General features: G+C 36.5%; 1 protein-coding gene across 2 annotated transcripts; it reads left to right on the top strand.

Moving 5' to 3' along the window:
- The first annotated feature begins 23,897 nt into the window (after positions 1–23,897).
- On the top strand, positions 23,898–54,187 carry LOC139690406 (glycine receptor subunit alpha-2-like). 2 transcript variants are annotated; one of them, XM_071587847.1, is made up of 10 exons: positions 23,898–24,624; positions 47,640–47,728; positions 47,968–48,035; positions 48,659–48,882; positions 49,163–49,245; positions 49,571–49,705; positions 49,821–50,012; positions 50,888–50,956; positions 51,795–52,051; positions 52,604–54,187. In XM_071587847.1, exons 1-10 carry the CDS (start codon positions 24,500–24,502, stop codon positions 52,829–52,831), a joined length of 1,470 nt encoding a protein of 489 aa, XP_071443948.1. In that variant the 5' UTR covers positions 23,898–24,499; the 3' UTR covers positions 52,832–54,187. The 2 variants fall into 2 exon arrangements, with proteins under 2 accessions (XP_071443948.1, XP_071443949.1); XM_071587848.1 differs by lacking the exon at positions 47,640–47,728.
- Positions 54,188–72,089: the final 17,902 nt, after the last annotated feature.

Genomic DNA, 72,089 nt, shown 5'->3' with positions numbered 1-72,089 from the left:
AGACACCCGTGCTTCTAGTCCTTTACTCAGAGTCCCAAAGCCCCCCCCCCCACCAGTGGTGCCTGCTTTTCGTTTCTTTTTACTTTGAAGCAAACGTGATGGAAGCCTGTGTTGAATTTATTTTTATTACTACTCAACGTGAAGCGGAAGCAACGTCCGCATTTTCGGGAGTGGGTGTATTTCCCTACCAATATTTTCCTCCCACTCCTCTCACTCGTAAAAGTCCGAGGGGGCTGATGGAGAGGAAAGGCCGCCTGTAGTCCCATTCTACGTCTCTTTCATCTCCCGAGGAAAAAAATAGCCCGCATTTTAGCGCCTGGATGACATATTTTGACGGAGGCCTAAAAGGTTTTCGGTGTGAGAATCATCGCGAATGGGGGCGATGGGTGCATCGGGTTAAACCGCTGTTAACGGCGTCCTCGGGAACCAAGGCAAGCTATCCCGCTGGAAGAGTCGGAAAAGGCATCGCTTCTCGAACGACGATCACGGACCTCGGACGGGAGAGAGTAAGAGAGAGAGAGAGAGTGGCGAAGAAACACACAATATACAGCTTCGCCTAACATCTGTGTAGTTTCTCATCATTCCGCCTCGCGTGCCTTGCTATAAGATGAACGGTTTTGTGTTGGACGTGCCACATTTGAAACGGAGGGGATTCGTGAGTTGCTATGACCGACATCGATCTATCCCCAAACCGAATGATTAACGTCGTCCCCTAATGTTTTCAAAGGAGATATCACATTTGTTTTCTTCGCCGTGAGAAACGTATCCGACTAATTTTATATTATCTTTCACCAGAGATGCGAGATAAGTTCTCCGTCTAAAGTAACTCCCTGACACTGTGCAAATGTTTGCAAAATTATTATATGTGTGCAAAACACAGCAGCAAATGACCGTTAGCCACATAAAAATTTTTCTGATAAAGAATTAAACATCTCGAGTAAAATTATTATCCAAATAAAATGTATTTTAAACTATAATGAAAATATTTTTCTTTAAGTTAATGGTTGTGGATGTAGGGAAATTTAATCAATTATCAGATTATTTAATTACACATATATTCTTTTCGTGTTAACATTAACCAATGTTTCCCAAATGGTAAAGTCCCCTTTCGTAATTGAAAGCTTTTTTTGGGGAAGGTAAGGAATTTTGCCACGCAAGATGCCATGAAATTTACATTAAAACTTTCAATGAATTACTAGCTAAAATTGATGGGTTTTAAATGAAATGCTTTTTTATGGCTTAGTTCAAAATTTAAAATGTGGCTTTATATCTCTAATATTTTACAAAGCTATTTGACATAGACTCCCCAAAGTTTATAGTTATTAGATTAAGTATTTGACTACTTCATTAATTGTTCTTATCATTCCTCGGATTACCGAATAATATTCCTGAAATGTTTATTAGAAAAATATTTTATTGCTATTACTAAAGGAGTCAGTCAGAAAATTGATATATCTTCTAGGATAATCAACATTAATTTCTTTAATGAGGCAATAAAACTTGCTTAAGACATTTTATGTTTATGGTTTGGTTGAGTAAATCCCGTGACTGAATTGTCCTCATCATAAATACAGTGTTTATTAAATATTTCAAATTATTAAAATAATAACGAGCTGGATTTTGATTTGTGCTCGATTTAAAAATGAGCTTAACTAATTGACAGTCACAGCCATGTACTTATCCACGCAACTTGTAGAAAGTGCACATCGAAGTATTAATTCTGGATTACCTATTGCATAACATATGCTCTGATATTTTATGATCAGTTTAAGTTTTAAAGGTTTACATGCTTTTTTTCTTGGTATTACTTTCATTAATATATTTCTCTTTGGTATTTCTTTCTGGGGGTTGCTCACATATTTTGTTAAGAAAATATTGCTAACTATTTTCTAGGTGAATGTTTTTACTTAGTAGGACAGTTCAATCGCAGCCTTTAATTCGATTAATTCAGTCATTATTGTCCCATAGCAATATAATCCAGTGATTGGAGTCTCTCTAACGCCTCGAAGGCAGAGCCATCTCTAGGGTAACATTACAACTCCATCCTCATTTTTGGTTCAACGTGCAGGAAGGAGGCAAAAGTTGAATATGAATATTCACAATGATTAATATGGCTTTCAGCCTAAATATTGGTAATCAATGTAGTATTTTTCATTAGCGACTGAATATATTTGAGTAGATGACGTTAACGAACAATCCAGGAAACATTAAATGCATAATTATCTGGGTAATTTGCAAAATGTTTAGTCAAAAATTCAGAATCTGAAAAAATGGAATAATTTTGAAAAATATGACGAAAAATATTAACAATGTATTACACCCATGAGCATAACAATTACTTTAACTGAGGAATTGACCGCTTCTTGCATTTATTTTTCTAGACACTTGGAAAAGCTTAGACGATGGACTGCCTAAATATATGCGCTAGAACGAACTTATACAAATTTTTAACTCCGCAGTAACAGTAACACAAAGCAAGTTTTTTAACAGTAATACAAATTGCAAGTTGATGAAATAAAATCCTTATATTTGATCTTTCTCCCTCTAGTCTCTCTTCCAATTATCCTTTATGTAAGTTTCCTTATCTTTTATTAATACCTTCTATATGAAGTTAGAACTACCTTCCGCTAAGGTAATAAGCTTTCACGCACTGGATTTTCTTGGTATTGTACAGCTATATAATAACCCAATTAATTTGCGGATATCAAACAGTTCGATCATGGAATTCCATCTAAAGCACGGTTGGTATGCGTCCTTGTGATGGGTTTTGCATTTCTAGCTATGCTACTAATTGATAATGGCTTCAGACCATTGGATTCCTTTATAAACCAAATCGCTGCTTATTCGGTTGCATGCCCAAGTGGAATACAAAGTAATGGTGATATTTTTGAAAGTAGAATATTTCAGCAAGAGTAATATAGGAGTAGAAATAAAAGGATTGTTATGATGGTATTCACATGGTTAAGGCACACTCTCTTTTGCTTTACGTCCAAGACAATGTGTTCTTTCTTTAGTATTTTATATATCTTTTGAGCCCTGTAAGCAACCTCTATATGAAGTTATAACTTCGTGAATGTCGCAGGGGGTAAATACGAGTATACACCCACCTAATTTCGGACCGGATATTACTGCCCCTATCATGGTCGGATAACGTTATTCTGATCCATCATCATTCTAGGAAAAAGTGACATCTTTAATCTATCTGTTATACACTTAATCTCTAGAACTTAGACAATGATAAATCCAAAATATAAGGAAAAAAATCAATAAAACTACAAAAAAATATTGCAATAGCTTGTCAAAAAGACGTTTTATTTATTAAAACTTTACATATTTACATTTGGGTTTATTCTTTTGAGACAGGCAACTTCTTATGTACAACATTTTTTCTATTTTATCAGGCGCAAGAATACATAAAGCGGATGGTTTACCAACACGTGGACATGCCACATATAATTGACCATGAGAAAATTATTGGTCTGCCAGATTCAGACCACAAACACTCAACAATCGGCCTTGTGATTTGGTTATCGTCATCGCGAATACAAAAAGAATTGGAAATTTAATTCGCATAAACTCAAAGGGATTATCGGTTGGGATCATGGAAACCCTCGGAATGAGAAATTCCCCACCTTGGAATTTTCCTCCGAGTATAGTCGCGAGAATCATATTGATCATCAGATTTTTTATCATCGAACGCGTTCCAATTGTAGAAATTTGGTTGGTTTAAGTTTCGAAGCGTCATGACCGCCAAGCCAACCTTCAGCTGTAAATTGTGCGGTGGTAAGCCAGGCACATCCAAGGAGATTGAAACTTCAGATGGATAGCTGGTAACTTCGTCTTCGTCAGTTGCAAGGTCAATAGTTTTGAATTAATGCAGAGTGCCAACGATTTGATTCAGAATTACGAAGTTTGTCATCCACATATTTGTTCTTAGCCGCCAAAATTACTTGCTCACTCAACCACTTGTGATTTTTGTGGTTATCAATGATGTTCGGGAACATTATGCGGATGAGATCATCTTTTGATGAAGCGGAATTGCAAAAATTCCGAGGAAATGAAATCAATCAGATCGATTGATTTCATTTCCTCGGACGGCAGGAACACGACCATTACCGATAGTCAACAATTGCTCGGAGAAATCTCAGCAGTTGGTTCGTTCAGCAATGCTACTGTCATGTTTGTTGTATCGTAATATCGTATCATATTAACGTACCGCAAAATATCGTTTTGTATCACTTCATCGAAGATTTTCAACATCGGAAGGAAGTTTCCTGGTCATCCGGATGTGGGTTTTGCTGATGCACTTGGCCGCGTTTTTACAGTTCATCCAGTGGATGACGAATGTTGTTACTGGTGAATGTTCGAGGGCCAACATCGTTCGAAACACCAGGAAAATCTCCTATCCCTCAAATCTATTCCTATTTTCTGCAATATACTCATTCGTTTTCCCCAATTCACTATATCAAACGCTTTTTCGAAATCTACGAAACAGGCAAATACCTCCTGGTTGTATTCTATATTCCTCTTGATTAATAATCTCATTACTGCAATGGCATCACGCGTACCTCTCCCCTTCCTAAACCCAAACTGATCATCTCCTAAGTAATCATTTGCCCTCCTCTCTATCCTTTTGTTTATGATCCTTAGAACAACCTCTGCTGCGTGGGAAGATCAAACTTATTCCCTGTAGTCCTCAAATGATGTAGCCTTTACTTTTTTCGGAATAGGATCTAAAACTGATCTCACAAAATCTTCCGGCCAGATTCCTTTCTCATAGATACTACGAATCATCCCATATAGCCTATTCCTTTGCGTAAACATGTCAGTAGCTCCGCAGGAATTTTATCCACTTCCACGGTCTTATTTAGCTTCATCTCCCTTAATGCCCTTTCTATCTCCTCGTTGAGTATTCCTGGACCTAAGCTATCTTTCTCTACGTCCTGTTCCTTTTCTATTTTTAACTTTGTTGGTCTAAGTTCTTTACTATAAAGTTCTTCTATATATTCTTTCCATCTTTCTTGGATCTTTCCTCCGTCAACTATTATCTTACCCGCCTTATCTCTAACTGTTAGCATAGATCTTCCTTTTTTACTTCCCGATAAAGATTAAACTTTGCTGTACAGCGCACCAATGTCACCCTTCCTCTGCAAACTTTCCATATTCTCACACTGCGTCTTCTACCATGTTTCCCTTGTCCTATTTGTTGTCCGCCTTAATTTATTGTTTAACTCTTTGTACTTCGTTTTGCCTAACTCTTTATTTACATTCTTCCATTTCCTCCGCTCATCCATCTTTGTAATCATCTCATCCGTGATTCATAGTTTCCTAGTCCTTTTAGCGTTAACAATTCCAAAAGTGTCTTTTGCGGCTTTCTTTAACCCTTTCTTGATATTTTCTGCAAATGTATGTAAATATATTTAATTATATATAAATAAATACGTGTATATATATATACATATATATATATATACATATATATATATATATATATATATATATATATATATATATATATATATATATATATATATATATATATATATATATATATATATATATATATATATACATATATATACATATATATACATATATATATATACATATATATATATACATATATATATATATATATATATATATATATATATATATATATATATATATATATATATATATATATATATATATATATATATATATATATACATATATATACATATATATATATACATATACTATATATATACACACACACACGTTCAAACACGATAAATCTCCATATGGCGAACAAATATTCATTCACATGGAATTCAGACAAGAAAACAACTTACGAGGGTCATCCGGAAAGTAGTACCCGTTCGTGCCGCATGAAGTGCTGACGACGCGAGTAGCCGCTGGACGAGGTCAGATAGCTTCAGTGGCTTGTCTGCCTTCTCTGAGCCAAGTTGCGTGACGCTAGCATTGCCTGTGTTGTTTCTGTGATTGTTTACAATGTTTAAAAAAATTGAGAACGCCGCCAGTTGTGAAGTGAGGGCAGTGATTAAATTCCTCAATGCAAGAAACGTTCGCCCATGTGATATTCATCGCTAATTAAAGGAGGTGTATGGAGACAATGTAATGGACGAGTCGTCTGTTCGGCGGTGGTGTCGCAACTTCAACATGGGGAGGGGGAACACACACGACGATGAGCGTTCGGAGAGACCGTCTGTCATTACAGACCAACTGGTGAGCTCAGTTGACGAATTCGTGAGGAACGATCGGCGCGTCACAATTGATGACATCTGTGAGCATTTTCCCAATGTTTCTCGAACAATTGTTCATGAAATTGTTAAACACCATCTGCATTATGCAAAAATTTGTGCAAGATGGGTCCCTCGCGTATCTCAATGAGCTGGCGGCGAAGGACTATGCAGCAGGAATACAGAAACTTGTCACACGTTATGACAAATGCCTTAATTTGCTTGGAGATTATGTTGAGAAGTAGTTTAAAGTATCCTCTTTCAAATAAAATTTTTTATGTTTGTTAATATCTACTTTTGTGTCTTTATTTCACGAACGGGTACTACTTTCCGGATGACCCTCGTATTTTAATTAAATGTGATATGATGTATCACTCCAGTTGGTAGATGTATAGCGAATACACACCAAGTATCCCTTCTTGTAATTGGTGACTAAAAGAGTGGGAAGACCAAATTTAATTAAAATATGTTGTTTTCTTGTCTGAATTCCATGTGAATGAATATTTGTTCGCCATATGGAGATTTATCGTGTTTGAACGTGTGTGTGTGTGTATATATATATATTTCGAAGATATTTTATATATATATATATATATATATATATATATATATATATATATATATATATATATATATATATATATATATATATATATAAAATATCTTCGAAATGGAACGCTCTTCGGCGACACACAAATATATAAAAACACAGATGTAGATTTTTAGAATATAGAGACACAAAGAAAGGACACTCACAATTTGTTATTTTACGTTTCGACAGCACGGCTGTCGTCTTCAGAATGGCGTTCTCGGGGAAGAGCGGAGAGGATGTGCGGGGGAGAGGTGGGGGAAGGAGAGGTAAAGGGACCAATAGGAAATGAACAAGGGGGTGGGGGGATATGTAGGCAGCCAATTGATGCATTCAGTGGGCTTGGTTCAGCCCGGGCGGTTTGAATGATTGGGCCACCCAGATATGCGCCATCTGGCGGGTTCTCACCTCTATTATACTCGCAGACTTGGGACACACCCCATCCACAGATTTCCTCCTCGAATTGAGCCAAATCGTTCTGACCAAAATTTCTATTATACTCGCAGATTTGGGAAGGATTTCAATCACCGAAACAGAGAAGCAGTCGTCAAAAGATTGGTTGTGGGAAGCGGTGTGAGTAGGGATGGGATAATTAAGAAAGGTGGGAGATTTGGTGGAATATCGGTGGTTATTCATGCGGAGGGAAAGTGCGGTCGTGCATTCGCCCACGTAGAAGGCAGGGCAGAAGTTACAGGAGAGGCGATATATAATATTTTTTGAGGTATAGGTGGCGAGTGGTTGGGAGTTGGTACTGAGTGAGGGGGAGGGTCTTAAAAGATGACAGCATTTGCAGCGTGGGCGGTTGCATGGTGCGGATAGGGGCGGGGGAGAGACGGGGGTGCTTGAAGTTGGATTTGTGGACTTAAAGATGTCTCGCAGGTTCGACGGGCGTTTAAACGAAACAGAGGGACAGTGTGGGAATAAAAGTGATGTGGACTGAGTGTTATTGATAATTGGGAAGAGGTCACGGATTAGATGTTTAATTTTGTGTGTTCCGGGGAAGAAAGTGGTGATAAGATTAGGGCATTTTGGGCGGTTTGGTTTGGGGAGGGGAGTGTATTGGGTTGACGGTTTGAGGATTTTACTGTTTAGCAGTTTTTCAGGGTACCCACATTTTCTGAGGGATTCATGCAGCTGGTCCAAGTATTTCTGTTGGGAGGGGGTGTTGTTGCAGAGACGGAAGCCACGGATAGAGAGTGAGAATGGGATGGAGCGCTTTGTGTGAGGAGGATGGCAGCTGTCGAAATGAAGATATTGTTGCTTATTGGTTGGTTTAATGTGGACTGAAGTATGAAACGTATTGTTTTGGAGGTGAATATCGATATCTAGGAAGGTAATATTCGAGTCGGATATAGAAGAAGTGAATGATACTGAGGAGGAGGAGTTGAGAGAGGAAATGAAAGAGGATAAAGTTTCGCGTCCGTGGGACCAGAGGAGGAAAATATCATCGATATAGCGGGCCCAGAAAAGTGGTTTTAGGGTTTTTTGTTGCAAAAAGTCGTGTTCTAGTTTACCCATAAAAAGATTGGCGTATGCAGGAGCCATACGCGTGCCCATTGCAGTGCCTTTTATTTGTAAATATATTTTGTTATTGAATTGAAAAGAATTTTTGGTCAGAACGATTTGGCTCAATTCGAGGAGGAAATCTGTGGATGGGGTGTGTCCCAAGTCTGCGAGTATAATAGAGGTGAGAACCCGCGAGATGGCGCATATCTGGGTGGCCCAATCATTCAAACCGCCCGGGCTGAACCAAGCCCACTGAATGCATCAATTGGCTGCCTACATATCCCCCCACCCCCTTGTTCATTTCCTATTGGTCCCTTTACCTCTCCTTCCCCCACCTCTCCCCCGCACATCCTCTCCGCTCTTCCCCGAGAACGCCATTCTGAAGACGACAGCCGTGCTGTCGAAACGTAAAATAACAAATTGTGAGTGTCCTTTCTTTGTGTCTCTATATTCTAAAAATCTACATCTGTGTTTTTATATATTTGTATATATATATATATATATATATATATATATATATATATATATATATATATATATATATATATATATATATATATATATATATATATATATATATATATATGTATATATATATATATACATATATATATATATATACACACACACACGTTCAAACACGATAAATCTCCATATGGCGAACAAATATTCATTCACATGGAATTCAGACAAGAAAACAACTTATTTTAATTAAATGTGATATGATGTATCACTCCAGTTGGTAGATGTATAGCGAATACACACCAAGTATCCCTTCTTGTAATTGGTGACTAAAAGAGTGGGAAGACCAACCCGAAAACAATTTCCCTGCTGATTAGATGACCCACGTATTCATCAGAGCCTGGACTGGCTGGTATTAAGGAGAGAATTAACGCGAGGGCATGGCCCTCCAGTGTGTTTTCCGTGGGCGGCTACCCGCAGAGGGGAGTATAGGATACTACCGGCTGAGCACCTCGGTTTTTTGAAGTGAGTCGAAAACCCAACGAATCCAGGTTGCGGCTCTCCGCTTTGACCTTAAATTCAGTTAAAAGGGGAGGACTGTAGCCATCCACTGCAGGTTTATATCCTACCTTGGCATACACATTCCGGTTGGCTAGTGGTGGTGGCACGGGGGCCTGCGGAGATAAGGTAGAAAGTAAGTACAGACGGAAGAAAGGTAGTACAGACGGAAAAAAACCAAGTAACATCTTCTTGGTATAACCATGTTGTAGAACGTCCCTAAAAAGGATTAAAACACACTAAGTTCTCAATAAAATTGGAGAGTTATTTTTCATTTTTTAACGGTTTAGGAGGAATAGAAATGGTGAGGTAATCAACGCAACATGGACCTTCCTCACATTTTCCCTAGGACCAGCACCTGTGGAAAGTGCTCATTAGGTTTGATGCGCCTCTGTATGGCTCTGCAGTCCCAACCCAATGCCTTTTAATGCCCAATGACTCTTTAATGACCAGTGTTTTAGCCGTGTCTATCGTTGATATCAGGGCAAGTCCACCAGTCCACTTTCCAGCGTAGAACATCACGATGGGATTGCGTGTGATTCTGAACCTTTCTGTTTATATTGTAAGGAAACAACCTCGTGCATTCCTGCAAATGCCTGCCCGTGTATGTCTGTAAAGGCAAGCAATTGAATCTAATTTCCCTCGCTCTTTCACTTCTCAGTCCAGGCCAAGGCTACAGTCTCCACCTTATAAGTTGATTGATGCAATGATACCAAAAGGTCTACTGAGAACATAGATCCTCCAAAAGTGTTAAAATGACGAGCATTGAAGACCTTTAAGGGATCAAACATAGTAACAGTTGACCTAAGGTTGGAAATAACAGCCTAAAGTCACGGCAGTACGAAAATGCGGCAATACAAGTCCATCTGAATTTGAATAAGCTGACAGTGTGCGAATTAAATGCGTGAATTTGCATGAAGCGAGATGAAATTGGCCGGCATTATGTCCGGATCTTTTCTACTTACGTCGGAAGTATCCAATTCCTTGGAATGGATTTCGACAGCCAATTACATTGGCGTGAGGAAATTTAGTTTTTAAGAGATAGGTGTTTTAAAATTTTAAATATTTTCACGCTTCTCAGGCCATTCAACTTGAACTGTTGTCCGTGTGATTTCGCTCAATACAAAACTGACTAATATGGTCAAAACTGCAGAATGGCTCATTTATTTACTAATATAGGAGATAATCATATTTGTAACTTTTAAAAATGGGTCTGTTGTCAGCGATCGGAAATAAATATATGGCTTTTTATTTTGTTAACTTAGTCAAAATTATTATTTATCGAATGGGTGCTTTGAAAATTTTAGTTGGTGAATTGACTGACAAACCACTTGGACAGGAGAAAAGTGTGAGAGTTGAAAATATGGGTCTCTTTGGACAGCCATTTTTATGTATATTAGGTTGACCATAAAATCTTGGTAACACCGGGTTGGACACTGAAATTTTGAATTTGGTCTTCTTTTCAATTAAGGCGGGGCAATAATGGAGAACATTTTTAACTTGAGTCACCAATTTGTTGAGTGGATTCTTTTTTATTTCAACAACATATGTCAGCATGGTTGATAACATAGAGGTTACTTTCTCGTAATATTCTTTTTACCCATGATTATTCAAAGATTGCCTTTATCCGATTTCATATTAAAGCAATGTTTGGTTTAAAAAGAACTTACAATACAGTTTGATTTAGCTTTTCTATTCAGTCTCGGAAGGATGTTGAAATGATACAAATTATTTCTAATCTGCTTTTCACAAGCTTTAGAAAGATTTCCTCCACTGGTATTCTCAGAAAGTTTGAGGGATACTTGTAAGTAGTCAATCAGGTCCTCAAAGTGGCTATATTTTGGTTGAATATTGAAGTTTAAACTAAAGTTCAGTCATTCCGATACTTGAAGAGTGAAATTTTCATCGGATAAATTACAAACATTAGTGAATTCAGTTTTGTCAATAAATCCACATTACCTTCGCGGGCAATGTTCATCAGACGATTCGGTTCTTTGTTTCTTCATTATTCTCGTATTTTCAGAGGCATTAGTACGCTTTTTATCTTATGCTAAATGTTGTAGTTCCCGTTAGTTACTCAAAGTCCATTTGGCAAATGACACCTGCATGGAATCCTCTAAATACTCATACAATTCCTAGCAATGGCCTGGGAGAAAATATGGCCTGATTTCCACCAAACATGATAGCTGAAACACCAGCTTTCATTCTAGACTTAATTAATAAAAGAATCTGTAAAAATAAACAAAGGCCAAATGGAAGCAATTGATGAAATTAACTATACTGAAATAGTAACTATATTGCTCGTGAATATTAACCAGTTAATGGTTGCAACCAGCAACTGCTTGCCAAACCTTTTAAATGTACTAATGTTATATTATTTTTGAATGCATTATGATAGCTTTACATCTACATACTAATTTTTGCATAACAATGTCATTAGTCAATTTTTAGAAATGTTAATCGGACAAGAGCAACAAAAATGTTTCCATCAAGTAGCCACTTCAAACCTTCCTCAACCATTTTCTTAGCAGAAACAATTAAAATAAACAACTGATCTAAAATTCCTCAATTATTCTTCCTTTTCCGAGGGAATAAAAGACTCGGAAAAGGGAAATCGTCAGGCATTTGGTGCTTGCACATTGGGCGACAAAGTGTTTCCCGGTTACGAGACCATTGAGAATTTGCATGAAACTTTAGTAGAAGACATGTATGTGAAATGAATACATAAATATACGTACTCGTACTCGGGCTATTTTTTACGGGGTCACTTCTACTAATCATTTCATGCTACAGAACAAATTTTTGCTTGTTCCGAATTAGACGCACGAAGTCCAAACTTAACGTAAGATTGAGAGGAAGTTCCATTCCCGCAAACTATTAGAGAAGGGTATTCTGGTTAAGAGGTTATGGCTGGCCTCGGTCGTGGATTTTATTTTTATTTTCCCACAATCAGTCACAACAAATTTAGTTTTCTTTGCAGGACGAGTGGGCTAAATTATTACGGCTATTGGAGTTTTTCGTGAAATTTTTATTTTACGAGACCGTAGAGCTCAAGTGTCCTAAATCGCGGACGTTCTGATTAATTTTCATTCAAGGAAACTGATGTCATTTCCAGAATGATGCTAAGATATCACATATGTGGTTACCTATTCGTTTTCCTAATTCTAGTGTCTCACATTTCGGTTTTCTGTTTGAGACTTAGTATAAGATGAAGGCGACCTGGGAATACAAATAGACCTGGGAAAAACACCCTGCACGAAAAATATGTCCCTTGAGGTAGGTAGTCTCTATTAAAGATAAATATTTATGTTTGAGATTACCATTTTTGCTAGTGAAATATTTGTATAACGTAAAATTTAACTTTTATCATTGTTTTTCATTAATATTCAAGCGTTTAGCGTAACGTAACATTATATTTTTAGCAAAGGGTATAGCAAAGCGTTTAGCAAAGCGTAATATTATATTGATACGATATAAGGGTCATTCCAAGAAACTATAATTATCTCAATTTTGGGAAAATATTCTGATATGGGTTCATGCTCATCAATATTACTTAATCCAACTTTTCGCATTATTTTTACGATATAAATTGTTTGTTCCAGGGCATCTTAATTTTATTCGTATTATTAAAGCATGGTGTTTTAACAGGTATATTAGATATTTGATAGAACCAATTTTTTTAAATACTGGCCTTCTGTGTTCACATTATTCGTATTGGCGACAGATTATTGTAGAACATTTACATCCAATAAAAGTGCCATGTATAACATTGATGGAATGGTAAATCCTTAATAATATTGAACCAACAAAATGAAATATTTGGTGTTGGGAATAAAAATTGGCAATCTTCATGCACTCGCAAACATTTTTGCAAACACTCCTAACGAAGGGAATGTTGAATTCACGTCATCTATACAAAAATAACAAACTTATTTTGAATTATTATCTACCCTGGATCAAATTGTATTCTGGCATTTCTAAAATGATGTCATAATATTTTTAGTGAAATTATTCATTGCTAAAACTATATTAGAACTCCAAATTATTTATTTGTTTTATAAATCAGTAGTTTTCTGAAATTTGTACCTATGTGAAACTCTAATATTTCTTTATCGGTTTTGTTGAACTATACATATTTTTACTCGCCTCATTTGTTCTTTTAACCAATGTTAACATAACTCATGTTTTATTCTAAGAAATATGTCTTTTTTTGGGCAATTGTCTGTTACCATCTCGTTTGGTGAAATATGACCACGACCCGCCTGAGAAAGCTAGACGTCCCCGAGGACTACTCCAACGCTAGTTTCGACCCAGGTTTTCAGTAGCGACGACAAGTAAACCCTCAAGGGATCAATAACCGGGTCTTTGACTTGTATTGCCAGTCCAAAATGGTAATAAATAATCTTCTGTGTTAACTTTTAAGAGAAAGTCTCATTTTGACTTCATCTCATGGCAAATTCCAATGAAATACTCCGTCCCCTTTCAGTGTCTCGCGGCACTTCTCGAGTTTCTAGGAACACTCAAGTCTACAACGTGCGAGCAGAATTGTAATGAATGAGTCACTTGGAGAAGATCTCCAAGCCACTCAAAACTCTGCGATATTCCATTGGGATGCCCTGGATTGTAATCATTTTACGCGTTACCATGCTAGTTTTCCCATTTAGAGAAAACATACCTTTTTTATTTCTCCTAGAATTTACTTTCCGGCGAACATAAAAAAAGGGCTAATATCTTTGAAAATATTGGGTGTTACCAATATATATTCTAAATCTTTGATACAAACACACACACACCACTTTTCTTACCTTTCTTAGATAAGTAGGTATTTTAAGTTCACATCACTCCGAGAAAGTTATCAATTATCTTTTAGGTTAGTAATTACGTGCCTAGGCAGGCAGAAATTGACCAGGTAAATTCAACAGGCTACATGTCTTTTGGATCACAAAGTTTTCCTCTTTACGACCAGTTTTATCAACATGCTGATGATGGACTTACACGAAAGACATTCATGTTTTGACTTGTAAATGCTTAAAATATACAAGTAGCCTAATACGCATTATCTCCATTAAAATTGGAGAAAGAATCACTTATATAACAAATAACTTATATACTGAAGACAAGCCTTAAATCTAGTACACAACGAGTAATTTGTATTCTATTTTATTAGACATATGATTTACCCATTATAATATTAAAATAATTGATAGTAAACAAGTTAAATACTGCCTTTATTTGTACAAATATCTTCCAAAATATGTATTTGATCAAAATTGAATTCGAATGCCTTGGTTTCAAAAAAATAAAAAAAGATCGGCTAATTTTGCGATTAAATTATATGGAATATTTTTATGAATTTATAATTTTTTGTTTACATTTTAGTTGAGATACGATTTCCTGATGTTTTCAACGAACTGTATTATACGCTGTCGTTTTTGCTATCTAAATAAGGGAAAATATTTTTTGAAGCCGAGTAAAAAATAAATAACTCCCGTGCTCCAAGTGGGATGTCGTGTTTATTTTTGAAGAAGTAATGGGATGAAAGTTTAAACCTGGTAATAATTATCCTATGCTGAAACGAATCTGAATTTGAAAAATTCAATGTTTGGACCTCTGTTTCCCGGAGTTTCTTCCGGGTTATGAGAAATTCAGGATTGTGACGATACCATCTCTTCTTTAAATAATATATGTGCCTTCGTCCTGCTAAAATCGATGGAAATTCTTTAACAACGTATGCGGCCATCATTTTAAGCGTTGGTCTCCTGCTCATTTACATTTCTCCTTTGTTAAAACAGTCCACGGATATTGATTTGATTTTTATCCTAAAAGACTGTCGTTAAATCTCCTTTCATCGTCTTCTGACTAGTAATTATTTTCATGCGGCATAGTTCTTGTGTCGCTATTCTACGAAAGAGGAATTTAAAGCTAACAACTGATACTGCCAAACATTCCTCTGATTAGAGACGTGAATTAGAGTGAAAACCGTTTGAGCAAACACTATAGAGAGAGGAAGATAGATGTAGTGTACCACGATTGATTTCCGTGTCATATATAAGTCATTTAGAAACGCCGCCTTTCTTCAAGGTTCCGGTGGCGTTTATTTTTCAAGGAAAATATGAAGTGGAGGGGGGTGGTAAAAAAATGGAATCCAGTGCCTTTCGGTCTTTTAACCTAGTTGCTGTTGCTATAAATTTTACGCTAGCCTAGAACGCGCGTGGAAAATTGGATTTGTGCTTCGTATGGATAACATGGAAAAATTGCAATAATAATTCAAAATCCATTCTTTAGTTTGAAATTTTTCCCCTAGCTCTTACGGCTTAGAGAATAATTTATGCTTTCTCTATTTGCCCAGGAAAGGCAAATCGATATTTAAATGTATGTTACCTAATGAGTATGGGTTTTTCTGTCTCAGATACTTAAAGTTTTTAAAGAATAATGTTATTATTTTGGCGGATACTGTCCGACTGTTTATATTTCCATCATCTACGTGTTAGATTCATCTTATTTTATTATTTTTTTGATTTTACATTTATCATTTTTTATCCCTCCTCCACTCTGTATTTACTCTCTGCTTCTATTGTTTTCTATTGTTGATTTAATGTCATATTAGTGTGCAGAGCAATACTGACTAATTTACATAGATATATGTGTGTGTATATATATATATATATGTCCCATTTATTTATTAGTTAAAATGATTTTGTCACGAGTCTTAATATTACAGTTTGGGGAGTTTGCCAATTTCCATAGGAGTTTAATATAAAGTTAGACTCATGTAGACTGCTGAAGTTGTACCATATTGTATCCAACCGTCGTTGATAATGATCAGTCATGAAGGGAAATATTTTGAGTATTCATTATTATATTTATTATTACACTTACCGGGATCCTAATTTAACAATACATTAAAGTGTATCCAGATTTGTTCAGCACATGTCCAATGATTTCACTCCACAAATACTGAAATTGAATATTCATCCCAACTTCCTCATTCCTTCCTTTCTGGTAGGGCCTGCTACTCGTAAATTTCACAAGTTATTTGTGAGTGAGTATGTTTTCTAGGTCTGGATTTAGCCTAATAAAAACACCACAGGTCCTAATTAGCCATTCGTTTTAAATGGAACACAAAAAGTTATTGCATAATATTCCGATTGGTTATTATTGGACTTGTCGGAATTTTCAGCATCAGCATACGGTTACGTAGCAGTTAACAACTACTTCAGAATTTCCGTGATTGATTGAAAACATAATTTTAACCGACTGTAAACATAATACACCTACTTCCCTTTTAAATATTCGGAAATTTTAATACAAATAAATGTAATAATTTGATATAATTAAATTAAAAAAATAATTAAATAATTTAAAAAAATTATGAAATATTATAATATTAGATATAATATTTCTAGTTTTTTTTACATTCTTGTAAATCATTATGGGAAAAAATTACCACTTTTCCGCAGATTTATTTGTAACGTACATCGCGTTTCAGTTCATCGAACCATCTTCAGGTACAAGATCACCTTATACTAGGTCACCTTCTATCTGAATATGGTTCGATGAACTAAAACGCCTTGTACGTTACAAAGGAATCTGTGGAAAAGTGCAAATTTGTTTTTCTCACAATGACGAACTTCCACTACATCTCACCTGATTCTGTTGAATACCTTTTAAATCATTGTGATTACGTGTTACCAAAGAAAAAATGGAGCCATCAGATATGCATGCATTGCATCAATCTTTGCGTTAATATTTGTGTAATTAATAATGTAAGTTTTTTTTATTAAGTCATTGAGGTAAATACGAATTTTTTTTCTATTTTACCGACTCTGCCTTGTCTACTTGAATCATTTTCCTTTAAATGACGTTCAGAAATCAATAACTGATACAGCATAGCTATCTAAAAATGTGTCACGCTTTTCACGTCATTTAAATCGTGCGTCACGTTCATAATGAACAAAACACTAATTGATACCAGGGAGGGAAAATGCAAGGTAAAGGGCGCATTAAAGCTTTATGAATAGAAGGGTAAATACTAAATGAATTCCATAATTGAATGCTGGCTTTTGTGATGCATACGCTCTGCTGATTTCAGGATATTATGTGTGGGGATAAAATCCTCTTCGCCAAGGATACCTAAAATCATTCATCCGTGCTGCTATGCAGATATATTACTGCTGCTGAAATTTCATAAATACGAGTAATATATCAGTAACCTTTAAGTAGAACTAAAGTTAAATTGGGATTATTATCCAAACAATCCATCGATATTTTTCGTTAAAATGGAATCAATTTTTGTAACACGTAACTTACACTGCTATTCAAATGATTTATTGACTTTTTTTCATTGAAATGGCATGTATAAAATCAATTTTCCGCAGCACGCAACTTACACTGTAGTGCCAAAGTTACTAATATGAGATATCATTTCTAAACAAAAGACCTTGCCAGAGGAAATGTCTACGGTCTATGGTCTCCATATCTTAAAAATGTAACCAGTTTAACCCTTGCCGGAAGATTTTTAGTCAGTTTTCCCATTCTCTTTCGAATCTACCCAGCAGAAATGTTGGAATGGAACGTGCATTATTTTGAAAATTCTATATTTGAAACGAGTGCCATATTATTTCTCATAGCATGTACATGCTCTCTAGTTAGTTTCTTACTTCTGAGAAACTAAGTTTATAATTGACTACGATATTATTACTTATGCTCGGAGCCGAAACAATCGATTTGGTTCCGTGAATCGATTTCCTAGAGGTACGAGTATGTACTTACGTACATATTTTAGTATGTGTGTATATGCATGCTCAATACGTATAAATGTATGTATTTATATACTAAATACGTATAAATGTACGTATATAATTTAGTATCCATGTATGTATGTACGTACTACACACTGAATAAAATTATCCGCTGACGGTAAGAATCATATATACTCTATTATTCCTCTTTTCTTGCTCATTCTCAGATGTCTAAGACATGGAATCCATGTTTATTCTCTATGAAGAGAAGTGAAAACAAACTTTTGCTGAAGGTGAGAATACGCCAGCACACTGCCGCATTCTTACTTGCACGAATATCTACTTCAAACCGCATTTAATTTTTGGTAAAAATTAAAATGCGTGTAAAATTTTAGTTAGGGTTCCTTGTTTAGTGTTTGGAGACATCCTCCTTGCGGATACCAACGTCTACCGAAGTCTTTCTGCACCATATATGAGCTAACCGGTTCACATTATCATCCTCGAACGTACATATAGATTGATATGTAAATATTGAAACAAACACGCCCCGGCCAACCGCGATCCCTGCGTAATTCTCATTCCATATTTTATCACACTTCTTCTCCTCCCGATTCGCGAGTATTGTTTAATGATATTTCCCGACGAGCTGCCGCGGTAACCACCGTCGCAACTCATTCCCTTTCTCCTCACGCCCTGGCGCCCTAATCCACCTTCTCTTCCAACCCCCCTGCCCCCGCCGCCTTCCTTCCCGTCCTCCTCTCCGCCACCCTCAAGCCCTTTTCCCACCGAAACTCTGGGCCTTCCCTCATCGCCACACCCCTCCTCCCCCTACCCACCGGCACAAGATCTTCCCTTGCTTCCCTTACCTCCCCTATCCCCCTCCCTCGTCATCCAGGCTCGCGACTACCAGGCCCCATCCTCCCCTCCCTCCCACCCACGGTCTCTTAGTCCCTCTTAGCCCAACACACACCCCCTCCCCAGCCACATCTCCATACCAGTTACCACCTTCGCCGCCGAATCCCTGTCGCTTCATCTCGTCCTAAATCATCCGGACCGCGAGTGTTTGTGTGTGTGCGACTGTGTTCGTGCGTTCCCGATACATTTCCTTCCTCATCCGTTCAGCTCCCATTTTGTTTTTCACACACTTTGGTCTCCCTATTCCTTCGCCGTCTCCCCTGCACAGCACCTTGGAGAAAAACCACGCATCGAATCAATTTAGCCCCTCCATTTTATTTTACCCCCTCAACTCCCGTCTCTCTCTCCCGCTCTCACCCAACCCACAACCTATCCTCCACATGCGCCCTCGCACTATCTCTTCCCCACCCCTCAAGAGTGCCGCTCTTCACCTCAGGCACTTATATTCAGCTCTCTCCCCTTATCCCTCACACTTCAACGCCTTCTCCGGTTGTGTCCTACCTCAAACCTTTCTCTCTCTCACCATTCCCCTGGCTCACCCACTTTCCTTCCCCTCCCATCGTCAATGTTTCCTCCTGACCCCCACGCACCTTTCCCTCTTCTCCTCTGTAGTCATCCTCGGTGTAACTCTTTAGGGCATCCATTCAGTTTCGTCGTCCTCATACTTCGCTTAGAGCCACCCACCTTTCTCCCTCTATCTTTTCCTCACATTTCTCACTCTCCCCTCATCTTCTTCTCCTCTTAACCCTCCCCTCACGGACACCCTACTTCTTAAACTCATGTCCCACTTTCTCTCTTAAAACATTGACCCCATTCTCCGTCTACATTTGCCCCTTCCCCGCATATCCTTCGACGCCGCGCGCACTTCCTCGGCGAGCCTCCCGCCACCCTTGCTCCGCGCAGACTCTCCACTCTGCTCCTCGTTCCTCCCTCCAAGCATCCGAAAATTGTTGCCCGATGCTCTTTCTTCTCCCATCTCGCCTATCTTCCCTCCTCTCTGCACGCCGCTCTGGCTCCTTTATATGTCCTCTATTTCAAAAAACTCACTCCCTTATGGCATCTCATGTTTATGAATATGTGTATGCATATATACGTATATGGACGATATATGTTTATGTTTATGTATATGTGTGTGTGTGTCTGTATATATGTTAATATATATGTATGCATATATATTTTTTAAATAATGTTTCATATTATATTAGCTTTTCTAAATATCATGTATTTAAATCCTAAAATTAATTTAATGTACTCATTTATTATCGATTCATTGACACCCTTCACTTTCAATGTTGCTGTCGGGAAAAGAATATTCAAACGTGGCTGATTTTCGCTGCTCAGAGTAGTGTGCAGGTTAATTTTGTATTTAAAAAGTACTGCATTTTCGGTTTATCTACGTGGATCCAAATGCCGGTTTCATAAGCTCTAGGCGTTGGGCACTAATATCTATTGCAAAATTTTTCAGGAAAATATTCTTTCGATCGTCATTAATAATACACAATTTTGTTTTGAAATATCATCGACTCAATTAGCTTTATTTAAGAAACCAACGTGTTTTCCAAACTAGATCATAAGGCCTAATCGCATTTAATTTTGATTAGTGTTTAGAAAGTTTCCCCCTGCTCTAAATAAAACCTTCATCTTTGCCACCCGCTTATATAGAATCCTCTACTTTTTCTCTCTTCTTCCCCTTCTCCCATTTGAATTTGACCCCACCTCCCTCACCCCATTTCCACCGCCTCCGCTTTCCCCTATCCCTTTTTTCTACAGTCGATTGCCCTCGCCGTCGCCTCCCCCACCCACTCCCACGATAATGCAAGATCGAAACTCCCATTCCTTTTTCTCCTACCCCACCCCTCCCTCTCCGCGATCCATTTCTACCCCATCACCTTCCCTCCTCTCCCTTCCTTCCTCCCCCCATCGCACCACATCCTCGTTTCCCCATTTACTTCCCTTCCCTTTCAGTTCCACTCATAAGTATATCTCTTCCTCCCACCACATCACCGCATGCCTTCGAAAAACTCTTCGTCGTCCCTGTCCGCCCTTCCCCTCTTAACTCATCGCCTCACCTCCCCGCCCCACCCCACGTCCACCCTCCCTCCTGTCTCTCTTTCGTATCCCTCCTCATCTTCCACCATTCTCTCATTTATTCTCGCAATCCTTTCCCCTCTATTCCGTCCTCTTTATCCCTCTTGTCTCCTCTTTCTATCTCTTTCGCTCCCTCGTATTCAAGTTGTTTTGGCGACACTCACACGCGTCTGCGACCACTAATTGGAACACAAAATGGTTAACATGGCACGGGGTAGGGGAGGTGAGGAATGAGGTAAATAGCGGGGGTGAGAAAGGAATAAAAACTGGGAATTTTGGTCGGAATAGATTTCCAAACGCTGTGCTTTTGCGGATTATGTTTTTAATCGCCACGAGAAATTGCAATCCGTTCTCCGACACGTGTCGAGGGCGGTGTAAAACAGCAGTGTGAGGCACGCCATTACCTTGCATTGTCGGATATGAATTTAAGGAATTCAAATAATGCCGGCCCCTAATTCCCGTGCGGGTCTCTCTCTCGCAGGGGGGATATTCTGACTGCCCCGATGCATTAAAAGCCTCCCAGCCGCGCAATAAAATTTAGAGTGAGAACAACACGCTTAGAATTATTTTCTCGTCCGTTTTCCCTTCGTCTGCTTGCTTCAAGCAATTATATTAAATCCTCAAGCCTTCTACCTTGCCAAGGGCAATGTAATTAGCCGTTCTATTTGATGCACGAAAGATTCTACCAATTAGCAGGAAAATTTGAGTTAATAAAAAACCGTCGGCTGAAATGTAGCATAACTAGTTAAGTTTTTTGAAGTGGAGAAATAGGAGTTAAACCTAAGAATATTAACAATATTTGTAAATTCATGTCACGGTTTATTTATTTTTTATTTTTTTGCGAATAAAAATGTTGTCACACACCTTATAAAATTATTGAAACGGAATACAATTTGGCTTTAAAAAACCCCTTTTGCTTATGTCAATTGCAGTAAAAAAGCACTCGTATCAATTTTTGACGGTTCCTCTGAAAATATAACTATCAGATCGATTAATTGTAACCGATTTAGATCCACATCAATTAGGTGATCAGGGGCAAAGAAGACGTTGAGGGCGTGGGAGATGTTTCCGTGGTGTGGAAGCAGGGCATTCAACGGTGCTCGAGTTGGTTGAGTGAATAATACTCAGAAGATATTAACCACGAGGGGTTATCTTCTCTCTTCTACCGCCTTTCCCTTTCCCTCTCTGCCAGGGATCACCTCATTTTCTTCCTCCCCTCCCATCTTCTTCGTTTTTCTCCGACACCGGGAGGTGGGGGAGGATTTCCCCTTCGCCTCCCGCGGAGTTCAACCGCTCGCCGTCCCCCACTGAATCCATCCTTTGTTCTCCCACCACCATCTGCACACCTCTACCTCGCACGTCCCTCCCTCCTAACCAAGTGGCACACTCCCACCGCCACCCCACTCCCGTCACACCCTAGCCATTCAACTCTCCGCATTCACTCACACAGACACAAACACACACACACACACACGCAAGCATATCCCTTCCATCCCTCTCTCCCTCTATACCTCTCTACTTTTCCTTGTTCTCTTCATCCCAAAACCCTTTTTCGACTCCGTCCCTCACCCACTCTCTTCATACACTTCACGTCCATCCTCTTCCCCTAACCCTTCCCCGTTTGCTCACCCCCTCTCCGCTCCAGCCGCCCGGAGTTCGTTCCCCCCGTAACATGCCCGAACCCCACTCCGCTGTGCCCGTTCTCTCCACCGCCCTCCCTCTGCCCATCTCCTCCTTCCCCCTGCATCCCCTACTGCCCCCGCCTCGTCGGCCTCCCTCTCTCTCCTGGCTTCACCAGGCGAGGGCGGGGCGTGCTCAGATCCTTCGCGCCAGTCTCCTCGGCAACAGGCTCACCCCCACACTCTCTCTCTATCTCCTTGTCGCTCCAGGACCGGAAGTGACTTCTCGCTCGCGCGTACAACTCTTTCGGAATCCTCGTTCCTTGATCGCGAGTTTTCCGTGATCATCACACCCCCGCACACTTCCGAAGCTCTCCCGGCCGAGAGGACCACTCCTTCCCCGCTCACAGATTCCGTTCGGCGTACTGGGTTGGCTTCCTTCGTTCGTCGCCGGGATCGTTTGGCGCTTGGTCCGGCCCTTCTCCGCGCCGGATATTTAGAATGCGGCGACTTTGATTCACGTTGCGGTGGCGGAGGGGTGAGACGTATTTTCCGTAGGTTATAGAGTGCTCCGAACTGCGAGCATGATGTGAAATGTGACGAGCAATATATTTTACGATTACCTTACTATTCCGCTTCACTAGTATTAGTTATTAGGGGAGAGCAATCGGCACTTGAGATATTTTGCGCCATTAAGGATAGGTGGGAAGTTCGGTAGGATTAAAGCGTTCTGGGAATGCAGTAAAGGTGAAGAGAAACTCTGTTTTCATTAGCTTACCCTTAACACCAATGGGGTCCACAGTTCAATGTCCCATCCGACGGATGACGTAATCACTTAAAGTATTCTCCAAAAAGCACCCAAAGTTAGGATCGGGATACCACTGAAAATTCTTGACTTCTAAGTATTCGAACCAGGGCAATCTTGATAAGAATCTATTACATCACCGCACCATTCAGATCCCCCCCTCTTCTTCAGTTGACGTTTTATTTTATTTGTGCTATTTTATCAATGATCTACGGGGAGACGGTTCAATTAAATGTATCACTGCTGCAAATAGCATTGCGCTTCTATTGGCATAGAATGTCTCTTATTGCGCGTGTGTTGATTGACATTATTTTTCCAATCTTCAGTTGGGAAAAAAATGATTCTTCTCAAAGAGTGTAGCAATTTTTATCTCACGCGAAGAATAAGCTTATGAAATAGGTATTTATCATCAAATAAGAATAAAATAAATCCCACTCATAATTTTCGTTTCATAATAGTCAATTGAATACCCAGAGAGCAAAATATACCTGAAAACCCAGTTATATATAGGCTGCAACAAGTGATTCTATAGCATTTCCTTGAATCGAAGGTATTAAGTAAGAACCAAGAAATGGACCCTTAAAGCATACTCCGGCTCCAGGTCATTTACTCATTCTCAGAGTTGGCACGCTTGATTTAATTACAGAGTCGCATTTCCTTGTACAGGGGGAAATAAAAGACAGGACTCGCTTCCCAATGAAGCGATTCAAAGTTTTCTCACGATTCAGAAATAGGCTGGGAAAAAAAGAAGCCGTTTTACCCTCTTCGATAGTACAAACCTGGATTTAAGATCTTAGTGGAGTTCTGATGAACTGAGGATTTTGTTCTACGAACCTGAGCAATGAATTGTAAGTCGTTCCAAATTGTTGAAACCAACAAATAGACCCCACGAGATATCCACGCTCTCATTTCGAGAGACTAATGAAGTGGTGAGCACGTTTGACTAGTGTTTGGGGAGTGGTCCGAGCGCCATGGAGTACCGAGGAGCAGCTGGGACCCCTTGGACAAATGGAGGCGTGTGGTTTAATTTGCGGTTGCGAACCATCGTCGGAATCCTTTTCTTCTGCGGATATCTCAGTTTGTGCATGTCATCTGGGTGAGTGTTTCCGTCCCGTAGATAGAGCCATATTAGAATGACTCAGCAGTTTGAAACCTGACAAGTATCTATTATTCCACAGAGAATGTATGATAATGGTACAATCTTTGGTATAACGCTGCATCAAGTTAAAAGATCGTCCCGTCACGTATATGACTCAAGATATCATTGGTATTATATGTCGACAAATTGATCGATTCCCCTAAAAGTAGTGATTGATTTCATCTCCTTCCAAGCAATCGCTCAGAGTGTGCCATAATTACTGAGAAACATTTAAATTTCGATAAATTTTCCACTAGCATTCACGTGTTGAATTCAATGCATTGAAAACATGTTGTAGGATAACATATTTTAATGTGGAGTAATGCTGAAACTTCCGATTGAGATTTAGAGTTTGGCATACATATGTAAAAGTGCAAATACCAAAATATGAGTAGCATGAATTAGGATTTTGAGCAACTGACATATTCAAGAAAATTTAAATTCGTTTACTTAAATATCTCATTGCTTTATACATTCAACGTCTAGACGGTTGGTTCAATCTAAAAAATTCCAATTAAAAAAAATATTTCTCAAGAAGTAAAAGAAGCAAAGAAATTACATGAGTGGTATTAGTGATTTTATATATTTAACTTTCAATGATCCATTCGAAAATATGCAAAAACATTGTTTATTATGGGCATATACATTTCCTTTCATACCATTGATCATTATTTATAATAAACATCTGGATATCACTAAGGAGATGCCTATATGTTAAAATGGTTGGATTATTTTCAATGAATGTAGACATATATAATTCACCATGCTTCCTCATCGAAAAGGATATACAAATAATACTATATATAAAGCATAATAAAAAATAGCTAATTCTGAAAATAATGTATACTAGCATCAAAAATGTTTTACAAAATGGTGTAATGATGACCTTCCTTATATATATTAAATAAATATATGCATACAAATATGTATATATATATATATATAATGGGCTGACACAATATAGCACAAATAGAATAGAATAGCGACATTTAAAAGGACACTCACACGGTAAATTGTTCGAGCTTTCGATGTAAAAGCACTAACGAGAGCAATGTAACATTTCGACGGCACAAAAGTCCAAATTTTAATATATATATATATATATATATATATATATATATATATATATATATATATATATATATATATATATATATATATATACATACATACATACATACACACACGCATATTCATACATACACACAAATAAATAAATGTATATATGTGTATATATATATATATATGTATATATTTATATATGTATATGTAGATAAGCAGTCTATTTCTCCCGATGAATACGGAGCTGAATTCCGTCAAAATGATCAGGAAATAACGTGTGAGTGACTTTCGATTAACCCTCCTTTGATACCATATACTGTGATCCGCCAAGGTATCGCCCATTTTAAATTGGTGCTGGCCCAATGTGAACTGTAACGTAATAGGTGACAGTTATATTTTTTCGGCATTGTGAAATTTAGAGTTATTAATTTCTCATAAATATTTCTTATTTGTGTCTATAATTTCTTTGAAATAGTAATGACTGCAGCATAGTACCTCAAGTGCTGCTTTAAATAGCCAAGCAAAACAAATGCTAATCGCTTGGTATGTTTGCTGGTAGTGGTTTCTGAATGTTATATTTTTGCCTCAAGAAAAATTAGCTGATTTAAAATACTCACTATTAAAAAATCTAATTACTAAGAATTTATAAAATCAAAACCCATTCTGTGTTATGTGTGTGCTTGTGTGGTTACACGATGTTGTCGACATCAAAGATAATTTACCCAAGAATTAGAAAAAAAAACTACTTAAAAGAATTGGGTGTATCATTTCAGCAACCAAACTTTGAGTCCTCTAATCAAGAAAGGGTGGCTACAAAAAGTTCATATTACGGCTTCAAAGGCCAAATTCTTGCCATTCCACTCTGGCATGAATTTATGAAAATTGTAAAAGCAAAGACAAGCAGATATTTCTAAAAACTTTTAAAGGCCTTTCGCAACCTAAAACATCAGTTTACGGTGCTCAAAACGTGTAAGCACCGCTACGCTACAGTTCTCACCATTTCCATGAGACTTTCTGCTTATCACACGGAAGAAAAATGTTTATTATTCCTAAGACATGAACATAAGTTTCACGCTCTTTCAAATATTAAATCATCACGTGTAGTCATATCCAGTAATAAAAAGGAAATTACATGTAAATTAGCGGTATTTAGTAACATATTTAGAATAAGATTTGACGTTATGGGGCAGAGTTCAAAGGAAAAAGAATCTTTCTCATCAGGAAAACATTTGCTGATTAACATGTTTTTTCTAAAATTGCTCATAATTTTCTTTTTGACAATATCTCATTTTTAAAGAACTATTCTGATTAAATCTCCTTTCATTTGGAGTAATAAACCGTTACCATTATTTTTACTACATAAAAATAAATTTTAGCAAATGATTTCTCACTAAATAACCTTATTATATTGGGGCAACTCATTGAATAAAATTCTAATTCATTGCAATAAGATTCATTTGCGATAATACTATGCATAAAGCCAAAACCTGTTTCGAACGGAAAGCCAAAGATTTGGCCTGGAAGTACTTTTCTTGCCTTTATGAATGACTACGGGATCTATTTTATTCACCAATAACACCACTGCAGTCGATTTCAAACCAAGACGATAAATTAATCATCTCCAAGTCCATGCATATTAGCTGTGTATTGATACGATTACATAACTTAATATTATATGTTACTTACATATTTTTGGCAAAAAAATACGTTTGCCATGCTAATTATTAGATACGATATAATTAATAGATGTTAACAAGAGTGTTTGAGTGTAAAAATCGTTATAATTACGCCAAATTCTATTACTATTATAATTAAATTCTCATTCAACATAAATATATTTTATTTAAATTAAAGCAGAGATTGATTGCTTATCGAATTTATTCTTTAATTTTTCAAATACAACTCTGATGGGAGTACATTTTTGCAAATGAATTTCCCTATATGTCAGATTTTCTACGTACGCTGAATATTCCAAAAATATTCCCTCACTATGTAATTTCCAACCCGAAAAACATATTGAACATGAACACATGTGACAACACTGAATAATTTATCAAGCTGAATGCGTCACATAAAATTATGGAAAATACTGTTCTTTATTCGTCAAATATTATTAATTATCTTCGAATAAATACTTTAATAATGCTATTAATATGTTATTAATATTTACTCCCAATAAAAAATAATCAGAATAAACTGCCAATTGAACTATTTTTAAATAAAATGTTTTATCTCGTCATTATTTGAGTTAAAATTCAAAGGCAAACATTTGCATGGAAAGATTGTCAAACTCATTCACGTTTAAAGTCAAATTTTCCCTTGAAAACAATGGTACAAAGCTAATACTTCAATGTACGCCAATGACTTAACGTCAATTCTATACCATGGTAGCGTTATTCTAATGTTAAATAAATTAATGATAAACTGTATGAGTAGATGAATTCGTGTAGAACTAATCAGTATCTATGCATTAAATTTGATTCAATGTATGATATATATAATTATATATATCATACATTGTATATATATATCATACATTATATATATCATGCATTATATATATACATATATAACACTTTTTGAAAGTCTCACGGACGTGAATAATAATGTATAACACTTAGCACTAGTGGACACAGACAAAAACACAGAAACACACAAAAAAGAGACTCACTAGAAAAATAGTGAGTCTCTTTTTTGTGTGTTTCTGTGTTTTTGTCTGTGTCCACTAGTGCTAAGTGTTATACATTATATACATATATATATATATATATATATATATATATATATATATATATATATATATGCTTTCGTAGACGTGACATGGAAGTGCCGAAAAGTACAATACACAGTAACACACCATATAGAAACACAAAAAAAGAAGAGCACTCACACGTTATTTCTTGATATTTCGACGGAAACAATCCGTCTTCATCTGAAGATATAGAAATAATGACTGCTGGAATTGTTGAGGTGAGGGGTGCGAGAGAATTTTTTTTTTGTGTTTCTATATGGTGTGTTACTGTATATATATATATTTAATCATATATATTTTTATTTAACGTTTATTTCAGAAATAATTGTTTGTTTTTTTATAACAAGCCAATTGCTTAAATTTTTATCTGCTTTATTATCGGCCATCATAAAAAAATATTTCTCTCCGTGAAAGGTTTTGAATGGTCTCTAAGAAGCGATTATGTACTGCGCATTAATATTTATTTTTTGTCGTAAATTCTTTCCTTTTTTAGTGTACTATAAAAACAACCTATTTTCGTGTTCTTCATAATTACTATTCCCTTCTTTCGTTATGCCGTTTGCCTAGTATTCCTCAGCATATAATATCCTTTTTACCTCCCGTAATCTCTAAATATCTTTCTTCTTCTCCCACATTAATCTTTGGAGTTCACTTAGATACTTACAGCCATATTTAAATCTTTTGTCATCATTTTTCCTCCGTTCCATTTTATTTTTTTTATATTTTATTTTGACAAACGTTTTGAGATCCCCTTTTCTTATCTCATTCTGTTGTTGGAAGAGGTATTTTTCGAACCAAAAATCGTTAGACTCCCTTTAACTTAACGTAACGTTGTAATGTATACATTTTTCTTTCTTTGCTTATCACTACAGTTTTTAGCCTATGGTCTTACTGTTTTTTATAATGTTTACCAGAATACTGTCAAGTAAGTTAGCCTTGTTTATGGTATGCATTCGGGTACTTTTTTGATATTTAAATAATTAGCCTATTATCATTAGAGTCTTAGGATTTATATGTTTATTTATCCTTGAGTAAATAAGGGAGATCTCAAGAGAATATTTTTAGTTGCTGGCAGGCAATTTACGTAGTACATTGGCATAGCTCTTTTCTTCTAGAAGTATTATTCCGAGAGCCAAAAAGCAATGAAACCTTTAGAATTAAGAATTTAAGAATTATCAGACTATGTAAAATATTTAATTGATAATCTCATCATTTCATAAATAAAAAATTGCAAAAATATATTAATCTTTTATGTAAAACAAACTGTCACTTCCATGAAATTGATAATACCTTCTCCTCCATTGTGATTCAGAAGAATATATTTTAAGTTAATGACAAACATTTCTGTTGTGATAGTTCAATCAAGGAGACGTATAAATAGCCTCCATTAAAGTTATGATACATAAGGAGATATTAATTGATTCTAATATTATAGAAATATCTGAATTGGCCGCTTAACATTAGATCATTAAAAATCACCTGCATTGATAAAATCATGATTAAATATGTGTGTTTATATTTATTTTCTAATATTTTAAGGTATTACTATTGTGCGACCAATATGATATATTGGAATAATCTCCATTTATATCCTATAGCTGGAATCAGATATGAGTTTACATCTTCTCCGCGTAAAAGTATTCAAAGAAAACTAACACTCCCAGAACATGGTGGCAAATGTGAATCAACATCAATAATTAAATGTATTAAATCATTTTGTCTTGTTAAAATCATATAGTAAAATTATAAGGATGTTAAATGCAAGAAATATGTTTTATGAATTTGATTAAAAACTACCATGGATCCGAATCTTATGAATATGGAAATAGATGTCATTTCCAGGTAATTTTCAAATAAAGGTGGTCAACGATTATCTTCCATAATGCTTTACTATGGTAAATTATTGCAATTTAATCCATCATTTAAATCAATTTCAAGACGCATTATTTGATAATAATTTGAATTTTTGGATTCGCTGGTTAGTATCCGCCTCAAGAATTTACTCTCTGTTGTACAGTGTGACCCGTGATTGTTTGCCACCCGCAAAACATACAAGTTGAGAAGGCAGTATGGAAATATTATAAGGCGTCGAAAGCTTTACATCAGCTAAAAACCTAGTCTCTGTAATACGTGACGCCCACAACACACTCACACACGCGTGGGATTTTCAATGAGTCCTTGTGAAAATGAGAAAAATTATTTGGGGCCAATTTTATTTTTTAACTTACTCTCCTTTCAACTCGATACAAGTTTCCCAGGGGTCCTCTGCGCTCTTGATCTGTGCTGGCCTCCTCGTTTAACGGGAAACGTTTCCCGCCGAGCCATTTTTTCAAGCAAGGACAATAAACAAGTCAATGGGGGCTAAACCTGGTAAATGCAGTAGATACTACTAAATTGGGTGTATAAGCGTAAATGAAATATGCACATATGTATACATTGTATGCACTTGCATTTAATCATAGTAAAAAATATAAAAGGATTATCCAAAACACAAACACCACTCTCATCAAATTTAGGCCTTAGGCCACTTTTATCAGGGTACGAGGAGTCACAAATGGGAAGATAGGTGGGCAAGGGAACGGGGAGGGAGAGATCTTTCAACAGAGGGCATAGGTAATCGATGAGTGGTTGTTTAGAGGAAGGTGTTTCGAACAATTTAGTCCGGAGGGGTGGCAGGATTTCAAAAGATGGATGCGAGCAATCTCTAAAACCCTTAATTGTATTGGTGTGGCTGTTGACGGGAGGGAGGAAATAATGGATACTTTGTAGCTATAGTCGCATGCTCCTCGGTTTATCCCTATCCTCCCCCAGTACGCCCTTGCCTCCTTATCACCCCGTCTATTAATTAAATGCTGGAACACGTCAAGAATTAGTGAACGCCATAATCTTACCTATACATCTTACGCATATTTGTGTATATATATATGTATATGTAAATGTATATATGTATGTATGTGTATATATATATATATATATATATATATATATATATATAAACACAAATAAGGATTTTTAAACCATAGAAACACAAAGAAAGGACACTCACATAAGTTGTTTTGACGTTTCGACGGCCCGGCCGTCGTCGTCGTCGTCGCATTGTCGTCACCTTCTGGTGACGACGACCGTACCGTCAAAACGTCAAAGCAACATATGTGAGTGTCCTTTCCTTGTGTTCCTATGGTTTTAAAATCTACATCTGGGTTGTTTTCCAAGATTATTCGGGTCTCCCACCGGGTCCACGTTCGTAGGGTTGCCGACGTTTCGATGGCCGAGTCGTCCATCGTCTTCAGGGCATGTCGGTACTCAGGTTTGGCCGCCTTATATAGTCTGGTCGGGAGGTCAGGTCACGTCTGATTGGTCGGACGCTTTCCCCCTCTTGTTTTGCCTTACGTTCCTCAAAATGGGTTTCCACGCATTACTGAGGGAGTATCCGCTGTCTCGGTTAATGGATTTGTTTTCGAGCCGGATCGCTATTGCTTCCTTAGTCAATCTTTCCCAGAATTTTTCTTCTCGGCAAAGGACCCTTGTCTCCTCCCACCGAATGCTGTGGTCGGAGATGATGCTGTGCACTGCAATGGCCGATTTCTCGGGTTGGCACAGTCTGAGGTGTCTCCGGTGTTCTTTTAACCTTGTAGCGATGGTCCTTCCGGTCTCTCCCACGTAGACTTGGCCGCACTCGCAGGGTATTCGGTATACTCCCGGGGTCATGAGGCCACAGGGGTCCTTTGCCCTTACTAATTCGTCCCTGAGTTTGTTACAGGGACGGAAGTAGGTGTCGATGTTGTACCTCTTCAGTATTCTCGTGACCTTCCCCGAGACCGTGGAGACAAAGGGTAGACCCGCCCTTGCCAGTGGTTTTGGATCGGCTTCCTTCGGTGTGGAGGCCCGCGGCTTGACGGTCCTTTTTAGAGCCAAGGCGATTTCTCTCTCGCTGTAGCCATTTTGCCTGAAAGTCTTCTTAAGGTGCAGCAGCTCCTTGTGAAGACTTTCTGTGTCAGATATTGCTCTAGCAAGAGCAATATCTGACACAGAAAGTCTTCACAAGGAGCTGCTGCACCTTAAGAAGACTTTCAGGCAAAATGGCTACAGCGAGAGAGAAATCGCCTTGGCTCTAAAAAGGACCGTCAAGCCGCGGGCCTCCACACCGAAGGAAGCCGATCCAAAACCACTGGCAAGGGCGGGTCTACCCTTTGTCTCCACGGTCTCGGGGAAGGTCACGAGAATACTGAAGAGGTACAACATCGACACCTACTTCCGTCCCTGTAACAAACTCAGGGACGAATTAGTAAGGGCAAAGGACCCCTGTGGCCTCATGACCCCGGGAGTATACCGAATACCCTGCGAGTGCGGCCAAGTCTACGTGGGAGAGACCGGAAGGACCATCGCTACAAGGTTAAAAGAACACCGGAGACACCTCAGACTGTGCCAACCCGAGAAATCGGCCATTGCAGAGCACAGCATCATCTCCGACCACAGCATTCGGTGGGAGGAGACAAGGGTCCTTTGCCGAGAAGAAAAATTCTGGGAAAGATTGACTAAGGAAGCAATAGCGATCCGGCTCGAAAACAAATCCATTAACCGAGACAGCGGATACTCCCTCAGTAATGCGTGGAAACCCATTTTGAGGAACATAAGGCAAAACAAGAGGGGGAAAGCGTCCGACCAATCAGACGTGACCTGACCTCCCGACCAGACTATATAAGGCGGCCAAACCTGAGTACCGACATGCCCTGAAGACGATGGACGACTCGGCCATCGAAACGTCGGCAACCCTACGAACGTGGACCCGGTGGGAGACCCGAATAATCTTGGAAAACATTATTCGCCGGGAAAGTACCAGATCATTCTTTACATCTGGGTTTTTTGATTTGTACGTCACCGAAGAGCGTTCCATTTCGAAGATATATATATATATATATATATATATATATATATATATATATATATATATATATATATATATATAATATATATATATAGTATATATATATATATATAATATATATATAGTATATATATAGTATATATATATATATATATATATATATATATATATATATATATATATATATATATATATATATATATATATATATATATATATATATATATATAGTATATATATAATATATATATAGTATATATATAATATATATATAGTATATATATATATATAGTATATATATATATATATATATATATATATATATATATATATATATATAGTATATATATATATATAGTATATATATATATATATATATATATATATATATATATATATATATATATATATATATCTCGATTAAAAGTCTTACTTCAAGAAGGCCGAAAGCTTAAACAATTTGCCGTGTGAGTATCCTTTTAAGTGTCACTATTTTATTTGTGTTCTATTTTGCCGTCCCAATTTTTTATATATATAAATAAATAAATATATATATTTATATATATCGATTAAAAGTCTTACTTCAAGAAGGCCGAAAGCTTAAACAATTTGCCGTGTGAGTATCCTTTTAAGTGTCACTATTTTATTTGTGTTATATTTTGCCGTCCCAATATTATATATATATATATATATATATATATATATATATGCATATTTTTATGGAATTTATTTATTTATATAATTTCGTCTCTTGCTTCTATGAATACCACACATAACATAGATCTTTAGGCTTGGGGAATTTTTGATTTGCTAAAGTAGGGCTCCGTTTCCTTTCGAAGGAAATATACTTCGTAAGTAGCCCATTAAATGTATATTCTTGAATCTATCACATAAATCCTTGTTTCTTCTGTAATTTGCTCACTGGGCTCCCTGGAACTGATGTGGCACGAAATTCAAATGGGTTAGAAAGTTGCTCAGGCAATATTTCGATATCCTTTTTCATATTCCCTGACCTTTTTCTCCGAATAAAAGACGCAGCGACCTCAAAAAAATTAGTATCGACCCCCTTCGCATGGCTTTGCATGATTCAGTCTACCTCTCTCCACGCTATAATGGTCCACGTCTCCACTGGAAGTCTTCCTTCGCGCATTCTTACCGTAGGGACCCTTTTCGACTTCATTCCCAACCCTTTCCTTTTACGTCAACCTTTGGAAACTTCTTGCTCTGCCTTTTACATTTACCTACCCTTATCGTCTACTCCATCTCATTACCTTTCTCTTTTTCTTTCCGCACGGTTCTTCTCTCGATGACTTCCCACCTAACCCCGTCTTCCACCTCTTTGGACGACTCTCCGCGTCTTCCCACATCTTTCAACTCCCTCCGTCTCTCTCACTCGATTCGCTCCCGATTGCTTGTCCTCTACCACATTCTTTTTTCCCTCCTACTTTTTCGATTTCCTTCCCTTCACTTCTGCAAGCCTCGTCAGCGTATCTCTCACTTTTTCGATTTTCTGAAGGTAAGTTTACTTCGGTACACCGAACGACGGTAGGGTGCTTCTATATTTTGGCTTCCCGACGAAGGAGAGGAAACGGATAAAGAAAAATGAAGAGAAAGGGAGGTGGTTTGGGGCTAATCACGGAAATATATTAAAAGGCATGAGGACGATACCAAAAGGGCTAGGTGTGTTGAAGGGAGTGTGATGAATAGGAAGATTGAGGGAAACGAGGGAGTTGGGAGGGGGATTACGGATGACAGTGCTAATAAGGACAAATGTTAGGTAGAATAAATGGCGGTAGAAAAAGAGGATAGTCCATTTCGACTGAAATAACGGCAAATCAGAGGGAGAAGGTAATAAATATGCTCGTGGAGTCAGTACATGTTTGATTTAGTTTTGGGCGTTCCCGAAAATCTTTTCTAAAATGATTCGTAAAATGCTAATTCGCCGGTTATCATAAATCTTTTAATTAATTTCACATGTAACACTTTTGGTGTAAACCGTTGGCGTGAAATTATATATTTTAGGAATATTTTCTACAAATCCAGTAAATTGCTACATTAAAGGTGTTTTAAAAGTAATAAATTAGGTATTTTTCAATGCCACAGTCGAATATTTATCAATGAATTTTCTCTTCACTTAGCGTTTTTACTTTGACTCGTAGTGACCACAGTGAGATTGCATATGTTACTCTGTGGACTGAGATGAAGGCAAGAAGGATGAGGTAAGGCTATAATCATGGAATGTCATGAAATACAAGGGAAAGAGGTGTGCCAGTACGGGTTCAAGCAGTACGTTGGCGTATGGCAATTTATTTTTGTTGCGTTGCAAAGGGAACATTTTCTTTAAAAATGCATTTACTTCCTTGGCCATGGGAGGGATTCAATACGGAGTAAAAACTTAGCTGACGCTAAGTGCTACTCGTTTCGTGTATGAACTATCTTGTTGGTCTTTCAGAACCTACAATTTTAAAACATTTATACAATTTACGCAGCCTCAGAGATCATGTATTTGGTAATTCCGAAAAAAAAAACCATGGTAAATGTACACCATTTCAAAAAAGATAACGCCAAAAAAATAGAAGATATGGGGAGCATTCATGGAGATAGCCGAAAAGGAATTGCTTTCTTAACGATTACGCCCAAGTATTTTATATGTTTATGCTCGATATCTCCCTTTATCTTTTAATGGAAGAAGTCCATTAGATATAAAATAACCTAAGGTACCTATACAAAAAAACAAATGAATGCCCTTCAAATGTGAAACTATCATACCTTTTTTATTATAACTTTAGAGACACCGTTTTTAGCCTGGAACGTCTTGAGTTTTATTCTGTTGGTACTTGTTAATATAACCTAACTCCATTTTTACCACATTGTTATTTTGTACAAAATGATAATTATACTGCTTTATATAAGATACGTTGTTATTGCAAAGAAATAAAGTAATATTTCCTCGGTTAATCTGTTGCGACAGTGACTCGGTATGAAGGGAATTGAAGTCAAATATCTTATTATTACATGATTTTAAGGATGTGCTCAAGAGAATATATATGAATTTGCAGCTATTTACCAGTAAAAAAATAATGTGAGCAAAATAACAATTTCCATGCATTGCACATGAAACAGTGGAATGGGAATTTTACACATAGGTCACTCGGCTTTGATTATATATAGTTAATACCAATCAGAATTTTTTTGTTCAATTTAATACATTTGATAAAGATTGCTGCTTATAGAAAAATTTGAGTGTTATTAGTTTTGATAATAATCATATTAATCATATTTTATTGGAATAAAAAACGAAGTAGCTTTCTATTTTCTTCCTCAGTAGTGTTTCTAACGTAACACATCACTTACATGGCATTCAACTGGGATCAGACTCATTTGCAACCCCTTTACTGAGAAATAAACATGTTGGGACTATATTTTGTCTGGCTTCTACCCTTAGACCTAACTGGCATGGGTGACCATACCATGGAAAATTATAATTGCTCCAGAGTGCCCAAGCCCTTCCATTACGTTAAGGGTGTAGTACAAGGAGGAAGTGCTTTCTATTGGAAAGGATCCCACCGCTGAAGACTATAATAGAGGGATGAACATTAAGCATGCAAGTTAGGGGTAGGAAAATAATAGTCACATTGGACGGAATAAAGAGAGGATGGGAGTGTGTGGAATTGAAGAAACGTTTACTCTTATGTCGATTATCTCGTCATACTTCGTTTAGAGAATCAAAGAAATATATCATTGTATAGTATGTGTGCATACAAAACCTACCTTTAAGGGTAGACTACCTAAATAAAATAATGAATTACTTTTACTGCAACCACAATCAGTTAGAGGAATTTAAATATTTAATCTGTTAGCCTGAACGTCTCTTTATTTTGCATTGTATTTTGGTGGTCAAATTGTGAATTTAATGTTTTGTAACAATGGTTCTCTCGACGGTAATAGAAAACTTAGTGGGCCTGTATTTTCCTCAAACTTATAGTCAAGATTTCCTATTTGAGCCGGAAAATGGGACTCTTCGTTAAGAGTCTCACTCTTCTTTGTTCTAAATACATATAATATGAAATAATATATGAATTTATATGAAGTGAGATTCGGACTTTTACCAATAATACCGCAAGGGAATATGGGTGGGGTGTTTGGTTGCCAATAATGAGTACAGTGGAAATAGTTCACGAATAAATCATAGTTATAAAATCTGTCAGGATAATTGAAACTCACCATTAACTTCAAAATTTAACATTTGAAGGGGTTTTAATGACTTTTTTGTCAGCCGATGTTGTATACAACTGGGGTTATTTTCATAGTGCTGTAAATGTAATCATAAGATTAATTACATTTTAATAGTCTTAATCTAGCGTTTAGTTTTCGACAATCAACAATATTTTTTAACATTTTTTATCCTGCCATCACATTTAATTTACAGCCTTTAAGTTTTCTCTAAAATATTATATATATATATATATATTAAATTATTTGAGTTGAAACGTAAATACTTGCAGCATATTTGATGTCTTGTAAAAATAAATATAAGTTTTTTGTTAACTATTTCTCAGATTATATATTACAATGCCTGCACTTCGCCAGAATTAGCTTCTTCCAGGCAGTGGAAAATCCCATACTTCAGTTCCATTTGTAACATTTCAACAAGGCAGGGTTTTCTAAAGGGCTTTTGTTAATGCCTGCAGTGAATTTGAGAACGTTTTCTCTATACGAGCCGGAATGGTTAAGGTCATTAGCACTGCAATCCATCTGTGTCTGCTAGTTGCGAAATGTCATAATCCACAGCATCAAAAGAATGAAAGAAAATCTTGGGCGTGCATGAAGGTAATCTGTGAGTCCAAAATTATGGTTCCTGGTTGCGATGTTCCATTCTAATGAGCACGATTTCGCTCATTTTGGCAAGTTTTTTCCACGCCGCATGATATATTACCACTTTCACTTTCTTGTTCACATTCTATTTAAAATTGCCAACCCTGTTTGTTTTTTATTCTAATCTAAATATATAAACGCTCTTTTCATCCTACCTGTTTTACAAGTTTTTATTGCTATGGTCCCTCATTAAAATTGCGTTATGTTTACACTTAATTAAATTCTCCAGAATGATAATCCCATTTTCATAAAATGGTATTTTTTGTATCAAAACGGAAGCATACACGTGAACAAAGGTTTGTATTGTGAAGGATTGACAGTCCGCATTCTCAATTTTGGGAGTAAATGGATAGTCATTAAGTTATTAAGAGTTTTGTAAGTTGAAAATTCTCTGCTGTCAAATAATTTCTAATTTCTCTCATAAAACATTGTATTTTCATGCGATTATCTATTTTGTACTAAGGTCTGATTTCTCCTTTTAAATGCAGTCTTCGTTTCAAACGAAATGAAGCAAGGCCGGTTCAAAAATTATGAGAATGGTCTTTCTACGTGGAAACTACTTGACGAATCACAATTATTGACATTTCACCATGCGGAAGCGTCTCTGAATAGTAAAATACCATCTTTGAGGGTGGCAATATTTCGATTTGACTCCGAACCACAGAAACTCTTGTCTGAGGTTGCTCACACTTGCCTACAAGTTTTTGCGTCATTGAAAATGCAAATTTTAGAGAAGCGGTGCATTGAATTTTACTTTAACCTCGGAAAAGGTGCAACTGAAACTGATGCAATGATCCAAGAGGCATTTGACAATGAGTCTATGAGTTGGGCACATTGTTTACGTTAGTGCAATCACCTCCAGTTAGGACAAACTTCGACCGAAGAATAGCCGAGAGGTGAACGACCATCGACGTCAACTAAAATGGCTCAAATCAACAACGTGAAGGATTTAGTGCGTGCAAACCGTAGATTAACTGTTAGTGAGATTGCAAATGAGGTTGACTCTAGTTTTCGATCATAATTCGCCATTTTGAAAATTTTTGGGAATACAGCGCTCAAATTTATGCCACAGGTGTTAACAAATGAACAGATGAAAAACTTCTTATCATTTGTCAGAACCTGCTTGTTCCTTCAAACGACCACCAAAACATCTTAAAAATAATCTTCACATGGTACCAAATCTGGGCGTATGGTTATGATATAGAAAAGAAAGCTCAATATTTAAAGTAGAAGGGGCCATCTTTCCCATGAGATCATAAACTGTTAAATAACGATCTAACGTGAAGGTGATGCTGATCGTTTTCTTCAATTGAAAAGGTATTATTAATTATTAAATATGTCCGCAAAGGACAATTTGTAAATGGGCAGCAGTGTATAGTGGTTATGAGAAGGTTAAAACACGCCATTTTGCGGAAGAGACCACAAATGTGGAAGAACAAGTCTTAAGGCTTTCAACGTAAACACACCGGCGCAGACATCATCAAATGTTGCTAAGTTTTTGGCCAAAAAGAGCACACTGGTGATTACCCAGCTACCATACTATCCGGATTTTCTTCCAGAGGACTTTTATCTATTTCATAATTTGAAATCCACCTTGAAAGGATGCCAATTTGAAACTTTTAAAGACGCACAAAAAATTGCACCGCAGACTTATAGAATATTCCGTAAAAACCGTATTTTGATGAAGATAAGCATGATTAAAGGGCAACTAATAAAATCAAGTATATATTTGAAGTCTCATCTTTTTGTAAACAGACCTGGTATATCTGCATCTAATGCCGTTTGTACACACGGCGCCCGCTTGTATCCACACACACAAACCCATTAAAAAACAAATATATATATATATATATATATATATATATATAATTATATATATATATATATATATATATATATATATATAACTAAAAACACAGTAATCAACCCGAAGGTCCGTTTGGTAGGTGATGGTAGAGTTTACCCAGTACTAAGCCCTATACGGCGTGTGAAATTCACGCATCAGGGTAGGGGGGCCAGTTCCTTTCTCTGCGCTAGTAATGGTTGGTTTCCCGGGAAGACCTGGTACCCGAAAAATTGCATAGCTTGATATGTATATATATATACATAAATTTAACAATGCTTATGTTTGTGCTATACAAGTTTATGTAAATTACATGTTTTTTTTAAAACATCTCCTTTCAGGGGATGTGTAAAAATTTGTGGTTGTGCATGTTGTAAAATTACCATTGCTGTTGACGTACCAATTAAATTCCAATTGCTGCTGCCATCAACTCTTATTCGCTCGAATACGCATTTCGTGCGCATGTGAAATACCCTTTGTCTCTGACTCGTACATTGGCATATTCCACACAACTGTTTGAAAATGATATATCCTTGATTGCAACCGTAACCTTTCAAAGGAACTCTTCATTTTATGATATCGAATTATGAATGTCAAAAGTCATTAATTCATTTAATATAAAAAATTAAATACGTATAAATGAAAACATGTGTATTAATCTTAATAACTTTCTGTCAATATACCTAATTGAATTTCATTTTTTATGTCAGCATCCCTTTTCGGAGTGAGATTTTAAAATCTGAGTAGGTTAACAACATTTTTTATCCCTTGGTATATGATTGTCATTGTTTAAGAACATATTTAGTAAGTAATTCCTTAATAGTCTATTCTTAATTTACATTTATGTCTAATGTTTTAGACGAGGTTATCATATTTTTGAGGTAATGAACATCTTAACCCTTAGCCTCCATTCTCGTGGCGAAACGTCTGCTATCAGATTATCTCTTAGTTAATCTATCATTCTGGTATTAGCTGTATTTATAACAATCTCAAGTAATTAGCCCGAAATTTTAAAAGTTAACTCTGGTTTACCAAAGTTGATCACAACTTTCTTCTCTTCCTGGTTCTGGCTCTTACCTTTAGTTTTATCCACGTGTTTCCTTCGATATCTTACTTAGTTTGCTCTATTTATCGTCGTCGTCTTCGTGTACTGTTTTTCCCTCCACTCTACGTACATTCTTTGGTGCTTCGGATAAATCCTTCATTATGTAATCGAAATATCGTCAGCCAAGTTCAGCGTATCTTTCTTTCTTGCAAATTTACCCAAGGCTCTATAATCGTCGTCTATTACATGTGGAATGAATGGATTAATTATTTTCGAAAACATTAAAAAATCGCTGTCCCACCCTTGTTGTTCATGTTTGCTTATCTTTCCAATTCTTTTTCATTAACAGTCACTATTTGCTTTGAATGCATACTGTACGTTATTATTATCTTTGTTGGTCATTACAACCTTTGTGGGGTCACAGAGAGTGTTAAATTTCAATTTTTCCGAACAAATGCCTTATGCGGAAAAATTTAGATAGTAAGAGACGTACGTCTCTTTATTTTGCCTTTTTTTCCATCACTAGTCTCAGTCGCCTAATTGGTTATGTCACCCGAGTTTTCCTATAAACCCATATTAATCCTCGGTATGTATTTGTTTTCCTTTATGCTCAGTTCTGTGCATTATTTTTATTAATTTTAATAATTAGTTAGTTAAATTAAAAGTTCTAAATTTTTCACAAGCATTTAAACCCATCTAATTACTATCACAACACAAATACATTTTTTAACCTCTGGGGATTCATCTGCGTCATACATACATCTTTAAAGTCCATTCATATGTTCTTTCACTTGTTATTAGATAGATAGATAGATAGATAGTGGTCTTTATTTGGGCGAAATTGAGACCAAATGGTCCCTTCTTCCATTTAACCCATCGTCATATACATATTATATTAGCCATTTAAACTTACAGTTACATTCAAATCTAAACATAAACACATAGAGATAGACATAAATTCATTAATCCAAATTTGCACATCGAAAAGAAAAAAGTATATACATATATATAGACACACACATACACATACACACACATATATACCTATATGCATACACATACATACACATATACATACGTACATATCCACACACACATACATATACACACATAAAACATACATACATGCATTCATACACATGCATAAATACATACATAAGTACGCACATACACACCCATACATACATACATATACATATATAAATTAAGAATACACCTTCAAATACTCAAATTAAATGACAGTGAAGATAGAGTACAATGAAATGAGGAAAGTCTAAGCAAAGAATGAGGTTTGTGGGAAAAGCTAGGGAGAGCGTGACATTGCTCAACTAGTAAAAACCCACGCAGGAAAAACACCCACGAAGAGAAGGGGGGTGTGAAAAACCTGCGAAAACCCTATTAATTAGAGGAAAGATACATGTACATTGTAACAATCATTTTTACATTGTATACATTTTATTAAGTTACTGAAATTTAAATGGAGACATTAACTACATTGACAACACATGCGGAGTAATGAGAAGCGTAATATTTCTAAAAATAATTATGCAAACTCCTACCGCTTGAGATGACAAAACAAAAAGCAGGGTAAAAAACAAAGTAGACACAGTGATCTGTATAACAGCTGAGTGGAATGACGGAGGGATACTGGTTAAGTTAAGTACCTGAGGAAAATGAACTTGTGAAGTGCTCTTCTAAATGTTGTTGTTGATGAAGAGTTTTTTATGTCATCTGGGAGAGAGTTCCACAGACGGCATGCTGTAACATGAAAAGATTTGTGATAGATTTCCGTGCGATGGTGTGGGACAAGAAGTTTATTATTACCCCTGGTATTTCTGTTGTGGATTGAGTTGATGAAGAGGAAGTTTTTGTATAGATATTTAGGTGTGTGCTTTGAAAGTATTCCGTAGAGAAGTGAAAGAATATGTAAATGCCTGCGGCCTTCTAGCTTTAACCAGGATATTCTATTAAATGAGTCGGAAATATGATCGTACTTCCTAAGATCACATATGAACCGCACACAGGAATTATGGGTCTTCTGGAGTTTGGTTTTTAGTTCGCCTGAAAGGTCTTGGTATACTACATCACAGTAATCAAAGTGGGGTATGAGAAGAGTGGACACAAGAAGCATCTTTAAGGAGGGGGGAGCAATGTGCTTTAACCTTTTCAGTGAATGCAGGGATGAGTTAATTTTTCTGCAGATAGCAATTGCATGATCAGTCCAAGATAATGTTTCATTTATGGTTAAGCCTAAATTATTTACTGTCCTTAGGTATGGTATGATAGATCCTTGCAATTTTAGTGGTGGTAGTTTATCAATACTTATTTAGTAGTTATTCAGGGTGATGTAAAAGTTCTGCTCGCATTTCATCTACCTTGCAAGCTTCATTCTACACCAATTCTTTTCATGCATTATTGAAGCCTGATTTTAATATATCCAGGCGTAGTTCTTCCATATGTACTTTATTTTCTTTTCCTGTCCTGTTATTATGCAGCCAATTAATGTCATATGCTTTAAATATATTCAATTTCGTCAATTTTCTAATTCTTCTGTATAAAAAAGTATTATTGGAAGTTTAAGTATTATCACCCACTTGTTTCTTATCCGAAGAATTACGTGCTCAATGGTATTGCCAACAGCATCTGCCATTTCTCGTGTTATTTTTCGATCCGTATCATCACTTTTTCATTCATATAGTTTTTCCTAAGATGCATAATCTATGAATGTTATTCCGGAAACATCGGATTTTATTAGGTCTTCTTATTTGTGTGAATTTTTAAGTCCTCTTTTTCCCATATCTTCCTCCGTATATCATCATCAATTGATGTGTTCCTCACTTCAAATTTAGATTTTTTCAACACATTTTCTTTGACTCTTGTTAATGCACCTATAATGTCCTGCCATCTACGTTACATATTCTTCATTTCTTTCCTCAGCAGTGTAGACATTAGTTTGTTCCGTATATATTATTTTGACCTCATCTTCTTTCCTAAGCATTGCTTAATCTCAGTTTTTTTTTCTTTTCCTTTTCCCTAATTTCTTCTTTTGGTTCTTGAGGTTGCATTTATTCATAACTAGGTTGTGGTCACTATGCATGTTTGCTCCAGGGTTACTTATTCAGTTCCTTCAGTCCCTAAACGCTGTTTTATATAATCGAATGAATTTTTATTATAATTTCCTATCAGATTCTAATTGTGTCCTCTTCTTACATTCTGTTTATATATACCAGGCCCATACCAGAGAAAATTTATTTCCTGAGCAGATATCTATCATCCCCTCTCCTATCTCCTCTCTCATTTCTCATACCACGGCCATATTTCAAATCCTTCTTCAATGGCCGCTTTTCAATTCCCTAATGTAATAAGATTTTTATTTATGTTATCGTTTCTTATTATTTATTTAAAATATCATTCACTCTTTATATTTCTTCATCGTGAGACTGAATGCACGAAGATAAACTTTTACTATCTCTATGTTCTTTAGCTTGGTTTCTTAATTAACCATGAACATCTCTTGATCAAGTGACACACAACCCCATGACAATTTTCTCATATTTCTATTTTTTATGACTCCGAATCGTGCTCCTCTTGACTGCACCAATATGATTGAGATCCTAAGTTTTCCTTCCAGATATCTCTGGATTGCAGATTTCTCATTCAATTAAGCTCACATATTTCAATCGCATTTTTTAAATCTCCATTTTAAGATTTAACTCCATCATATCATTTAAGATAAGAACTTACATGCCAAGGACCAACCTTTGTAATGTTCTAATTCCATTCTTATTTTGGAGCTTCCCTTATTAGTCCTCTCCTGGATGTTGATTACATAGGGGAACTATTTTTCTCGGGATAAATTTGGCATGGAAGTCTCCAGGACAATATCCGTTGCTTTTTCTTGAGTTGCCTTCAAAAATACATGACAGCAGCTGAGCTTCATCTAAACAATGCCGCCAACTGATATCTAAATTGCAGTTTTACCAATATTCTCTCCTCGCCTGCACTTTCTTAACAGATGCCGCTTCCTTACGCGGGTGTGATTTTCCCGCCTTTTTAGGCGTTTATATATTAATTATCCTGGCTTTATTCTAAATATCTATTCTGCCGAAGGAGGTGTTGATCACCTTCAATCTTTTTTCCTTGATAAGAGGGCTTTCTTGGGTCTAGGACAGCCGAGTCCAGAAGTTTTAACATAGTAGTTTATTTCTTTCCCCTCACCCTTTTGCAATCTGGATTTGGGAAAGCCTTGACAAATTTTCGAGGCCCATATACGAGGGCGATTCGAAAAGTAAGTCCGTCTATTCTTTGTCCATGAACAATCAAATTTATTCTCAACTTTGTGTGCATCGTAAGAAAGGCTTAGCATTTAACTATTTTTTTACTTTTATATTTTAATTTATAAATATACATTTTATAAATACTTCTCCGATATAAATTCATCGCCATTTAGTGGGAGTGTACGGTTAGAAGTGCATGGACACCAAAAGCGTGCTGGAAGTGGTCCAGGGAGTTTTATGATGGCCGGGAAAAGGGCCACGATGGGCAGCGGTCGGGGCGGCCGAGTTTGCCGGAATCAACGTTGGCTCCAATTGACGAGATGGTGCGCAATAACCGAAGAATTACGCTTCATGAGATAAATAAAGGCCTTAATGAAGAGGGTGGCTACTTCTCCGTGCAGAATATTTTGTCGGAGGTCCTCGATTACAACAAGATGTCTCACCAAAGTGTGTGTTTGCATCATGACAATGCAAGTCCACATGTGTCACATCAAACGACCACCCTACTCTATGAATTCGGCTGGGATATCATCGACCACCCTCCTTGCAGCCCGGACGTTGCCCCCAGCGACTAACACTTGTTTCCCGCTCTCATAAAACACCTTGAAGGACAGAAATTCAAGTCAGACGGGGAAATGCCAGAAGCAGTCGTCAGTTGGCTTCGTGACGCGGCGGGAGAAAGGCACGACGCCGGTATTAAAAAGCTGCTTGCAAGAATTCAAAAAGTTATTGATCGTTACGAAAACTGTGTAAAATAATATCTAAATGCTCAACCTGTGCAACGATGTACACAAAGGTGAGACTAAATTTGATTTTTCATGAAAGAAATAGGGGACCGTACTTTTCGAATCAACCTCGAATAATCGTGATATTGAAAATTTTAATGCATTTCTTTCGAGGTTATCCATGATTGTTTTCAATAATCTGCTCATATTTTGCAGCCACTTTTGAAAATACATGTAGTAATTTTGTCACCATTTATGTAACTTCCTTATACATTCGTATCTTCTTCTTTTAGGCCTGTATCAAATAAATGTAAAAAGTGCGGATTGAAGCTTGTTAATATATTTTATCATCATCTATTTATTTTAGCTTTAATTAATATGTTCAACGTTAGATGATATTGTTTATGTAATTTTGGTAGTATCGTTGTTTTGATATGATTATATGAAGTATATGCTTAATGACCTTTGATATTTTCCTGTCAAAGCAATTCTAACAATCTTGGCAACACCAGTAAAATTAGAGAAATATATTTGCGCGATGTTCCACTCGGTATTTATATGTCGAGTAGTCCATACACATAATGAAACAAAACTGCACGCATATAAGTATATGCATGTAATGAATATAAATACTGTGGGTGTATAAAAAAATTACGTCACGTCATCCAAGTCTAATATATTAATATCTAAAATACCTGTATGTATTCCTTATAAAAACGGACAATAAAAGTAATGTGAGGTAGTTTGAACCAGATTACATTGAAGTTTTTTAAGTACTAATGTTAAACAGATTGATCATAAAACATGTAATAGTTCTTTTAAAAATCCATAAAAACTTGTGACAAAACTGATACCTGTATTATTCTGGTTTCCAAGGTACCTTTAACATGCACCAGGGCATTTGGAGGCTAATGATTTATATGGATATGGAGGGATATGATCTACCTATTTTCCTCTTATTAATTCATAGCATAGCCTTAAGTTCAATGCGCCTGCTTCATTGTTGTTGATGGGATTTTAAAAGTTTTTTAATAAAATCACTATGTATTTGATTGCTCCTATTACCTTGAAAAACATAGATACCACTTTTTAAATGTCATGTTAGTCTAACATCTAACCTCAATGGTTCTTAGAGTACAATGAACATTTGAAATAGGTATCGTGTTCAGAATACTATATACCAAGTATCATGCTATCCATTCCTTTGTCCCTGTGAATTTCTAGGCACCTATAGTCACCCATAGGCGTTGCCTGTAAAACTTCTCGAAATTTTGCAATAATGAAATTATTAATGTACCCAAGTTAAAATTTAGGTTCAGTTTCACTTAAAGTTATTTATTTTTAACAATTAGGATATGCAATGAAGCCAGGCGACCCTGTCATTCTTTAGTATCTTTCTCGTTCTCATAGATAAATTATGTAAGTTGATTTTCATTGGCTGGTAAGAGTCTTTTATAACCTAAACCACCATATTTTTCAAATTTACATGCTCTATGGATTTATATACAGGCGAGGGGCCAAAATGGACCACTTACACATCCTGGATGGACTTTTGAGAAAAGATTATGACAGAAGAGCAACCCCTACTAATCAATTCAGTAAGTTCATAAAGATTTGGGTATGATTATGATTGGAAAATGAGTGCTAACTTTTCAATATTTATACGGCATTTACAACTATTTTTCAAAGAGTATTTCACTACTAAGCCAATGTGAAATTTAATCTTGAACAGAATATATACATGTATTTATCTTTATTCTTCTATTTCAAGTCTCTCTCATTTATTTTCATTTCTCATCATGTTGTATTCAATTTTCGTTTCCTTTTATAATACTAGATAACGCAACTAGCGTCATATGTGAGCTGTATATTCGCAGTTTTGGATCCATAAGCCCTGTCACCATGGTGAGTGAGATTTATTGGATGAATTCCAAATATGTGCATGAAAAAATATCATATTTCATTAGATGCTGTCATAATTTCCTATAAGTGACTTTTAAGTGGAAATATTAATTATTTTCGCGTGTTTTCGATCAACTCATGCAAAAGAGTCCAAGTCAATTTACTCTTTTGCTATGCAAATAAAACTATTAGCTTTAATAAAATATGCGGTTAATTTTCCGAGAACCAAATAATTTTGTCCGCTCAATATTGAAAATATCACCATCAAAATGTGCCTACAGATATTTAATGCATCAAATTCAAAATATATATTTATCTGAATAAATTTATCTGTAAACAAGTGTTAGATTCGTTATCTCAAAAGTTTTTATTTAACTGAGTAAAGAGAGAAAATAGACTGTCCATTCCGAAAATTGATAAATGCTTCTTAATTATTTTGCGGCTTAAAAGAATTGATTTTTGACCAGAGATCTAGTTGATATATAAGGTAAATTAAATTTTAAAGTAATCCATTCCTCAGATACTTGTATTCTACAAGTAATGCAGCACAAAATAATGGTTATATAAATAGTGTTCTACTTTCCTTTCACTTCATCGAGTCACTGACGTTTTTTTGCACCAAACAGGATTACGAAGTGGACTTGTACCTGAGGCAGAAGTGGCAGGACGAGAGGCTGAAGCACGCGGAGATTACGGAGGCGCTGGATTTGAACGACCCCAATTTGGTGAAGGCCATCTGGAAGCCCGAGGTTTATTTCCCCAACGCCAAGCATGCCGAGTTCCAATACGTCACCGTTCCCAACGTCCTCGTGAGAATTAATCCGGATGGAGAAATCCTCTACATGCTCAGGTGCGATTGAGGGTGACCTAATGCACACAACAGGACCCCGAGGAAATGATACCATTCGAAATTATTGGAGAGCTCTGCATGGCAGTCACGCTGTTTTGTAATATCTCATCCCTTTGCTGCTTTTGTATAATAACTTTACTGTGAATGCAATAATATTTACCACGACGTCATATTTACTTTGCCGTGGAAAGAAATCCGTAGCAATTGCTTTCACCTTATGTGTACACCATTCAACGGTTAATTATGTTGCAGATATAAAATATTGGCCTTCTTGTTCCAGATTGAAGCTAACATTTTCCTGCATGATGGATCTCTCAAAATTTCCACTCGATAGCCAAATTTGTACCATGGAAGTTGCTAGCTGTGAGTACATTATATTGCTATTAGTTTTAATTGAATGAAATTTATTTCTTTTTATTTACAATTGCAATAGGGTTAATGCCTGTATTTTTATTGGTAACTGGGTTTATATCTCCTTAGATATTAGTTTTGACTTGCTTTTCTGAGTGATTATATTTCTTGAAAATAGTTACAAAATGAACGTCGAACATGAAAGTTCGTTTTCAAGCTACATTGATGTTTGAAGCTATGCTTACCAACATTATTTTCTACTCTGATGGTAGAATAAAACGTTGTGTAGTGTTGAGAGTTATTAATATTCTCATTCAATTATTTTCATTTGCAAAAGTTTCAAAGACCATAGAGGAATTGAGATTAACTTGGAAAGAGACAAATCCAGTAATAATGGGAAAAGGACTTAGAATGCCACAATTTGAGATTGTGGACATCTTTGCCACGGACTGTCAAGAATCTTTTCAAATAGGTATGTAACTTATTTGCACTTAATTATTTAAATATCATTATTTTATTATTAGCAATGAGTAGAATATTCATAGATCTTTCCATATTTGGGCCATTAAGTTTATTGAATATTTCAGGGAACTACAGCTGTTTGGTAGCAGAGTTCTATCTGAGCAGATCTGTCGGGTTCCACTTGGTCCAGAGCTACCTCCCTACAATCCTGATTGTGGTCATCTCATGGGTTTCCTTCTGGATGGATGTCGATTCAGTCCCCGGACGGACCACTCTAGGAGTCACGACTCTACTGGCAGTCTCCTCCCAGTCATCTGGTCAGTCCCAGTCTTGACAATATGTACAGAGCCCAAATATATTTGTACATCACAACACGCACTAGATATTAAATGAATGTATCCATAAAATAATCAGTTCCCATCAAAATGAAAGAATAATGACTGAAACAGTTCGCGAAACAAGAATTTAATTGCGTCGCAAGTGCGAGGATATTCAGATCTCCAATTATTTTTGTTTATTATATCCATGTTGGCAACCTTTATAGCTCACAGATCCATGGATTCCTATTAATATAGGTCGATTTATACTAAGCCTTCAAGTTGATCACTGTAACTTGGAAACCATGCGCGGCGACAAAAACATATTGGACACCAATCCTAACCTAAAAACAACAATAAGCCATTGGATATCAGAATATTAATATTTAACACCATAAAGTTTTATTGTATTTTAATAGTGCGAAGGATTAGTCTACTAGATTTTTTATAATCTGAAGGTTCCAGGTTCCAATCCCGAATGATTTCTTGGGGAAACCTCATTTAAAAAATTAAAAGATATTCGTAGAAAACTACGGATAGAGAACAGAAAGTACCTTTCCCTAATGTTTGAGCTTGACTGACCGTGTACGTTAGTTTGATGTGTGCTGTACCATCACCTGTGCAAAACTGCAGGGTGATTACTGTGTAATAACAATTTTATTGTATTTATTTAATTATTCTACCGCAGTGGCATTAAAACTCTCTCGCATTGCATAAAAATATGATGTTATAACAGCTGTAGGGGGGTTTTAATCTACTTCCCTGCCTCTTCCAGGCAGTTGTATGGAGATATGGGTACAATTTAGAAATTAAAAACATCTGGTATAACTTTTTTCGTTTATTGATTTCATATCATATCTTCCTCTAATTTCTAGGGATACAGAGTGGATTACCGCAAGTGAGCTACGTGAAAGCCATAGACGTTTGGATGGGAACATGCACAGGTAGGCGTTGGAAATGACTGGTAGAGGCATGGTGTAAAAGGACTTTTATTAATATTTTTCATTGACCTTTTAAGCATAAACATTAATCTTTTTGTGAACACAGTGTATTTATCTACTTGTACCTACGTATTAGACCCATTTTTATGCGCATGTTTCTAAAATTGTTTAGTTGGAATATAATCATGGCTATCATTTGAAAGCCACATTTACTAATATTGTAAATTTAAATTTTATTTTGAGTCCGCGATTCAAAGGGAATATACAAATTTCTGCATTTCTCTTATTTTTCACTCCCTGATCCGCCTTTACTGGAGATGGTTGGAGGATCATTCAACGATATTAATTATCTTATTATTATTGTGAAAAATTGGGAAAGGAAATTCCGTTAAGAGAATATTGCTCCGTTATTTATTCTTTGATTCCTGTAGCTTGGCAAATGAAGTTGGGCTCAGCCTTCAACTGAAATGTCAATTTGTAGACTTGATGATGATACGCCGTCTAATGGTTGTAAATACTTAGTGGATGACAATTTATAATTAATATTATATCACATTGATATGATTTGTCGTGGAAGTGTAATAAAATGACTCTCTCATCAAATAGTCATAGGTTGGTCGGCATAGATATCTCCTTGCAATACATTTAAGATTTTGTCACATTACTTTTTCATTTAAAATCCATTGACGAAATGTTAGTTCAGTATTGTTTTTCGATAACAGGGAGTTACCGTTTAAAACACCATTGTGAATTAAATATGTATACTTCGGAAATATGACATTCTAAATCTTATGTTTTCAAATTTATTCTCATTCTAATCGCCCAATGAAACTCCTTGCAGCCTTCGTCTTCTGCGCTCTCCTAGAGTTCACGATCGTTAACTATATGTGGAGGAGACAGCCGGAGGTGCAGCGCAAGACGGCTCCCACGGCAACGCCAGCCATCACGACGAGCGATGGACTGGTGACGCCCTCATCCCTCAACGGGGAAGCAGCACCCACTCCGGCCAAAGTGTGCTTCTCCGAAGGATCCAGCCCACCGCCGCCGGAATATGTCCAGGACACACCTCCCGAAGTTGGCGCAAACAACATCAATTACGTAAGCGACACGGGTAACATCCTTTGAGAAACTAAAATACATGCCGCGCGTATTTTTAAACCAGGCAATATTGATCGCTGTGGAGCTTAAAAAACACATACCTGATATATTTATTAGTGAATTTAGTGCATGTTGAAAATTCGCCCAAAATTTTTTATCAATGAGTAAGATGTGGCGATTTATTCATCGCAATACATTCTGAAAACAACATCAAATCCTATGTGAGTGCGGAATATCAACTCTAATCCGTGTTTTTGCCCGTCTTTGATACCAATGACCCGTCGAATCTAGATGGAAATAAGCGCAACGATGATACAATACAGAGAGGGAAAGTAGTGAGATAACTCTATTAAATTTGCCCCCCTTAATTATTTTGCAGTAGTATGAATGATTTCATAAAACAATAGCTTTAATATTAATTTAACTATTGGATTTAATAGAAGACAGTCGGCAACACATTCTTTTTCTTGTATGTGCTCTCTCTGCAACCCCAGTGCATATCCTTTCAATGTAAATACTTAACATAAAACTGTACTTTTGAAATATTATAAGATGAGACGAGTTGGAACACCCGACCCGACACCGCCGTGTTCAGCAGCGGGGATGGTTGGTGCGGCCACGTGCTACGACTCCCGTCTTCCCCGCCTCTCCCAGTGTCGGGAAACTCCACTCTACACCAAGGTGCTGGCCCGGAAGATAGACGAGTGGTGTCGACTGTGCTTCCCGCTTGCCTTTCTTACCTTCAATTTATTCTACTGGCCCTACTATATGCTGACCTAAACATCACCTGTAGCTCTCCTCTAATATTGAAATTCGGTTATATTGGTAGGAAGCTTGGAAAAGCAATTCAATAACTTTTTACACATTAATTATTTTTTGGAATGATTGAACAGATATTTGCAGAGATTCCGTTTCAATTGCCCATAATTTCCTATACGTTACTCATTCCTATTCATTTCCTATACGTTACTCATTCAACAGTAGCTGTTACTATTCTATCGTTACTTTGCATGATCTTTATCCCCTTATTGTGCCGCTCACATCCGGACTTTTCGGACCCCCGGTTGAGTAATGGAGTTGGTGTGAGTCTTGGGCGCAGCAAAGACTTTTTAACACCACGGGATGCAGTACGTCATGGATGTCATGAAATAGATTTAATTTCATATTGAAAGATATTTCATGCTACCTTGAACTGAACTAGATATAAATTGAACTTTTGAAGGTTTCAATACATGCACTGTTGAAGGTTTCAGTACATGTTCACACTGTTGAAGATTGCTGAAATCCAATATTTATGTATTTATTTTGATAGCGGGAAATGTATGTTTTCAGCTCAAGTTATGAAGGCATATCTGGATAAAAATTGATTCCATTTTAATAACAAAGATAAAGGTGTTAAATAAATGATTTAATGCCTCTATATCTCATGAAATAGACTCTGGACACTCATAGTGGGATTCAATCCAATTAAAAAGGTGAACAAGAAGAAGTAAATCAAATTGGATTGTTTATCAAAATATCTACGCATATATTTTTGAAATTTTAAATGGAGTGAATAAATTCAATCGGAAGTGAAGATACGAATAATTTTAGTTAGAGAGTGTGAAAAAGTGAAGAAAAACTCAACACGTACTTAAATCCACAGGCGGAATATCATTGTGAAATTACTTTTTGAGGGAATTGTACCAGCGTATTTCACGTACATCTTGATTCTCTTAAGTCCATGTATGGAACTCATCTAATCTGGATTTTGCATCTACATAAATAAAAATTTGACCTTAAGTAAGCAAGTTCTAGTGCTTTAAATCCTACTGAAATCATTAAATGAAATATGACGTTCCAAGCTCTAGAGTTAAATCAAAATTTTGCATAGATATGAAATTTACCCTTGTTGAATATATATTTATCATTGTGTGATTATAGATATTGTAATTCCCGTGTGGCTGTAGATAAATTGTATAGTCAGTCTGAATACTGTCAGTCATGATTTATATAATTTTGTACCCATTTTCGATCGCCGCGATCGGTTTATGATAGAGCCGTGTTTTGTGTAATAAATGTTCTTTGTCTAATTGTTTTCTCCTTTCATGTAACATAACGTTATGAACATGTAAATATATATAAATAGGTAAAATAAAGACGTGTACTGAAGTCTTTAAAAATGATCATTAAATGAGTGGCAAAGTTTGATCCTTCCAGTTGCTAAAAACGTACATAATCTTAGTCTTTACTCATCACTTAATCAACAGTCATTTTTACTCAAAACAATTTAACTATGTGGAATTAATTTGATGTCAGTTGTGTGATATTCCATTATATGCTCATAATTATCAAATTATTTTGCCACTAGATTGCCTATAAGAAAATAAGGTTTTAACACTTCGTAGTTGATTGAGGCAATTTCAGAGGAACTATAGGAAACAGATGTGATAGTACCTTGGTGAGTTTGATGAGAACGTCTTTCAGAAAGAAATTTTTTAGAGCAGTGAGTTAGTCATCTAGGTTTCATTACGTATGCATGCTTTCTTTCTTTTTATAATTTAAAAATAATAGTTCATCTTTAACATCGATAACATGCTTTTCAAAAGTATCCACTGTTTTGCTGAGAATTACATGTTTTCTGTTATTTGATTGATGTTTTTCAATCTATCATCACAAAATTACTTTTTTTCTCTAGCTTTATGATTTTGTCATAACCAAATAATTGTCTTACTAGTTTAAGTGTACATATAACTATAATTTTATGTCTCCGGAATTATCAGGAACCAAAATCTACTTAAAAATCGCTAAAGAAGCACTGCTATATCAAGATCAGCATGTATATTGATCTCCTTACCCTGAAATTTATGGAAAGATTGATGATAGATGATCTGGAAACATTCATTGCTTTCTGAAATGATATAAAAATTACGCGAGGACCAAAATAATTGAAAATAATCGAGAATGGCTAATGCTATAAATGGATTTTCTATTAAACATACCAGAATACTTGAGATGAAGGCGTAAATATTTTGATATTTTGATATATTTGTCGCTGACAAAAGCCAAAATATTGGTGTGAGTGTTTTCAGTTAAGTCGGTATTGGATTCCGAGTCAAGCAATTGGATTCTGCCCTCTTCCTGCTACTGGATCGAAACTGGCAATAAGGAACCAATTACACAAAGCACCTACTCAAAACTTTAAAATATCTAAAAATCACTTAAATTTACTTTCAGTTTAATTTTAAACTGAAGAATCTAAATGTGATTGCTTTGAAAAAGTTCCTCAACGTTTATTTGAATCTTACAAATCTCTCATGTCATTTGTCAAGTGTGATAACTGGTTCAATTGCAAAACTGCTGCTGAAGGAATGTCAGTTTCTACCACGTTATTGTCTTGAAAGTATAATGTATACATAGCTTGGTGCCTAAAACAGGACAAACCTATTTCATTTCCATGATCTATAATATCTCCTAAAAATTAATTCAAAGGATTTATCTACAATAATAACCCAAAATGTTCATCTGTACTCTATTTCTCTTGCTGCACTCGTTGACCAAGCATTTCAACCATAAATGTTTTTTAAAGGAGAGTAATAGCGAGTGGTATTTGAAGTTATTTAATTATGTTGTCATGGAAATGACATACATAAAAATGTTCTCCTGGATTGCGGTCTTCAAATCTGTATTTTTTCGGCACTGAAGAGAAAATTCCACGGTCACCCCATCTAACTCGTGAGTCACACCCCACTGCGATGGTATTTTAAATCCATGAATTTAAGTATTGCTCATATGTATTTTACCATAATTCATCTTGTCTTTTACTGCAATGCTTATTTCTCTATACGTAAATTTGTCTATGGTGACGCATGTTATCGTCTTTGCTGTATCGGCTCCTAATTTCCATCCCTCCATTGCCTCATTTATCTTTCGACGCTCTTTTATCCCTTGTATGACATCCCTCTCCTCACTTCCTGAATTTATCGCATTATATTTCTTAAATTAACAATTTGTTTCAATACAATACTTTAAACATATATACTTCAGAAGGAATCAATTCTCTCTACATTGAGGTATCGATGATATACGGTGCTAAAACACAAGCTAATTTTACTCGGTGGATTTAATATCACATTCTCTCAAAATGTTCTAAATATAACAACCGCAACACTGAGGGATTGTAAAACACTTTTGTCTCATGCTATTTTTTTACTATCCGGAAATATACGATCTATCCAATTCAATACTTTGAGAGTGTGTTCTTTGGTGTGGAATAAATGCTTCGCATATGGGTATGTGTGCGTTCGCCAGAGCGTCCGAGACAATAACGAGTGTGGGCGAGAGTGGGTGTGGAGGAGGGCATTTGTTTCGCAAGGCCAGACTGCGTGTGAGTTAAACGTGGCGTTTCGCAAACGAGGGCTGAAGTGCCCAATTTTCACGTTACATATACTGGAATCACCGATCCATTGGATGAACAAAAACACCCACCCAATTACATTCCCTATCACAGGGACGGTATTGGCCTCGACGCCAGGATATAAAAGGCCGATGACGGTCACGCTTACGCTAACCATTTTCTATCCACCTTGCGAGAGGATGGACGGCTTCGGAATGTGAAGCCCGAAAACGTGGATCTCACCATGAACGGACGTGACCAGGAGACAAAAATGCCTACCTCATCTTGAGGAAGCGGGAGTACCACGGGAGTAGTGGCTTCTAGACGAGTTCATTCACTCGTTCATCATCACCTCATTTTCTTCGCCACCGAGGAAGATCACGTAAGAATTTTTTCTGTCACGTCCCATCTCGATTGTCTTTCCCCAAGTGTAACTTTCTGCACGTTCAGTCAAGCGCCGTATTTCGTGGCTTCAACCCAAGCTGTGCGCAAGCTGGTACTTTTTCGCGTAAATCTTGTGGACTTTCGATTCGTGTAAATATAGTATTTCGAAAGGCGCCAGAACCACTTTCGCTGTGCCATTAGAAAATTTATGACCATTTAACCTGGGGCATATTGTTTTGTGGACTCTAATAATATAACGTCCTGTTCTTGACCGGGAACCAGATGGGAGCAACATGTGTATTTTTTATGGTGCGAATCCATTCGACTGCGTGTAGAAACATGTGCGTGATATTTTAGTTCGATGTAAATAGTGGACTTTAGATTTTCAATAATGCATCACATCTTTACACTCTCCTCATGGTGGTTATTCTTGCCTAAGCTCTGCTATATCATTTCTTTGAATGTGTGCACTGTGACCTATAATGCTCAATTTTACTGGCAATCTTAGGGTTTGTATTGGTTTTATTAAAGTCATCCGAAATGAAGTAATCTTTCAATTCTTTGCGGGGTAGAGAGAACTATCTCTCTAAATTATGATTAACTTCTCCCCATATGGGTTTTGTATACTCTTTCAGGCAAGGTACTAGGGCAAAGATGAAAATAAGGGCGTATTGAAATAATAAGTAAATTACAGATAAAGATAGAAAGATTGGAGCGATCGTGGGGGCTGAATAAATGCCGATCGCCGCTCCCATCTCACCAATCTATTTAGCTGACCAAGGCTATTGTGTTGTAATCCCTAGGCTGCAGAGACTTACTTTCTATCCACCCAAAGGAAATGATGAAGGGGATATTGGCGAATCGCCATTGTATCCCTAAACGGCGAGGTGTAATGTTCCGCTGCAATGTTAATGCATTCGTGCCTATAAAATTTTTCATTTTTGCTGAAATCTCTATCTTAAAGCCTTGTAGTAAACATTTCGTGATTGGGAATTGTTTTCCCTGATATGCTTAAAAAGTAACTGGGATTTAATTATATTCTTTCCAATTAAATGTTTCCTTATGGAAAATCATGCAAAGTATAACACTAACTATATATTTAACAATCAATAGGTTTCTTAGCTATATTTTCAAATTTATTTCACTTGTGTAAGAAGAAATCAGCTATTAAATTAGGCCACAGACTATTAATGTGTGGTCTCATAAAATAGTTTGGTTGCATTATTTTGTATGGATGCTTCCTCAATTTACCATTAGTTATCCCGGTGATATAAAATTAGTATCCCGATTTTGCACTCACAAAATATTATTCCGTAACTTTATTCGTGTCAGAAGTCATTCAAAATATTCTTCACCTGATTCGTTCCAAAGCAGTGTAGCCCAATGCATGCAGCATGCTTCAACAAAGCTTTATTCGGTTAAAATTGAGTAATGCCTCTTGGCACACTCAGGCTGATTAGAGCATGTTCCTAGAATTTCTTCGTTGAATGAGAAGGAAAATATTCGAATTATAAATATAAATGGTGAGGTGACAATGTTTGTTAAAATAGCTGGCACCATAATTGGAGATGAAAATATACATAGTTTTTTGTGATATAAACGTTGGTAAATGGGTTCATTTTTTGTGAGGATATTTTCATTTTTTTTTAATATTATCGATTTTTTCAAAAAACGATGTGTTCCTCAGGACTATACTTACCTTCCTTAGATACTAGTATAGAACATTACAGATGAAATTAATTCGTCTAAATAGGTCTCACGTGATAACTTAATAATTGACCTTTCTTCACCATGTTCATCCCGAAAGGTGACGACATGAAGGGTGTGCACATGTGCATGTCCTAACATATGAAATGCTATACCAACCATGATCAACAAATCTCAAAAAAGATATAATCACTGTCAAAAGAGTCTCAATGTAGTTTGTTTACTTAAATCTAGCCATTAAGGTAAATTCGCTCGTAATAATATTGACTCAACCTAAATTTTAAATCTCGTAAAAAATTGATCTTATTTATTTATTCTTTGTAGAAAGTTAGCATTTTCGCTGTTTAATTGGTTTAAAGGACATATCCTGACATCCAGTTTTCCCCTTTTGCTCGATTCACATTCTATCTAGTTGTAATTATTTTTAATGACAAAATTATATGCAGCTTTTTTTGTCAAAGTACATGTTTAAATGGTGGACATTGCTGCAGGATGACATTTTAGCTTTAGAAGAAATAACGAGCAGAGATATTCATTCATTTGAAAGATAGTTTGATTGTTTGATAATTTGTCTTTTGAAGGAATTATGCATTTTAATATAATTGAGAGTGAAAATATTTTCTATTTTTTTCAGTTTTTATGATTTACTTAGAGAATTCCCTCAAATTTTCTCTCTATACTTCTTCTACGGTAGAATTAAAGGGTAGGTATGAAAAAGCAAAAAAATATTATAAAGAAATATTAACACCAGACCGATACTACCATTTCTTGGGCTAAACTAGTGGAATTCAGCCATTTGATTTATTTTCATATACTAAAGTGAATAATTTGTATAAAGGCAATTGCGGTTTCCATCACATATTTTGACAAGTTTTAGAAAAAGAAAGCTGCTTACATTTCAAACATTTATTAATTCCTTAAAGGAATCAAAACATTCTGAAAACGCATTCATAGCCCACGAGTATTTTTTATGCATTGGTGATATTGTTTCAGTGCATAGAAATAATTAAAAATACACAGCACATGCAGAAATGAGATTTTTTCCTATACCAATAACAAATTTCATTCTATTGCTCCAATCTTAAAAGGTGGCCGTAAATAAAAATGAATCCAGATACGGAAAACATTTCACAAATACATAATTCTCGCTGACGAGTCATAACTTACACCATGTCGGTAGTCGCTTCCAGTGTTAAGGGTACCCCAGACTTTTGGGCGGTTAACTTAATCGGGCGGTCAAACAGATATGGGAGACTCAATGGCCATGTGATGGACAATTCGACCAAAAACTTTGAAATGATTTGAGTATAGTCCAAGGGTCGTTCGGAGGAGTTCTATTGTATAGATGTATTGAAATCTTGTGACAAGTTATATATATTATTTCATTAGTCTAACTTAATATTGTCCATTTAAAGGTTTTCAACCATAAAATATTTTTAACAACGCCATAATATTTGATTTTAGCATCAATATATAAATTAGGTGTTTAGATAATAATGATTTAATAATAGTTGATTGTGAGGAAAGGTATCCTAGAGAACAAAATGAAGATATAATAAAAAATAACATTAATCGTTGACTGTGGATTTTAGAAATCAATAATGTTCACTTTGACGCTAGTGACTGATTTTAAACGTAATCCAGTTCCAAAGATAAAGAAAGGGACTGTTCTTGGCAAAAAAATGTTTTCCAGGATTAGAGTGAATGGATTTAATTCTTTTTAGGGGCATCTCTAGTTTAGAGCTTCTAAAATAAGATTGAAATTGTTCTCTCACGTTCAGCTACAACCTGAAAACCTCGGTTACGTTTTTGTTAGTAGTAAGATGCGTATCCTTAAAATTTTGGCATCATATTTTTACCATCAGAGGGGTGCGTAAAGCCTTGAAAACGAATAAATCCTTGAACGATTTTATCTTTGGAAATGTGTAAAAAATAATTTTTTTTTTGGCAAATTAAGATTTTAAATTTGATTTGAGGGGATACATTTGGTTGATATATAGGGGATGTATAAAATATATCTGCTAAAAATAATGTCAAAAATGTTTGCAAAATGCTAATTGTACATTTTGATGACTAGCTACGTGCAATAGCTAAATGATTATAATCCTTGCATGATTCAGTTATTAATATTGGATTCAGAAATGGTGGTGATATTAGGAAGCAATGGGCCAAATGGTCCTCAACGTTTCAGTACCAAAAAAAAGATATAAATATAACTCTCGCGTTTTATGATTCGAGCCCTGGTAAAAAAACAGTTATTCAAAAATTTGTGCTCAATTGGCTTCATTAATCCTAACGCTGAATCTCTTTCGCTACTCTTAATAAGTAAGAGACTCTTAAGTACGTTTCTCCGTCACTTCAGACATCATAAGATAGAAATGTTTGCTTCTACAAAATTAATAAACGTGTAACGGAGAGTAGTGTCAAAATATATTTATTTATATTTTATTTTTTCCGGCATTGGTCCTTCTCTGAAGCCTCTCGTCTCGGGCAATGAGTGTTTCTCTCCCCTCCCGTGAAGTCCCCGACTGCTCTCACGGAATGCGTCTCCCTGTCAAACACCCCTCCATCTCCCTCCCTCGGTTCCTCCACTCTCCTTCCCTCTCTAAAAATCAATCCCCCACAGCAATACACTCAACGACTCGCGAGTGAAAGAATGCTTTCCGAGACCAACTCTTTTCTTCTTACTCCCCATCACTCCCCTCTCCACATTTAGGACCAAAAAATGTTTCTCCCACTCCATATGTATTCTCCTTGGGCTCCTATCCAGTAAATTAATCACTTCCTCCCTTCTGGCTCCTTTTTTTTCTTCCTCCGTCTGTCGTTAAGACGGAGGCATTGATCTCTCTGTCCTGAAGGCAGAGAGCTAGACAATGGAAGAGATGAGAAAGCGGGCAGTGAGATGTGCCATGGGGAATTTTTTTTCCTGGCGCGCGTGAGTAACGCTTGCCCAGCTTGCAAGTGAATTCTCGTCATCGCAATTCCAGGAATACTTTCTTGGATCGGCCGTCTTAATAGGCGTAGAAAGCGCTAGGGATCCTGTTAGTTTTAATCGCCGAAGTAATAAGCTCAACGGAACCTAGACTGAGATTTATGAAACCAGTTAAAAGTTTTTTTTTTCTTTTCTTCTGTTATTCTCTCGGATTCGGTCGGTTTTTATGAGGCAAAACTAGACTGTGGTCATTAAGTCTATTGCTTTTATTTAATGTGATTAGATATAGTTCATTATTTAACACGCATTAAACATTTTTGGATAGTATTTCATTCACCTTATAGACATACTCAACAAAAATAACTTTATCTTTGCTCATATGAAGAGAGTATCTTGTTAACATTTAAAGGATACGTACTATTTCAATTCTAATTAACTTTTGACATCTAGGAAGAAAGAGGAGTAGTTACCTTTTACCATTTAATACACAAAATTAGTGATTGTGTATTGCGCTATAAACTTACGGGTATTTCAGTGAATACTGTAACTGCAACACTGCATTAAAGACCAAATAAATAAAATGTAATTTCGTCTCATTTTATTTATTAAGTCTTTAATGCAATTACAAATGAAAAATTATCAACGACATTTGTAATTCATTTTTTGATGTTTTAAAATTTTCTTGCTGCCATAACTCTTCATAATAGCACCATAAATAGCATAGTAGAAAATTGTGTAAGTTAACGGGAGTATAGTTTGTCCTTATACTAAATTACCACATGAACATTTGAGAATTAATGGGTGGATTAGGGGGCTTAAAGAGTTTATTCTATGGAATAAATAAAAATATTTGCTAGATCCAAAGCTAATTCTTTCTGGCTCGTTAATATTTGAATCCACGTAGGCAAACTCATTATAACAAAATGGTTAACCCTAACATCAGCAACCTTCTTTTGCTTCAAGCAAAAAATGTACGTGAAAACCTAGGAATAAAGGGGCCGCATTATTTCGTAAAATTAATTTCCTCAGCTGCCAAGTTCCACTTCCTTATGGGTGAGATTGGCCCATATTTGTGGCGCGGTAGCTTAGACTTTCCTTGAGTTTTCTCTGCTTTGCATACGTGATGGTTGGACTGGCCTACAAAGTTGTGCGTGAACTTCTCCGATTATCTGCAGGTTTTCAAGCCCATGAGTTGGTATGTAAACCGTCACCCGAGCATAAATCATAGCCCATGATACCCAACCCTTGCCATAATGTACACCGTTTTTTGTCTGTGGTAAAACTCGTGTAAATTACTTCAGTTTTCATTGAGGTTGAATTATTGTCCTAAAGATAACCGATAGATCTCACGTCATAACGTGGAAAACCGATGAGTTATTGAAGCAATGATCATTTCTTATTTCCCATGTTACCCTATTACTTATTGATTAAAAACCCTTTTATCATAAAGTGAAATCATACTTCCATCAAACATTTATGAAGCAGGGAGTAGGAGGGAAAACAAACAAATATGGTTAACCATATATTACCACGAGAACCAAGAATGATTTTGAATTAAAAAACAACTACCAAAGGTAGCAAACTCATAAAAAAACATGCAAAAAAACCTTTATTCCATTATTTGCTCATCTTTCATCCTGATTTATGGATTTTTTTATGTATGATCACGTTTTATTTCTTGTCTACTTCTTTCTACTAAATGAAGATAATATTTTCTAAATACTTGCAAATATATAGAGCCCATTTGAGGTATATGAAAAATTTCTGTTTTGCCGTTCATGACGCAATGCCATAGAATTATTTAACAATACCATATAGGGATCAGGAGATTAGTTTTCGGAAATACTCCACAATACAGTAATTAGAACGCGTTTCCAAGTCCTTCGGTTTATCTCTTAGAGACCGCTCAAAGAAAAAATAGTATGCAGAGTTATTTTATTCATATTTTGTGGAATTAACTTCGGGGAATTTGAAGCGATAAAGATAGAAAAATAAGTAAATGGGTGATCAATAGAATAGCATCGAGAAACTTTGACGGATACTGCGAGGTTTCTACCAGCCATAGTGAGCACATAAAAACACCAAGTGGAGTTAAAGTAAAGCTACTGAATACAGTGCTACATGAGAATTCATGAAACACCTTAACCCCGTTTCTCATAATATCAGAATATAAGCAAAAATCTTTTCTATTTGCATTCATATCCGCCCCCGAAATGTATTTTCCCATTACTTGGTACACAATGGTGAAGATGAATACGAAACCTCATTTCCGTTCTTTCGAGGGATTTGTAAAATGTGAGAAACAGCAGGATTCTCCTTCCCCGAATAGTTTTGTATTCTGAGAACGTTAATTTTAATCTCAAGCTTTATTCTTTCTTGGTACTTTTACAAAGGAGAAAAATGTATGGCGTGATGAGCAGGTTTTATTATTGTTTTCTTACACATTCATTTCTGAATGAGGTAACATAAATACTTTTTGCATCTTATGTCACATGTATATTAATTTTAAGCTACTATTGTATTTTAAAGGTTGCTCTCCTATGAAATTAAACGATACCAAGAGGGCATGAAAAAAATAATCATCTGCCTTTAAAAACCCTTGTGAATGTATGCTAAAAATAAGCCAATAGATAGAGTAAGTCCCGAGATCGCGATGATCTCCTTAAGCTAAAGCTGTATCTCTCTCTCCCAGCTCGTGTCATACAACACTATTCTACAGTTATCCTTAAATGACTCCTTGAATGTTTCGATAGTCTGTAAAAACGAAAAACGGCAATACGGACTAATGCGCAAAAATCTATCGAGTACTTAGAACATCAATTTGTGCGTCATAAATTCAATTCTATTCATATTTGGGATAAAGATCTTTTATTTAAGGTAATAAGTGCCAGACAATTTCTAATAAAATATAAATTTCCTTTTATCTGTTGAAATAAACTCTTTGTAATTGAAAATCGCGGTTTTTATATGCAGTAAATAGTCAAGTGAATAATATATTTGAGATTTTGCAAGCATTGCAAAACAATTTATTTTTATTGGATTTTTATAAAAGTAGCATAACATTTATGCTACCTTTCGACAGGGTAGTGATATTTTAAATATTTTGCACGCGGTATTTAACTTTATATTCGTTAATCATGCAAAATGGATAAAAATGGTTTTATTAGGGGTTGTACATAATACAATACTCATTGAAATGAGATTGAATTCGGCTGGAACGATTATGGAGACAATTTAAGGTAAAAAATATTTAAAATTTATGTTGGAAATTGTAATAACTTAGGTTGCGCGGTTGGAATATTTGCTAGGAATGTGTGAGACTAATTGACAAAAAAGTAACTTATAACCATTTATGTGCAATAAAGTTGGCGATTGAAATCTGAAACACGTTTTTGTCTATATCAATAATTTTAAGAAAATATTCCAAGCAGAAGGGATAGCCGTTTGGTATGATCATCAAATAAATCCATTCCGGATATATAGCTCTCATGGCAAAGGCAGAAGATATTAATTTGCATCATCTCTGGAAATTTCTGCTCCTCATCTTTGCTCACCTGTTTTTTATATAAAAAAAATTGATAATTATGTCAATCAAATGGAAAAAAATATATTTTTGGATTCTTATTCCATCGAATCCAGGTCACTTGGGAATGAGGTATAATTATTTTATAGAGGTAGCACACGAATGGTGAGCGTTAACTATTTTTCCCCAAAACCTCATGGATGCCTCGCACTCATTAAGTGGAGCATATTAGCACAATGCCTTTAGCCTTACCCCCTTTCTCTGAGACGTAACTCATCGCCTTTATTGTATTTCTGGGTGTCGGCGCGGTTAACTGGAAATGTTTCCAATGAATCTCCCCCCCTCGCACCAGAACTCAAAGCACCTTCCGTAGATGGATATCATTAACTTGAACAAGCTGGCGGAAAACGAGACGATTATTTTTGTAAGGGAGCAGTCAATCCTCCTATAAAATGGTTTGCTGAAAATAATGAGGCGATCAGTGGAATTTAATCATGAAGGAATCTATTTATGTCTGATATTCTTTAAGGACGTTTTGGTCTCGTTTATAAATTAACCATGTTCAGTCAACAGTTTGAAGCAAAAATATTTTTTTTATCTGTGATTAGAGAATATTATCAATATATCTATAAAGTTAAATCGTATTTTTGAAGCTCTTTTAATGTGAAATTTAGGTATCTGTTACTTCTTCACCTTAATCAAAAGATTTGATCAATCATGGAAGCAAGGTTGGATTTTTAATACTGATTCTAATCATCAAATTGTATTTCTCATTTATGAATGGAAAAATATGATAGAGTTCACAGTTTATCATAGATATCACGTATGAAAACCTAACTTTTTTTCACAGAACCGATGTGAGGATTAAATTAGTTTATTTGATAAAATTTATTTTATATTTTGTCCAGAATCGATTTTTTAGATTTGAATTGATTAATAATAAAAATTTTTAGCATAGTAATTTCAGTTTATGTCAAAAAAAAATGACAAAACATGCTGTTTCCATTGGCTTGAAAAAAATCTGATCTTAAGCTTACTAGTTTTTCGTTTTATTTTTACGCAATTAGTATTTTAACGTATAAGCTGGTGTTCCAATAATGTGCTCCAATATGGTCTAAATTTAAATTATGATTGTGAGATATCGAAATAAATGGCATGTATTGATCTCTTTTATACGAAATCGTGGATTTACCGTAAAAAATAGTACTTAGGGAGTAATAAATCTGGAAGGCACCCATTAAATGCCTACTCTGGATTTTGAGTTACGTATTACTTACATTTGGAGATTGTGTCGCCAGTAACAATAACACAGACACAATCCTGATTATGACTTCCACGATTTGCTATTCCCTTCTTTTCACACCCTTTCCGAACCAGGAAAAAATAGCACACCAACTTTGTGTGAACCTCTACAAACAAGGACCAAAAGGATATGCAAATTGAGATAGAAATAATTTTGAAAAATCATCGAAGAGGCCATAAATATGCATGAGGGAGGGTGTATTAAAAAAGTAAATTGGTAGCATTCTTTGATGTGGAGACCGTGGCGCCGGAAACATATTTGCGACTCATGGCCCAGCCATCCGGGAGGAAAGTGAATTTCGCAATATGGTCGGCCAGTATGAATTGAATGCCCACCCCTCGAGCAGAGAGATAGTTTGGAAAATGATAGGGCGGGAAGGATTTGGAAGTGGTTCCGTTGCGTGGCGGGTGGACGGAGTGGGAAGGGGTCTGAAAGCCGTCGAGATGAATGGCATGCCGGGAGAATGGGGGCGCGGAGGCGGAGGAAAGGATGTATACCTACCGGCGGGAGAAGCATGGCCCATCTCTCACTTTAGTTCAAAATCGAGCGGGTGCCCTTACTGCCAGCCAAGTTTCGTGGCATATGAACTAATGACTGCCTTCGACCTTACCCTCGATCTAAACCCCTCCTCCTTCGAAGATGTTTCCAACAACTCTCGCCCTTCCCCTCAACTCAGCAGTGCGATAATTAGGATATATCACGTCCTAGGAAAACAATAAGCCAGCAAGCACCGGGTTTTACTTTCGCGCGACTATCGGGGACGGCGTCCATTCGCTGGTGTGCGCGACCTGAATTCAATTCTTTTCCCTTCCTCCCGTGTTTCGACGCTCTCGCTCGGGAACATTTTTCGTGTCGGTTTTATTCCCAGATTTCATTAGTTTCCATGCCTGCTAATCTTTTGGGAGTTACTCTTGCGTCGCAGCTTGAAACTGAGTGAGCGACGCTCAAAGAGAGAGAGAGAGAGCCCATGCGATTTTCGTGTACCTTCGTCGTCGCCTGCAAATTTGATTTTGTCGTGTCAAAATGATAAGCTCTTTTTTCCCAGGGCGTACAACTTGATAATGACACATGAAATATCTCTCGTCTATTGCTGCAGTCGTCCATTTTCAACTTGTCACAATGCGTGGTTCTATCACGATGGAGGTGTTTTTGCACCATAACTGTTATTTCGCTCACTCGAATCTTTTTCACAGAATTCAGAATTAATCATGAAATTAAAAATATTTTTATCGTTAACTGACGCCGTCAGTGTTACATTTTGAGTTCATGAAGCATATTTGTGACACCAAAAATTTAGAGTTCCTCTTATCTAATTTCATGACTCTCTAAAAACCATGTATGTGCATCTGTTGATTTAATGCCATTCGAAGGGATAGTCTTATATAATATCTGATCCTTTGTATAGGCGTTTAAATGTAGCATTAGATATATTTTTTGATTTGGAGACTTAAGGCGCCTCTCTAGCTGCCTCGTTGAGGAACAGACGCTGCACTGACGACCTTTCGCCTGGTCCCTACCTTTCGACCCATCAGGCAGGGATGACTCAACCAGCAGTGTGTATCGTTGCCCCCACCAGGAGAGCTCCATAAAGGGGTCATAAGAATACATCAGCCATTTCACCATGGAAAGGTTACAGAACCACGGAGAGCGCTATTATATGGGCTCACCTAAAAACATTTTATAGAAGAAAACAGTTAGGTGAAATTCTTCCAGTACCTCACAATACAAAATTGCTAAATTATATTCTAAGGTAATAATCAACTGAAAACCTTGACCCATCTTGCTTCTTCACTTAATATCATTATCCCATCTTATTCCCTCTATCTTATCAAGGACGCTAAAAGAAGCCTCGAAAAAAATTTCTGGCCACCAGTCGTCATTGTCCTGCCTGTTCCTTCCCTTGCTTCTTCGCTTCCTGGCTTTATTCCTCGAAGGTCTCAAAATTACCGCTGCGTTCAGTTAGCGGGTGGGTGATAAATGGCGGGCGTAAATCATCGCGTAGGGAAAGAGATGAGAAGGATAAAAAATAAAGGAAAGGTGTGTGTGTTCATAAAAATCAAAAAATAGAGAAGGGAAAAGTGTGAGGGCTTGGAAGTATTCGTTCCTTCTCAGTGCTCTGCCGACTCTGCAAAGAGGGAGAGATAGAGAAGAAAACAGTATAAAGGAATGAATCACTTATAAATAAATGAGATAGGAGGGGTCACAAAATGGAATGGCGAGGAAAAAGTATTTGATGAAGAAGGAAAAGAGGAGAAAGAGAGGAAGAATATCTCCTCTTCCCACCAGAGGGACAAGCAGATAGAGAGGGAGAGAGCTTCATTTGCCGCTGAGAGAAATATGGCGGGTGTATTAGGAAGTGATTTTGGCAGGAGTGTATATGAAAACGAGACCTTTAGAATGTTAGCATTTGGGAGAGGCGCCTCTGGTTTGTCATATGAGATGTGCGAGGAGAATGAACGTTTGGTTGGTTGGTGGGAAGCGGAAGGGAGGATAATGTGACAGTGGAATAATGACACGGGTGAGAGCGGGAAAGATCAGAGAGAGGAGAGCGCCAAAGGAGGAAGATAGGGGGAGGGAAAAGTACGTGAAGATGGAGGAGGTAGATGCCATGGAGGAGAATGCGCTGTATTGGAGTGAGAATGGATGAGGTAGGCACAAAATAAAAAAAGCGTGAGCACCGCTCTGCCGAGGATTTCAAAATATGGTATCCGTATGAATCAGGTTGGCGTCAAATTTTTTAAATATATGAAAGTGTGCTATGTTTCATCGCGAGCTACGTGGGTAACAGGCAAAGGGATAAACGTGGTTGATTTGCAGCGTTGTTGATTACGCCCTCATTCAAATCACAGTCAGATGAAAAAGGAACATCTATTTATCAGATAGGGGATATAGATATCAGATTAACACAATAATTAGCAAAAAACTTCAATGAAATTAATGCCCTTTCAAGCGGTGCAGTGCTAAAAAATCTAAATGGAGAAAGCAAAAATGTATGCTTGGGTGCCCGTATTGCAAATTGCGCGGTTAAAAAAATAACTTTTTTCTTTCTTTTAGTGTAGATGGCGAATGAAATTTTCTTTTCTATCTTTTCTGGCTTTACATTTATTTCATTAGAATTGGCGTTGGCCAATATCCGATTCAAATCCAAGGCATTGATTGTGAAAACTGGGGAACTATTACTTTGGACAGGGATGCATGAATTGAAACCATTAAACATGTTTTAATTCTTTACATATGTTATTAATATCAATTAGGTATAGGGCCATATATTCGCGGTGGATAAATTTTCGTTGCAATATCCTCCTTATAGATTTATCTGTTCGTTATGTTGATACAGAAAATGAACGAACATCCGTGCTTGCTTTTAATAATATGATAAATTTAAGTTTCCTTTTACTGACAAAAATTTGTCGATCATCTCCCACTTTCTGGGCTAAACCTAACCCTAAGCCCGCTAATGTGTCCTATTTTCCATTGATGTGTTTTCAGTGTAAATTCATTCAGATGCATTTGGAAGTTAGACATGAGAAATTGAGATGTAATCCAACATAACTCCAGCAGCTGTTTGTCGTTTTCAGTCGTTTATCGGATGATATATTTTATAAATGGTTCACGATGGGTTGAAACATCTTTGGAATCTGTAAATTACAAAAATTTCAAGTCAGAAAAAGATTTTATTTTCTGAAAACCTCAACCTTTCACTCAGTTTTACCGAAAGAAGGTTTCCCGAATGATCTTGTACAAAGGATTACCAAACGACTAATTTTATGGAAAAATTGTCCCCATAGAATGTATACTTAATCCCAATCTGATTATTTCAATATATTCTAATGACATATTTATAAGTACTAAAGGAGAAAATACATTAAAGAGCAATAGTAATTTCGGTGAGTTAATTTTCGCCTAAATATACTCGTTTCTTAATTGGCGCATGAAGTGCATACGTCTCTTTTACCCTCACAGTGTAATTCAAATGGTAAGTGTGCACACGAGACCATATGAACAGGAAAGGGGCTTCAATGCGAAAATGGGCTTTGAAAAAAAACTCAACTTATCTCTGTTGTATTTTTGATTGATTTTTCAGGAAAAGGAATACACTTCCGTCTTCACCACTACCTGAGGCAGTCAAGTGAAAAAAAATTATTTTAAACCTCCGACTAAATCGGATGAGTTTGCTCTTGAGCCGAGCTCAGAATATTATATTTACTTCCCACCGGAAGACGGTATTATAACAGCCACCCTTCTGATGGAAAAATTCACCCGCATGTTTTGAGGTCGTTGACTTATAGGGGATACTCCCTAGAATTATCCGAAGCTCGGTTCAGCTCTCACTGGGGCATAGAGCTGGAACCTTTCATCTGGGAGATTATCGTTGAGCCTGTTTGATATCGCTATGATTTTCAGGTGTTACCGAGAGTCCTATTGATTCCACGCCTCACTGACGCGTTTCAAGTGGCCTTGGCAATCCGTCAGCTCTGCAAAATTTGGCTCCCTCCTTGTAAGAATATTAAGAATTCCTTTAATGGTCAATACGTACGTACTTAAAATCTACCGATTGCATTGGTTGAGTGTTTTTAGACACATTAAAACATAATTGAAAACAGAAGGTAGTGGAATCGGCGGAAGAATATACGTTCTCGTCGTAAAATAATAACGTAGTTCATGGAATTCTGCCGCACAAATTTCATTCAATGTGATAGGAGGACTATCCGGAATATGGCTGAGTGCTTGGGGGACGAAAATGCCGTAATCTCACTTTTACCCTGCTCGAGTTCGGTCTTTGCGAAATAGCGAAATTTAGAACGCCTCTGGATGGGTGTGAAAGGTAAAAAGAAGGTGGCTAGCCGACAAGGTCAAGTGATATTGTGTTGAATGGCACGGTCAGAATAATTGAAGGGCCGATCAGAGTAACCGATTTACCGAAAGGGGCGTTGTTCGCTGTTCAGTGTTGTTTCACCCGAGGTCAGGGCGTGGACGGATGGCTAAAATGCTCGTTCGCATGCGCGTTAGATGCCGCCGACCGCATGAGCGACTGCCCTCGACAGCGTCGATCCCTCCCCATCCGAACACTTGATCCCTGCTTCGTGGAACGTCTTCTCGTTCGACCGTTGAGGAGGGATATGGCAAGCCAAAACAAAATTTGCCACTGAATCCTCCCCTTTTTCCTCCTTTTGTACGTTTAAATTGTTTGGTTGCTTCACGGACTTGAGGCGTGACGGGTGGAGTAGGCCTATGAATTAGGTCATGCCTTAACGTTGACATTCTCTATTTTAAAGGGTCACCTAACGTGCGATATATGTTATAACTGTTTGAAAATATTTTTCTTCGCATATGAACACTTTTTCAATGCACGATGTAAAATATAGACCAGAGTAGAGGCATAGTGGTGAAATGCTTCAGTGCACAATAAATTTTTTAGATTTATATATGTACAATATACAGGTAAATTGATTCAAGTTTCTTTGACGGCATTTTATTAATGTTATAAAGATTTAAAATCTTGCGTTACCTTTGTAATGATAAAGAAATGTAACTCACTTAAAATGTTACAGTTTTGTGATCATTTAATTATCAAGAATTTCATTTAACATTCCTTTTATACAGACTAAAGGCTATTGGTGGTTTTATTAAAACTTAAGCAAAATATTTGATTCGAAATACAGGCATATGATGGGTTTTATTCTGAGAATGAAACAATTCAGTACAATAGAGCCGAACAAGATCTCGCTCTGCGTCAATCCGTTATCTGTCGTTCCACACATGTGCTACAACACTATGTAACAGCAAAATTTCATTCTCTCTCTCTCTCAGCAT

Source organism: Hetaerina americana, unplaced genomic scaffold (assembly GCF_022747635.1).
Source record: "Hetaerina americana unplaced genomic scaffold, ioHetAmer1.1.p SCAF_3, whole genome shotgun sequence".
Classification (NCBI taxonomy): domain Eukaryota; kingdom Metazoa; phylum Arthropoda; class Insecta; order Odonata; family Calopterygidae; genus Hetaerina; species Hetaerina americana.
This window is presented reverse-complemented; position numbering and strand designations above follow the sequence as displayed.

Coding starts and splice junctions, on each gene's coding strand:
- LOC139690406 (XM_071587847.1), top strand. CDS start 24,500: ATGGAGTACCGAGGAGCAGCTGGGACCCCTTGGACAAATGGAGGCGTG. Junction 48,036..48,658: donor CCATAAGCCCTGTCACCATG/GTGAGTGAGATT, acceptor TGCACCAAACAG/GATTACGAAGTGGACTTGTA. Junction 50,013..50,887: donor AGTCTCCTCCCAGTCATCTG/GTCAGTCCCAGT, acceptor TCTAATTTCTAG/GGATACAGAGTGGATTACCG.